The 72,089-nt window shown below is 43.8% G+C and overlaps 1 protein-coding gene across 1 annotated transcript; it reads left to right on the top strand.

Moving 5' to 3' along the window:
• The first annotated feature begins 20,148 nt into the window (after nucleotides 1-20,148).
• Nucleotides 20,149-55,066, top strand: NYX (nyctalopin). The gene is made up of 3 exons (XM_040338090.1): nucleotides 20,149-20,354; nucleotides 21,394-21,465; nucleotides 53,295-55,066. Exons 2-3 carry the CDS (start codon nucleotides 21,432-21,434, stop codon nucleotides 54,671-54,673), a joined length of 1,413 nt encoding a protein of 470 aa, XP_040194024.1. The 5' UTR covers nucleotides 20,149-20,354; nucleotides 21,394-21,431; the 3' UTR covers nucleotides 54,674-55,066.
• Nucleotides 55,067-72,089: the final 17,023 nt, after the last annotated feature.

The following is a 72,089-nucleotide window of genomic DNA, read 5'->3' as shown; positions in this document are numbered from 1 at the left end:
TGACAGAAATGTAAGATTCACACTGAGAGATCTTTTAATATTCTAATTTAACCAATTCTTATGATCCACTTTAGGTCAACTAACAAAATCGGCACCTGTTGCATCTTTAATATGCACTCTGTCTTCTCTCAGTCTGAATCTATTCTGGGGTGATTTGGCAGATATTGGTTACATTTACTTGTATTGTTAAGAAACCTAGTTATAGACTTATAGATAAAACTTTATTAACAAAATCTTTTCTTCCTGTGCTGGCTTTGGTTAACCCCACAACAGTGGTGTGCTGGGGCTTCCGGGTTCTTGGTAGGGTCCTGGGGGTCTGGTACCCACTGTACCTTTCCGATTGTCCTCTGTAAATAGAAAGTGAGTGGAATATCCTCCACCACTTAATCGGTAACTACAAATTACAGGCCGTTTGGCCTACTTTTAACAACACTGGCCTCTACTTTGCTAACTACCCCTGAGGCCTATATTCTTCCCATCTTAGCCCTTTCCTAACACATCTTAGCTCTAAATATCTCTCTGCCAAACCAAGTAGTTGATTTATGTAAACAAAACTTCCCCTTCAAATGGGAGTCTAACTATATTACGCACTTGGGCATTAAGATCCCTAAAGATTTGAGTAAGCTATTTGCACTAAATTTTCTACCAAGCCTTGCAACAATCAAATCAGACTTATCGGATTGGAACAACGGCAGATTTTCGTGGTTTGGTAGAACAGCAATCCTTAAAATGAATATCCTCCCGAGGATCTTATACCTTCTCCAGGCGGTCCCGATCATGATCCCACAGACCTTTTTACAACATTTAAAAAACACTGTAGAACATTCCTATGGGCAGGCCAAGCACCCAGACTGAGCTGGTCTAAACTGATTCAGCCAAAACACAGGGGGGGCCTGGGTATACCCGATCTAGCCCTATACCACAAAGCGTGTCTACTCACTAGGCTCGTAGATTGGCATCTCCACACTGGAAACAAGGACTGGATTGCCCTGGAAAACGCATTCCTCTCCCTCCCCATCACCCATCTGCCAGGGATAGAACATCGCTTGATTCCTACAGATTGCCTGAACCACCCTTTAATAGGTCCTACGCTCCAAAATTTTAAAGTGATATGCCGATCTCTGAAAATAACTCCCTCCCCGGGCCCGCTGACACCTTTATCTCATAATCCTGATTTTTTACCAAATATATCCTATAAATATCCAGTTGTAGACCCTAATTCTCAGGCCATTAGAGCTCACCAACTTTTCCACAATGGTAACTTATTAACCTACCCAGAGCTAACTACAGCGCTTCCTCAAGTGACCATGTCCGTATTCAAATATCTCCAAATCAAACATTTTCTAGGTCCCACTCAGACACAACGGAAATGGTGCAGAGACCTCTCCCCCTTAGAACAAATATGTATAGCGGGAGAACCTAAACACCATCTGATTTCTACTTTACACTCACTACTGATGCCAGATCCAACTCCTTCCTCAAACACTCGTTCAGCTTGGGACAGGGACCTTTCCATGTCCTTATCTGACGAGGATTGGGACATTATATGGGATCACACACATAGAGGATCTATTAATGTTTCAGCACAAGAAAATCGATACAAGCTCTGCACTAGGTGGTACCGAACACCGTTTCCCCGTCTTGCTGGAGGTGTGATGGAGCGGATGGCTCGCTTTTACATATCTGGTGGGACTGCCCTCTACTAGTCCGGTTCTGGAAAGAGGTACATGATCGTATTGTACAAATAACAACAATACCAATAAGTCTTACCCCAGCGCAATTCCTGCTACATCACACTCCCATCCCAAGATCGCAATACCGGAGATCACTAACACTCCACCTTGTCAATGCAGCTACCCAATGCATCCCTGTATTCTGGAAGTCTAAAACTATTCCAACAATTGATGATTGGCATGCACGAGTTGACAGGGTGGAGGAAATGGAGCGCCTTATTCACCAAGCTAAGGACATGCACGAGAAATACAGACAAACATGGTCATGCTGGTCATTGTATAGAAACCCCCCTACACAAACACCATCTGGTACCCAGAGAAATTCTAACATAACATCAGGAGTTGTACTCACCCAAAAACCTAATAGTTAGGTACTTTTTTCCTTCCCACCTGGTCTCAACCCCCCCCCCCCACACACACACAGGGCCACACACTCCCTTTGAACATAGAGTCTGACTTGGCTCTTCTCAATAGGGTAAAAAGGGAAAAAAAGTCAGATACATCTCCGGTATGCCAAATCCCTGCTGTTACTCTTACTGCCCTTTTCGAACACTGGAAGTTAAGCCTATTTTGCTCCGACTTTTGCCCTTCCCCTCTCGGCGCTGCCCACAGAATGTCCCCGTTAAGGGGTGGGTAGGGCGGAGGGGGGCCGCTGTCACAAAGGTTTAGTGGGGAGCTATAATGCTTCATTTTCTTCTGTTAACGTGGATTTTATTGTTTGCACTTTGACACTTGTTCTCAGGATTTGACCCATTTATAAACAACAATGTCGTTATCTTGTCTTGTATGACATATCATTTATGATCACTTGTTATCATAAGATCCTGTTAAGACTTTATTTGAAATATGACTGACATATATATGCCTTGGATTACACTGTAATGATTGAAAAACTTTCAATAAAATGTTTATTAAAAAAAAAAAAAAAAAAAATAGGTGCATCGCCACCGCCACGCCCCCCTCATCAGCAAGGGCAGACAACACAAAAGAGAGCGGAACGCTTTCACCTGGGCAGCTCAGCCGTCAGGTGATTAGCGCATGTCGGGAAGGTGCAAAGGGAGGAGGGGCATAGTGCACAGCTCAGCTTCCTTCTCTGTTTCTCTTCCTTGCATCCTGAGAATAATTTGGATAGATTACGATTACCCATGCCACCTGGGCCAATTTCATCTTGGTTATACTTATGATTGTATTTATGGCTTGTTTTACTCATCATGTATGTCCATTGAACTATGGAATATTATGTAACTTGTGTTGAAAATGTTCAAATATTTTTATGAGGTTATATGCCCGAAATATTCTATACGAAACTATAAAACATAAATAAAAACAAATTTCCTGGTCACTTGATGTCCCTTTTGCTGCTATGTGCTTCATTTAAAGTCCCACCATTTGCTCTTTCTTTTTTTAATCAATTACGGGGATGGAGGCGGCTATCCCTTTGATTTTCGCCTCATTTAAAGTCCCACAAATGTCCTTTTCCTTCATACAACAATGAATTATATATGAATTATATAAATATGCATAGCAGCCATAGATGTCATAAATAAAGTGTAATAAAGTGATTTGTGCAACAGGCTCATTAAAGGGTTGTAAAGGCAATTTTTTTATTTTTAAAAAATAACAAACATGTTATATTTACCTCCACTGTGCAGCTCGTTTTGCACAGAGTGGCCCCAAAACCTGGTCTGGGGTTCCTCGACGGCTGTCTCGGCTCCTCCTCGCAAGAACTAACCCCCTTATGCGAGCTCTCTCGCATATGGGTTAGTTCTTGCGTGCGCGCTCCCGTGATACAGTCGGCGGCTATAGCCGCCGACTGTATCACTTAGCCCCTGTGTGTGTGTGTGTGTGTGGGGGGGGCGGCATTGAAGGACCCGGCCTTGGGGCGGCACGAAAAACAATCGTGTGTACTAAGCATTAGCCAGAGCACCAGTCTCCTGCCCTTGCATTTTAGATTGGGTGAGTGTTTCTCTTTTTCCTGGGGGGTACCCCTTAATCCAGTCTGAGGTGACAATAGTCACCTCAGAGGCCACTGTCCTGGGAAGCAAGTGCAAGGCAGCTGGAATCCCCTTGAGTCCAATCAATCTAACTATCTGAAGCTGAAGACAGCCTTCCTTGCCTTTCAAGCATTTCAGGAGGATCTTCAGGGAGCCCAAATCAAGATGTTGTTGGACAACGGGATAGCGGTAGCATACCTAGCTTGCCAGGTGGGGACGAGGAGTTTGACTCTACTTCACTTGTCTGATCTCCTGTGGATTTTTTGTTGCCAGTGTCCATTTCTCCTGTAGGCAGCAGTTTAACCTAACAGTCTAAATATTCTAAGAATTCCCATGTCCCTTTATGGATTCCCGGAAAACGTATTTTACAGTTGGTGAAGCAGCATTGTAAGAGGATTTCTGCTTAGCATTATATACTGTATAGTCGTTTCTTCTAAGTGTATGTCTACTAAGTTATGTGTTAATGTAACATTTATGTTTTTTTTATCAACTCTTACAAATATCACAATACTCCCTATTTTTTTTTTAGAAGACCAACATCATTTTTGTTTAGGCATCCTCTAGGGTCAGTATCTAATTCCTGCACTGAGATGTTGGCTCAGAGAGGACACAATCACTGTGCAGTTTTTTTTAATGTGTTCACGAATGTTCACAAATGTCAGACACATCTTTATTAAATGTATTTATTAAAATGCTTATTGAGAGCGCAGTCTTTACCTGAGGGCCTCGATGGGCTTGTGACGGGTTACAAAGTTTCATATGTTGTAATCGAATCTCTGGGGGAGAGGAGACTGAGAAAATGCTTCCACCTGCCTGCAGCAGACCGATGATCTCACCTCAGGCTAAATAAAGTCCCCTGACTGAAACTTAAGGGCTGCTTTTTAGCAATAAAGGTACAGCTTAAAATATATATATATATATATATATATATATATATATATATATACACACACACACTGCATCCGGAAAGTATTCACATTGCTTCACTTTTTCCACATTTTGTTATTTTACAGCCTTATTACAAAATGGATTAAATTCAATATTTTCCTTAAAATTCTACAAACAATACCCCATAATGACAACATGAAATAAGTTCGTTTGAAATCTTTGCAAATGTATTAAAACTAAAAAAAAAATGAAAAAATCACAAGTATTCACAGTCTTTTCCATGACACTCTAAATTGAGCTCAGGTGCTGTTTCCACTGATCATCCTTGAGATATTTTTACAATTTAATTGGAGTCCACCTGTGGTAAATTCAGTTGATTGGACATGATTTGGAAAGGCACACACCTGTCTATATAAGGTCCCACAGTTAACAGTGCATGTCAGAGCACAAACCAAACCATGAAGTCCAGAGAATTGTCTGTAGACCTCCAAAACAGGATTGTATCGTGGCACAGATCTGGGGAAGGGTACAGAAAAATTTCTGCAGTATTGAAGGGTCCCAATGAGCACAGTGGCCTCCATCATCCATAAATAGAAGACGTTTGGATCCACCAGGACTCTTACCAGAGCAGGCCACCCGGTCAAAGTGAGTGATCAGGGGAGAAGGGCATTAGTCAGGGAGGTGACCAAGAACCCGATGGTCACTCTGACAGAGCTTCAGCATTTTTCTGTGGAGAGAGGAGAACCTTCCAAAAGAACAACCATCTGTGCAGCACTCCACCAATCAGGCCTGTATGGTAGAGTGGCCAGACAGGAGCCACTTCTCAGTAAAAGGCACATGCAAGCCCATCTGGAGTTTGCCAAGAGGCACTTGAAGGACTCCCAGACCATGAGGAACAAAATTTTCTAGTCTGATGAAACAAAGATTGAACTCTTTGGCCTGAATGTCAAGCGTCATGTCTGGAGGAAACCAGGCACCGCTCATCACCTGGCCAATACCATCCCTACAGTGAAGCATGGTGGTGGCAGCATCATGCTGTGGGGATATTTTCCAGTGGCAGGTGTGAAGGATATGCTTCAGTTAATTCTCCCTGCTAGTAATGCTGTGCATGAAAGGGTAATTGATCTAGTGTGTTGTGTGAAGAAGCCCTGTGTTTACTGTTTACTGTGATTAGAAGGGGCTCATGTTAATTATTCTGATTGCTTCATTGTGGTAATTACCTCTTCTATATGCGGGGCCAAGCTGTCTAGATAACGTATTCTGTTACAACTAGTAATTACCTTCACTGATGTCATTATCTAAAGAAATGTGTCTTCAGAGTCGGCGCCAAAGTGTCTGCCTATAATCTGTATGAGAGCCCCCACTGTGTGTGGAAAGGGAGTGGAGATTTCATTGTTCTTTGATTGAGGATTTAGCCTGTAAACTGCATATATACCAGCATTATGCTGCCATTAAAGTGTCTTGTTCCAGCAGTAAGCTTGGGCTCATGTGTGGCTTATTGGGCGATTCCAGGAATATTCCTCCACGTGGAATATTGGGTGATCTTCGTTATGGGAAGAAGGGAATGTTTGACGGGGATATCATTCTAATTCCGTCACAACTGGTTGGCAGCAGCGGGATTTTCCCTTCTACTCTCCTTTACACCCGGATTCCAAGCAGACACTGGAAGAACTACTGGAAGTTTGTGGAAGGATTGCTAGCAACAAAACCAAGCGGGTCATCATAGCAGAATTAATGGAGCTAGACCAGGAGAACTTGGTTGCAGCAACGCCAGCAGTACAAGAGATGGAGACACCAGTGATTCAGGAAGAGGAATCACCAGCAAACAAGCTAATGAGAGAGAAGCTAGCATGGTTCGGTCAGAACCCAACGGCGGATGTGGTGCTGAAAGTGATGGACCTGTTAGCAAAGGCAGAGCTACAGGAGGCTAAACAAATAAGAGACGCAGAGCTACGGTTAAAACTGGCAGCAGTCCAACAAGCAGCCGCACATTCTCCAAACAGTGAGTACAGCACAGCAGACACAAGGAAGATTCCGTTTAGCGCTTTTAAAGCTTTTGATGAAAAGGACTGTGAAATTGATAACTACCTGGCAGATTTTGAGCGACAATGTAACCTGCACCGAATAGCTAGAGGAGAGTGGGTTGCAATATTGTCAGGCAAACTGTCAGGCAAAGCTTCTGATGCTTTCCAGACCGTGCCAGATCAGGATATCCATAGCTACGCCAGGGTTAAAGAAGTGCTCCTGGCTCGTTATGCAGTAACCCCAGAGTCCCACCGACAGAAGTTCAGGGACTCACGCAAAACCACGAAAGACTCTTACGTGGAATGGGCATGCCAGTTATCCCTGTCGGCCTCTAACTGGGTTAACAGCAGCCAGGCCACCACCGCAGAGAACATTTCGCAACTAATGCTCCTAAAGCAATTTTACAATCACATCCAGACGGATGTCAAAGACTGGGTGAGAGATCACAGGCCCATGACTCTACCAGAGGCCGCGAAGTTGGCGGATGAATATGCGGATACTCGCAAGACAAACCAGGTCACACCACGGGTACAACCTCCACGACCAACGGCGCCCTCACACCCACCAGCCGCTAGATACCAACCTCCTAACAGACCGGTGACATCTAGCCCTCGCTATCCACGCCAGGAGGACAATGAACAACGCTGCTTCCGGAGCAAACAGCTGGGTCACTTCAAGCAGAATTGCCCCATGAACGACAACACCAGGTCAAATTGGTCTCAACCTGGGTACCGCCCACCAGCAGCAGCCCATTGTGTAGACTCGGCTTGGGATCCCCAGGAGCTGGGTCAGGAAGAACCATTGGGCACCCCTTACGAAGCCCTCATGGTACAATCTGTTATTACGGACAACAGGGAACACCATTGTCAGCTGGTCATGGGTAACGGAAAAACCGCCCGGGGATTAAGAGACAGCCGGGTGGGCGACAGCCAGGAGCCGGAGGGGCCCTGGAGGGAGCTGGGCAGAAAGAGGCACCGCCGGCTACCCTCCGAGAAAAAGAGGTCCTGGAAGCCGTATAACAAGCTGACCTGGGAGGAGAAGAAGCGACTGGAGGAGAGGGAGTCGCAGCGGGCGTCCCAGATGCGGGCCGAGATGTTCGCCAAGGGCCCACCGGTGGCCCCTTACACCACCACCCAGTTCCTGATGATGAAGGACCACGTGGAGAGCCTGCAGGACATGAGCAAGCAGGAGCTGATCCGTGAGTACATGGAGCTGGAGGAGTGCATAAGCCGCCTGGAGGAGGAGAACAACCGCCTGAGGTCACAGCAGGCTGACCACCCCAAGCTCCATGAACTGGAGATGGAGCTGGAGAAGCTCAAAGAGGAGAACCGGCGGCTGCGGAGGGAGCAGGGGGTGGCTGACTCTATGGGGCACTGATCCAACCCCCCCCCGGACTCTGAGCACCAGTGCTACAGCATTTCAACAAATATCAATTTTTCTTTTTATGAATCTCCTGTGATTGTCACTTTAGAGCCATAACCTGCCCCTCCCATAGCGGGACACCTAGACGGCGGCGCACAGACCCATTCGCCGTCTTCACACTGACTTCTGGTGACTCTGCAGATCACACAAAGACTTGGGGACTGACCGGCGTGTGATCTGACAAACCGGTGGCATACCTGAGTCGGAAGCTGTTGCCAAGGGAGGTCAGTTACGCCAAACGGAGTTAACCTCGGACTAAAAGCTCTGAACCCGTCAACCCTACTGGACCAGGAAAGGTCCAACCGGGTTGCCGGAGCAGGGAGAAAAAGGGGGGCCATTGTGAAGGATATGCTTCAGTTAATTCTCCCTGCTAGTAATGCTGTGTATGAAAGGGTAATTGATCTAGTGTGTTGTGTGAAGAAGCCCTGTGTTTACTGTTTACTGTGATTAGAAGGGGCTCATGTTAATTATTCTGATTGCTTCATTGTGGTAATTACCTCTTCTATATGCGGGGCCAAGCTGTCTAGATAACGTATTCTGTTACAACTAGTAATTACCTTCACTGATGTCATTATCTAAAGAAATGTGTCTTCAGAGTCGGCGCCAAAGTGTCTGCCTATAATCTGTAAGAGAGCCCCCACTGTGTGTGGAAAGGGGGTGGAGATTTCATTGTTCTTTGATTGAGGATTTAGCCTGTAAACTGCATATATACCAGCAGCATGCTGCCATTAAAGTGTCTTGTTCCAGCAGTAAGCTTGGGCTCATGTGTGGCTTATTGGGCGATTCCAGGAATATTCCTCCACGTGGAATATTGGGTGATCTTCGTTATGGGAAGAAGGGAATGTTTGACGGGGATATCATTCTAATTCCGTCACAGCAGGAACTGGGAGAAAGATGAATGCAGCAATGTACAGAGACATCCTTGATAAAAACCTGCTCCAGAGTGCTCTGGACTTCTGACTGGGAAGAAAACAATGGGTCCCATGACTGGACTTTAAAGGCACATGAGTGTAGACCACAAAGTGGATAAACATTATAATAAAAATATATAATTTATTATAGAAGTACAAAACAGATTATATTAAAACATTAACATGATATGGAATGAATGTAGACTGGCATATGGTTGAGTTCAAAAGAGTGCAAACAAGCAATATAGGACGTGATTCTTCAAAGTGTACCCGACGTTTCTGAGAGATGCCTCTCTTTCCTCAGGGGTGTAGAGAAGAGTCAGCCACTTATCTATAACATGTATAATATAGGGTTGTCCCGATACCACTTTTTTAGGACCGAGTACGAGTACCGATACTTTTTTTCAAGTAGTCGCCGATACCGAATACCGATACTTTTTTTTAAATGTGTCCCCAAATGCAGCCATGTCCCCCCACATATGCAGCCATTGTCTCCCCCCATGCAGCCATTGTCACCCCCCATGCAGCCATTGTCACCCCCCATGCAGCCATTGTCTCCCCCCATCCAGCAATGTATTCCCCCATGCAGCCATTGTCACCCCCCATGCAGCCATTGTCACCCCCCATCCAGCCATTGTCTCCCCCCATCCAGCGTCTCCCCCCATGCAGCCATTGTCTCCCCCCATCCAGCCATTGTCACCCCCCATGCAGCCATTGTCACCCCCCATGCAGCCATTGTCTCCCCCCATCCAGCGTCTCCCCCCATCCAGCGTCTCCCCCCCCATCCAGCGTCTCCCCCCCATGTATCCAGCGTCTCCCCCCATCCAGCGTCTCCCCCCATGTATCCAGCGTCTCCCCCCCATGTATCCAGCGTCTCCCCCCCATGTATCCAGCGTCTCCCCCCATGTATCCAGCGTCTCCCCCCCATGTATCCAGCGTCTCCCCCCCATGTATCCAGCGTCTCCCCCCCATCCAGCGTCTCCCCCCCATGTATCCAGCGTCTCCCCCCCATGTATCCAGCGTCTCCCCCCATCCAGCGTCTCCCCCCCCCATGTATCCAGCGTCTCCCCCCATGTATCCAGCGTCTCCCCCCATCCAGCGTCTCCCCCCCATGTATCCAGCGTCTCCCCCCCATGTATCCAGCATCTCCCCCCATCCAGCGTCTCCCCCCCATGTATCCAGCGTCTCCCCCCATGTATCCAGCGTCTCCCCCCATCCAGCGTCTCCCCCCCATGTATCCAGCGTCTCCCCCCATCCAGCGTCTCCCCCCCATGTATCCAGCGTCTCCCCCCATCCAGCGTCTCCCCCCCATGTATCCAGCGTCTCCCCCCATCCAGCGTCTCCCCCCCATGTATCCAGCGTCTCCCCCCCATCCAGCGTCTCCCCCCATCCAGCGTCTCCCCCCCCATGTATCCAGCATCTCCCCCCCATGTATCCAGCGTCTCCCCCCATCCAGCGTCTCCCCCATCCAGCGTCTCCCCCCCATGTATCCAGCGTCTCCCCCCCATGTATCCAGCGTCTCCCCCCATCCAGCGTCTCCCCCCCATGTATCCAGCGTCTCCCCCCATCCAGCGTCTCCCCCCCATGTATCCAGCGTCTCCCCCCATCCAGCGTCTCCCCCCCATGTATCCAGCGTCTCCCCCCATCCAGCGTCACCCCCCCCATGTATCCAGCGTCTCCCCCCATGCAGCCATGTCCCACTTACCTGCATCCCCGCTGCCGCCGACTGTGTCATACGCCGGGAACATTACAACTTTGAATCGCTGTAATGATTGGCGCTGCGTATAGACACTCCCCCTCGCTCGGGATTGGACAGTTCACCCGAGCGAGGGGGAGTGTCTATGCGCGGCGCCAATCATTACAGTTATTCAAAGCTGTAATGTTCCCGGCGTATGACACAGTCGGCGGCAGCGGGGATGCGGCGAATGGCGGCGGGATGCGGCGTCACGGCGGCGACGGCGGCGGCGGGGGGGGGGGGAGTATTCTATTTGGGTATCGGGGGTATTTGCGGGAGTACGAGTACTCCCGCAAATACTCGGAATCGGTCCCGATACCGATACTAGTATCGGTATCGGGACAACCCTAGTATAATAGATAGTCAGCATAAACCGTGCAGCATTTTTTATGCTTAATGATAAAGAAGAGAAATAGTAACTTCTCAATACTCACAGCTTGAAGCTGTTCTATGGACAAATCATTCCTATTCATGCGTTAAAAACAAAGAAGATGAGCCACATTGTGATCTGGGTTTCACTGGTATAGCCAAACGTGATTGGATATAGTTCAAATGTTGGCTGACCGGTGCCCTAGGCCCTTCATACACAGCACTGCTGGAGCCAACCTCCGCTGGGCCCTGTAAAAATAGTGTATAATGGTAATATGTGATTGCCCTGAAGGTTTTTTTTTTTTTTTTTATTATTATATTATTGCTTGTTTTGTTGTATATTAAATAACTTGACATTACATGTTTATAGTCTTACCAGATTGTGCACAGTAAGGGAGTTGTGTTGTTGTGGCTCGTGACCGCTGCAAGTAAAAATTAATACAATGCAGAGGTTATTGATCTAGAATGTAATAGTTGGTGAAATGATGTGGCACCACGTAGAGACACAGACCGATAATTTGTTTTCTGTATGGACTTCAGACTGGGGTGAAGGTTCATCTTCCAACAGGACAACGACCCTAAGCACACAGCCAAGATAACAAAGGAGTTACTATGGGATAACTGTGAATGTTCTTGAGTGGCCCAGCCTTGAACCCTATTGAACATCTCTGGAGGAATCTGAAAATGGCTTTGCACCGACACGCTCCATCCAACCTGATTTTATATATATATATATATATATATATATATATATATATATATATATATATTTACATATACACTATATTACCAAAAGTATTGGGACACCTACCTTTACACACACATGAACTTTAATGGCATTCCTGTCTTAGTGCGTAGGGTTCAATATTGAGTTGGCCTACACTTTGCAGCTATAACAGCTTCAACTCTTCTGGGAAGGCTGTCAAAAGGTTTATTTGTGCACTGGTGTCTATGGGAATGTTTGACCATTCTTCCAGAAGCGCATTTGTGAGGTCAGGCACTGATGTTGGATAAGAACACCTGGCTCAAGTCTCCGCTCTAATTTTTCCAAAGGTGTTCTGTTGGGTTGAGGTCAGGACTCTCTGCAGGCTAGTTAAGTTCCTCCACCCCAAACTCTTTCATCCATGTCTTTATGGACCTTATTTGTGCACTGGTGCGCAGTCATGATGGAACAGGAAGGATCCACCCCAAACTGTTCCCACAAAGTTGGGAACATGAAATTGTCCAAAATGTCTTGGTATGCCGACGCCTTAAAACTTCCCTTCACTGAAACTAATGGGCCAAGCCTAACCCTTGAAATACAACCCCACACCATAATGCCCCCCTCCACCAAATGATTTGGACCAGAGCACAAAGCAAGGTTCATAAAGACATGTCTGAGCGAGTTTGGGGTGGAGGAACTTGACTGGCTTTCAACCCGATAGAACATCTTTGGGATGAATTGGAGTAGAGACTGCGAGCCAGGCATTCTCGTCCAACATCAGTGCATGACCTCACAGATGCGCTTTTGGAAGAATGGTCAAATATTCCCATATTGTGCAGCTAAACATTGTGGACAGCCTTCCTAGAAGAGCTGAAGCTGTTATAGCTGCAAAGGGTGGGCCAACGCAATATTGAACCCTACAGACTAAGACTGGGATTCCATTAAAGTTCATGTGCGTGTAAAGGCAGGTGTCACAATACTTTTGGTAATAAAGTGTGTGTGTGTATATATATATATATTCACAATTGTTGAAGTTGGACTTACATTTAAACAAAACATGTTAATTGAGCTGTTGTACAAACAATGGCCCAGATTCAAGAAGCACTTGCGCCCGCGCAACCATAGGTTACACAGCGCAAGTGCTTACTTGCTCCGGTGTAACGAGTGCTCCTGATTCAGGAACCTCGTTACACCGACTGCAGGCTAAAATTTGCGCGGCATAAGGCTCTTATGCCTCGCAGATTTTAGGCTGCATTCTTGCGGGGGCCGCTAGGGGGCGCTCCCATTGTGTATCAGCGTGTAGTATGCAAATTGCATACTACCACTGATTCACAAGCTTGCGCGGGCCCCGCGCAAGCCAGGTACAGAGTTTCCGTACGGCTACTTTTAGCGCAAGGCTGCCCCTTCTAATAGTAGGGGCAGCCAATTATTATTATTATTATTATACAGGATTTATATAGCGCCAACAGTTTGCGCAGCGCTTTACATCAGGGAAGACAGTACAGTCACAATACAATTCAATACAGGAGGGATCAGAGGGCCCTGCTCGTTAGAGCTTACAATCTAGAAGGGAGGGTCAAGTGGAACAATGGGTAGTAGCTGTGGGGGATGATCAGATGGACTCAAATGCAAATACAGTTGTTAGGTGTGGGTAGGATAGGCTTCTCTGAAGAGGAGGGTTTTCAGGGATCCTCTAAAAGCTAGTAGAGAAGGAGATAGGCGGATAGATTGGGGTAAGGAGTTCCATAGGCTTGGAGAGGCTCTGGAGAAGTCCTGGAGACGAGCATGGGAGCAGGTGATGAGGTATGCTAAAGTATAGCCGGCCTTCCCGCGCCGTGAAATTTGAATTTTGCGTAAGTGAAACGTGAATGGCGCTGGACGCCATTCACGTTCACTTAGAAGCAAATGACGTCCTTGCGACGTCATTTGCCGCAATGCACGTCGGGAAAGTTTCCCGACGGAGCATGCGCTGTACGCTCGGCGCGGGAGCGCGCTTAATTTAAATGATTCCCGCCCCGGCGGGATCATTTAACTTGCGCGTGCTTACGCCGGGCAAATTTGCCGGCGCGCCCTCGCAATTCACGGAGCTACTGCTCCGTGAGTCGAGGGCAGCGCAAAATATTTGTGGGGGCGCAGGGCAAAATCGTTGCCCTGCTCCCCCGCAAATATCGCGCAATTCTACTTGAATCTGGGCCAATATCTTTTTCCATCAAAATCTTTCATGTGGAGTCAGTTAATTAGTGCCCAAATAAAGAAAAAAACAGAATGTAAAACACACTGGTGTTTTATACTCTACAGTTTCGTTGGATTAGTCTCTATCATTTTGCATATTTTTTCATGAACAGCAGTAGAAAACAATCTCTCAGTCAAAACGACAAAGGACAAATCAAAAGAATAAGTTGCAAGAAAACACCAAATGTAATGCTAATGGTAGCTGAATGAATTCTCCACTATTTGAAGCATGAGATGTATAATTCAAAGTAGATTGCCAACACACCATTAAGATCTGCATCTGTTCTAGCTCTGTTTAAGTGACGGAATTCCCATAAACACATGGTGGCTTGCTTTTCACCCTGCTGAAATAGTTGTTCTCATTAACAGAATGAGTATTTGGCAGGGGTCCACCTACAAGAAAGGTTTTTAATTGAACGTGCACTTCTACAAGTATGTTTACTCTATGCTTGGGTGGATTACACTATCGTTTGCTGCAGCCATGAACCAGTCTTAGACACACTTACAAGCTCCAGAATAAGCTGCCTTTTCCTTGTAAGGAAATTTTGAAAAAATGTCATAATACACTTTTAGTTACTTATTTACAACATAAGATGTTGTTTGTATCTTTTCAGCAGTGTAAAATCATCATTATCACCACACCTCCGAAATGCACTGTCATAGCAACCTTGTGTGGAGCCAGCCTGCACTCTCCTCCCCTTCATATGGCAGCTGGGCGTATGTGCCATATAGCAGGGGTACAGCGGGACGCTGTCCCTGGTTCCTATAGGCGCTCATTCCTGCCCATACATGCACACAGGTGGCATAGCGTGGGTTGTCAGCGCCTGGGGCAAGGCAAGTAATTTGCGCCCTCTAACCTGTGGACTTTTAGCACTACCCCGAGTCCTGTCCCTTCCCTTCCTACAATAGTACTGACCAGCCTGATTCCTACACTGATCACTACACTAACCTACCTGATTCCTATACTGACCACTACACTACACTGACCACTATTACTGACCACTACACTAACCACTACACTGACCACTACACTACACTATACCGACCACTACACTGACCACTATACTATACTAACCACTACACTAACCACTATACTGACCACTGACTACTACACTAACCACTATACTGACCATTACACTACACTATACTGACCACTACACTGACCATTACACTACACTATACTGACCACTACACTGACCACTATACTATACTAACCACTACACTAACCACTATACTGACCACTGACTACTACACTAACCACTATACTGACCATTACACTACACTATACTGACCACTACACTGACCACTACACTACACTATACCGACCACTACACTGACCACTATACTATACTAACCACTACACTAACCACTATACTGACCACTGACTACTACACTAACCACTATACTGACCATTACACTACACTATACTGACCACTACACTGACCATTACACTACACTATACTGACCACTACACTGACCACTACACTGTCCGCTATACTGACCACTGCACTACACTGACCACTATACTAACCACTGACCACTACACTAACTACTATACTGACCACTACACTAACCACTATACTGACCATTGTACTACTCTATACTGACCACTACACTACACTATACTGACATCTACACTATACTGACCACTACACTACACTGACCACTACACTACACTGTCCACTACACTACACTGTCCACTATACTGACCACTACACTGTACTGACCACTATACTGACCACTACACTACACTGACCCATACACTAAATGTTACTGACCAGTACACTACACTGACCACTATACTGACCAGTACACTACACTGATCACTATACTAACCACTACACTGACCACTATACTAACCACTACACTGACCACTACACTAACCACTATACTGACCATTACACTACACTATACTGACCACTACACTACACTGACCACTATACTGACCACTACGCTACACTGATCACTATACTGACCACTACACTGTCCACTATACTGACCACTACACTACACTATACTGACATCTACACTATACTGACCACTACACTACACTGACCACTACACTACACTGTCCACTACACTACACTACACTGTCCACTATACTGACCACTACACTGTACTGACCACTATACTGACCACTACACTACACTGACCCATACACTAAATGTTACTGACCAGTACACTACACTGACCACTATACTGACCAGTACACTACACTGATCACTATACTAACCACTACACTGACCACTATACTAACCACTACACTGACCACTACACTAACCACTATACTGACCATTACACTACACTATACTGACCACTACACTACACTGACCACTATACTGACCACTACGCTACACTGATCACTATACTGACCACTACACTGTCCACTATACTGACCACTACGCTACACTGATCACTATTCTGACCACTACACGACACTGTACTGACCACTACACTGCAATGTACTGACCACTACACTATACTGACCACTACACTAACCACTATACTGACCACTACACTAACCACTATACTGACCATTACACTACACTATATTGACCACTACACTACACTATACTGACCACTACACTACACTATACTGACCACTATGCTACACTGACCACTATACTACCCTGACCACTATACTACACTACACTTTCCACTATGCTGACCACTACACTGTCCACTATGCTGACCACTACACTATATTAACCACTACACTGCACTGACCACTACAATATACTAACCACTACACTATACTGACCACTATGCTACACTGACCACTACACTATACTGACCACTACACTATACTGACCACTAAACTGCACTGACCACTACACTATACTATACTGACCACTATGCTACACTGACCACTACACTACACTGTCCACCATACTGACCACTACACTGCATGACTCTAGCTGCTCTTCTACTCTCTCTCTCTCTGGCTGGCTGCTCCCTCTCCTCAGACCGTGTCCACCCCCCCCCCCCCCCCAACACCCCTGGGGTCAGCAACATGACTCTCACGATCAACGCAAAGGGAGTCTTACCTTCTTTTCTTTGGAGGAAAGGAGAAGACAGCGTCGCGGCTCAAAATCTCAATTTCCTGTGTCCCCTGTGTCTCGCCATGTTCAGACTCCGGCACCTTGTGATTGGGCATATGAGGTCATGTGCGGCAGCAGGGCTGGCCTGTTAACAATCGCGGTTGCTCCTGAAGTCCCGCCTTCGCCCAATCACAGGGTGAAGGAGACTGAACATGGGCAGAGACGGGACCCCAGGACCTCACGCGTTTGTGGACAGGCCAGCCACGCCGCCGCACATGACCCCATACGCCCAATCACAGGGCACCTGAGACTTAACATGGCGGCAGAGCATGGGGACATGGGGAAAGTACATTTAGGAGGAGGCAGCCCACTGTGACACATATGGGCGGACGCCCTCCTAAATGTTGCGCCCGGTGCCATGGCCCCACCCCCTGCACCCCCCACGCTACGCCAGTGCATGCACATCTTATCGGGACAGGCGAAGAGGGGGAGACATACTTATTACATGTGCGACACTCAAGTCTCCCATCGTCAGCTCATAGTTTGCTTTTATCCTCGTTAATAAATGTTATCGCAGTAGGGCGGATGTGCGCTCTCTTCCCTTTTTGTTTTTGAAAATCATAATTAACCCCTTCACGCTGACTGCACACATATATGCGGCCTCACATAAGTGGACTTTTCTCTTTGGGGCCGCATAATTGCGTATCCCCCTTTGTGCTGAGAGCTTGCTCCTAGCACAGAAACCTGGCTCTTACTGAGAGAGGGTCTCGTACTAACGATCGTTACCTGGGACTCTCCATTCCAGGTCACCTGATCATTGTGATAGCCTCTGATTGGCATTGCAGTGATCAGTCACTGTGAGCCTGCCCCTGTGTTTACTTCCTCTTTTGAATGAAGAACAAGATACATTGTATGTATGTAAACAAAATGTAAACAAACCAAAATGTGTAAAAAAAAATATCTAATAAAAATAACAAGATCCTGGTTTGCCAGGGTTAATGTTGGGGTCAAAGGTCAGGGTCAGCATATTTTATGTAGAATTTTTTTTTTTTTAATTAGTATCAGTGTCAGTTAGTGTCAATGTTTTAGGTAGGATAAAAAAAATGCAAACTGTGCACAATATTTTCTGGGCTGTACTACAGGTAAAAACAACAACTACCATACACCAATGTTTCTAAACTCCAGTCCTCAAGTACCCACAACAGGTCATGTTTTCAGGATTTTCCTCAGATGAATTGGCTGTGGTAGTTACTAAGGCAGTGAAACTGATCAAATCGTCTGTGCAAAGTAATGGAAAGCCTGAAAACATGACCTGTTTGGGGTACTTGAGGACTGGCATTGAGAAACATTGACATACACATATGTGGTATTGCTGCAATCGCCAGGAGCAGGATAATTTATTTGGGGTTATTCTTTGGTGGTAAATTATGAAATAAATATACAGCTAAATTTAAACAAAATACTGTTTTTGGGTAAATTTTCCTTTGAAAAGTAAAGTAAATCAGGAAAAAAGAAAATCAGGAGATATCCATTACCATTTACCACCAAAAGAAACATTTTACACCTATGATAAAACTTATAGATCCTTCATTTCTTTGTAAGTGGGCAAACTTACAAAATCTGCAGGGGATCAAATAATGATTTTTCCCCACTGTATATGAGTATATGCTTTTATGAAGCTTTCAACCAGAGCATCTGAGGCCCACCTGATATTGGTGAGAGCAAAAAAGGCTAAAATTTGTACTGTTAAAGAACTTGTGCTGAGGACCTTTTCCAATTCTGCCTGAAGAAACTCCAGGATGTGGGCTGGTTGAGGTTCCCTGGTGTTCCACATTTTCTCAGCTACAAACTCTACTTCTGCCACATGCATTAGTACATTGTGTTTGTAGATGTTTTCCTGGTTTTCAGCAATGTACTGATAACTGCTTGCTACACGAGCAGAAGGCTAAAGTTTAGCCTTCTGCTCGTGTAGACCACAGGGTGCTCCTCATCGTCTTTGATTTGGCACAGTACCGCACCCAGTCCCACATCAGAGGTGTCTGTCTATACTATTATTATTTATAAGTTGGGGCCAGTATTGAACTGCCTCAATTTTATTTATCTGAGGCTTGATCAGCCCTTGGCCAATAACGTAGCCAAGGTATTTGGCCTCCTCCAAGCCTATGGCACACTTTCTGGGGTTGGCAGTGAGTCCTGCTTTCCTAAGGTAATCTACTACTGCTTGCACCCGGGGGAAATGAGATTGCCAATTTGGGCTGTGGATGACTACATCGTCCAAATAGGTGTCTGCATATTGGCCATGTGGTCTTATTTCTTATCCATCATTCTCTGGAATGAGGCAGGAGAACCATGCAAACCAAAAGGCACCCGCTTATACTGGAAAGACCCCTCTGGTCTTTTTTCAGATTCTTTTAGGGGTATCTGCCAATTTGTCAACCTATAATGAAAACCCTGAGCCTGATTTTTATTTAATAGACCAAAAACAAATATAATAAATGTAAGATGTATTTCAGGAGGCATATTGGTCACAATTATTGTAGTTAACTGACACATAAAGACGTTACTAAAGTGTGTCTGGGCATCTAAGCATCAATGAGGTCTGATCATGAAATTGTACATTTTATATTTAGCCCCTAGGAAAAAGTCATATACGTTATTGTAATTTTTTTTTTCTTAAGCTATCGAGTCATCACATATCAAGACACATGGCATGTCACACTGTACAATCTGTTCTGCTTCAGTTAATACCTCAGTGGATTTGGGGCAATATCACTAGCATGGATCAAAGCCAAATATGAGACTGTTGCCTCGTACACACGGCCGAGGAACTCGACGTGCCAAACACATCGAGTTCCTCGGCCAGTTCAGCACTGAAGCCGCCGAGGAGCTCGGCGGGACGAGAGCTCCCATAGAACAACGAGGAAATAGAGAACATGTTCTCTATTTCCTCGTCGAGCTCCTCGTCGGCTTCCTCGGCCGAAAGTGTACACACGGCCAGTTTCCTCGGCAGAATTCAGCCAGAAACTCGGTCGGAAGCTGAATTCTGCCGAGGAAACTGGTCGTGTGTACGAGGCCTGTGACATTACTGTGGGTAGAGCAAAGAGCAGACTCATTTATCAACAATCTGTGCCTAGCTTGTAAAGCAATCACATTCTTACTTCCCCCTCCTAATCCTCATTTGATACTGAGGATTTTAGTGCCACTAAATGATCACTTTCAGAGGACGACAAGCCAAATGGATGACAATGTATCAGAGAGGATGGCAATTTGAGTAAAAGAACTGGGAAAGACTGAGAGTAAGGTAAAGTCTTTATATATATGTTTTATTTTATTTTGTTTTTGTAATACAGTTGCTGTAACAGTGGTGGAGGAATAATAATGCACATTATATAGGTGGCTGTATGGTACATAGGGCCCAATGCTGTATGACGTGACTTGAAATAACATGAAGTAAAGCTGGGTTTGAAATCACCACAAGTTCACTTCAACTGAGACTACCCTATGGTAAATCATAATGCACTCCACTACTGCTCTTTGACTTCCCTATATTAGTAAATTGGTACATAGAACAGTCTATGGTACACTGAACTAATAAATAATTCTCCAGTGATAGTGTGAACTATATTTTTATTTTATATTCCTTAAGAAAATAACAAGCAATTTTAGCTCCTCTCTAGCTCTAAAATTCCTTTCACACCACCTGGTAATACAGTGGATTTCACAAAAGTGATTAAATATCATGATATATATATATATATATATATATATATATATATATATATATATATATATAGCATATATTTAGTAATTTTATATCTATATATAGATCTAGATCTATCTATATCTATATCTATATCTATATATATATATATATATATATAGTAATGATTATGTATATACTGCTTATATTAATTACCATCTTTATGTAAATATTGTTTTTATATTTTTATATAGTCTATGTACCTTTTTCTTGTTTTTATGAATTATGGTGCAGTATTAAATATGAATTATTCTGTGTTACACATATTGAGACATTATAGCATAAAATTAGGGATACATATATTTTAGTTTTTCTATACTTGCACTGTAAACAATGCTCAGAGCAATGGGTTGTAGCAACACAATCTTAGACTTTATTAGCATACAGCATTGTTTTTCATCAAGATAATGTTTGATAGGCTTCTGTTTTCAGGGCATTATTAATGTTTGTCAGCTTTCATAACATTGGATCATTGGATCATGAATCTCTGTTTTTGCTGTGATACATTTGAGAAGAAGATTGTTATAGTAAATAGATGTATTCAGATTGCAAACATTTCACACATTCTGTTTTATTGTAGACCCGACTGCTGGCTGTAGTCTGAAATGCCCCGGTCTAATGGAACAAGTGATGTTTGCCAACATTTTACATGGTAAATCCTCATTACTTGTTGACTGGGTTATGGGAGTACATACCATTGCTTAACCATGACAAATCTTTTGCCGTCAACACAATATTTTAGTGGCATGCCTAAATCATATTATTTGGAGGTTCCACACAAAACCCTTAATGACTTGGAAAAAGGTTATTAGTGTAGTGTTAATCTGAATGCATAGCTTTGATTGGTGGGAGACATTTTCCTAAATGTAAAATTCTGAAAAAAATTAGAACACCGTCAGGGAAATTCAATAAAGTGTTAGTGCCAAGTTTCTGTCAGCATGGCCCTTTAAAATGGCCTGTGCTAGGTTAAAATAAAAACTGCCACCAGCTTTGGGAGCTTTGCCAACATGTGCGACAGATTCAGGTAGTTCTTTTTAAAAAAAAAAAAGCTGTAAGATTACTACACCAGATATAAAAATAATAACCTCCAGTTAATAGATAATGAGACTGGTAAGATAAGTGAGTTAATTAAGACCAACTTTAATTTGGCATACAGAGACAGACAGAATGCCTGTCTCTGTACGCTGTGTAGCAGAGCGGCATGTTTGTTGTCATTACCCCTTCCCCAAGCTTGCTGGATAATTTCATCTGTGGAGCCTCCTCGCAACCAGTTATGCTGACAGTGGGCTGAGCCTGATGGGGGACTAGTTTATCATCAGATCTGCTCTCTCTACTTGTTTTTGACAGCAGACAATGGCTGGATTATATAGCCAATAACAGGTTGTCTATTGGCTTCGGATCTGCCCATTGCCTGCTGTCAAACAAATGGGGAGCAGACCTGATGGGAAACTAGTGTCTCTAAAATCCTTTTAGGCAGCGCCACAGGATCCCACGTTCGGTCATGACGGCCGCGCGCACCGAGGGAGGATTGGCCTTCCCTGACCTGGTCAAATATTACCAGGCCTCGCAACTTCGAGCGGTGGCATCATGGTTTCCCCAGAAGTCCTACAACAGGTGGACGGAGGTGGAAAAGATTTGGCTGGCCCCAATACACCCCAATAATCTTTTATGGAACGCAAACGCGACGGTGGAACCCGGACGTTTGCTGGGTTCCATGCGGCAGCTGCAAAGTACCTGGAGGAGGCTAGCCCAAGACTGTCGACTCACGTCTGATAGCTCCCTGCTGACCTCCTTCCTCTATAACCCTAAACTACCGACGAGTCTCACCCACCAGATGTCATGGCCCTGGGCATCGCGAAATTTGTTTCACTTTGGTCACCTAGTAGACCCCAGATCCCGCACCCTCCACTCCTTCACTGAGCTCCAAGCCAAACACGACATTCCACGACAAGCCTTTTTCAGCTACCTACAGATCCGCCACTACGCCCACACAATGGCCCCCCGGCTCCTTTTCTCAAAACCGACCCCATTTGAGCGCATCATACTCGAGGGCACAGCCCGCAGGGGCCTCATATCAGATATCTATCAAATTCTAAATGAATACCCCTTACAAACTAAAGGCAAACACACCTACATGCTCCGTTGGGAGAAGGAGCTGGGAGGGGAGCTCGAAGAGGATGAGTGGAGGGCGGTCTGGAGGCAGGCGGCCAAGAGCTCAATCTGCACCCTCTATAAGGAAAACACGTATAAAGTGCTGTTCTTTTGGTACCTGACCCCAGACGTCCTCCACAGGATTTATCCTTCCACCTCTGACCGATGTTGGCGGTGCAACCAGGCCAGGGGCACATTGTTCCACATTTACTGGACCTGTCCCTTGATAGTCCAGTTTTGGACTCGGGTGCAAGAGCTCCTGACCCGCCTCGTGGAGGCACCCATACCCCTCTCCCCGAAGCTGTTCCTACTGGGCCTATCCCAACCCCGCATAGCTAAACCCTATAAGAAACTCCTGAGACACATAACCACAGCTGCGAGGTGCCTGATAGCACTTTACTGGAAGAAACCAACGCCCCCACCCCAGGAAGCCCTTTATGCTAGGGTCAAGGATGTAGAGCTCATGGAAAAAATGACAGCTAGGATTCGGGATAGGCTGGAGGACCATGACCTGGTCTGGGAGAGGTGGCATTCGGTGGAGGACCCGCCGTGAGCTGACAACAGACCACCAAGGTACACTACCTCACCCGACACTCCTGCCTGCTCCCCCCCCCCTTCCCCCAGTCTCCCCCCTTCTCTTTCCTTTTTCTCTCTTTCCTCCCCCCCTTTTTTTTCTTTTCTCTTCCTTCCCCATCTTCTTCTGCTACTCTACCCTCTCACTTCTTCTCCTCTCCTCTTTGTTACCTAGTTGTTTTATACGTTACTGAATGTATAACCAAGAATGTGGCCGCTGTGTAAGCACATTCAGCTGGAATTTTTGTATTACCTCTGTTATCTTACACTTGAAATGCTGCTACATTTTGTATTGACCTTTTTTCGAAAATAAAAAAATTGTTATTTGAAAAAAAAAATCCTTTTAGGCTCTGCCCACCCAGCTTTAAATATCTTGTCACAGCGGCAGTGGTGAAGAGGGGGCTCAGCACTGTTTCAGTGCACCTCCACACGTGGTGCATGGCCTATATTTATGTACCTGTTTACATGGTACCTTGCCGGCACGCAGTGATCTCTGTACTGCCTCTGCCTCCTAAAACGCTGCCTCTTAGCACCTCTGAAGTTCAGAAGGCAGGCTCTGTGAAATGTGTGACACAGCAGTGCATATTCACAGGGTAAAGTAAATACAGGTCACAGAATTCTGGGAAATAAATGTATGGGGATCGTCACCAAGTTTACAAACTTCAAGATCATTCAGACTAATAGGAATAGGCTAGAAACGAATTAAAATACAATGTGGAGAGAAATATATGATTTAAATTTGACTATAGATACACTTTAAGCCTTATGCACACCGGACATGTTTGCAGCTGCTTCTAGGGGCGTCAGGTGTTTTTTTTTTCCTTGCCTCTTAACTCCCCTACATGTTGGCCTATAGCTTTTCAGTGTATATACATAATCTGATTGCCTTCTGTTTCTGATTGCTATATAAAAGCCACAAAGGATTTTTTTCTCTCTGTTTTCACCTGGTGATCTGCTCAGTAACAAACCTCCTGTGCCTCTATTGTGGACGAAGTAGCACATAGGGACAGCAGCATTGTCAGTCTGGGTTTTACATAAATAAATTAAAGCTGACCAATGTAAGCACCCCTGTCAGTGGTATATGGTTTGTCTCATCACTGTAACTGCTACATCAGCAAGAGAGCTTGTTCTGTTGAACAGCAACAGATTTGTTGGCCAGATAACCAGGTGAAAGTGGAAGACAGAAAGCCCAAAAAGAGAAAACTAATACAGCCATCACATCTAAGAATAGTTCAACTACAATATAATAAACGTTTGCTTTGTTTAATACTGCTTAATACTGTTTAATACTGCTTTAATCTTAACCCCTTGCCAGCCCCCTATCGAGCCTTTAAGGGTTCTAAACGCTGGGAGGCAGAAGCAGGCATTCGGGTCGTGTTACCACTGTGATTGCCTGTCACAGTGGTCACATGATCAGAAAGCTCCTAATTGCTAGTATGCACCAGGGGGCAATCAAGGTATATCATTATTTTCTGGTTGTTTTTGATCAAGATTTTGTGTTGTTTTTATAGTATGTTGATATTCTGTTGGTTATTATATGGGGTGGTGTTAGAGAAAGTGGTGTATTATTTGTATTTGGTAGTTTGCCTGTTATTTTAATCTGTGTTATTTATTCTATGTTGTAGTTTAATTGTATGGATGTTTTATTTGTAGTGTAGTTTTAATTTTGTTATTTGGTATTAATGGTTGTTATTGGTAATTTTGTTGTGTTTTTGCATTTTGTTCAGTCTATTGTTGTGATCTTGTGTTGTCTTTGTCAAGTGTGTCTGTGTCATAACAATTTTCCAATTTCCCTTTGGGATTAATAAAGTAAAGTATTCTGTGAGCTTTCCGGTAACCGCCGGCTACCATGCTGGGAGCTTGCATGGAACATGCAAAGTGGTTTACACAGGGCTGCGTACTGTACAGCGAGAGGCCACATATGTGCGTTCGGCCGCTGTAAATAGGTTAATATTCCTTAGTGCACCTTATTGGAATATAAGATACAAAATATCATTACTTGGATGTTTTATGCACACCTAAATTGGGACCATGGTGTATGCAATAAACATGAGCAGATGCTTTAGCAGGCCAATAGGGTAATCTGTATTGCTCACGCTTTCTACTTACTCCTGTTCATTTTTTTTAACTAATCCAACCCATAGGGGTTTGCTAACACGCTGTTCACTTTGTAAGTGAATTCTTCTTTAGCTTAGTGTAGATGAAGTGACGCTCTGCTGAATTTATCATTCAATCATGTGAAAGGAAAAATCCTTTTTTTCTTCTTTTTCTTGAATGCGATTTCTTTTGCCACAATCACTAAGCAAAAGGGAAATTCCCTTGCAAGGTGAACAGGCCATTTGACCCATAAAGTTGTCAAAGATTTGCTGATCCTGGATAATCTACCCACCACCTGGTTAATATAAACCAAAAAGCTAGTCCACTTACAATTTATATTTGAGGTTTTTTTTTTTTTTTTAGATATTGAAGAGTTAAATCACACAACAGTTTATTATATCTCTTGGTTTCATATTGATGAGATCTTTGTGCTTGAGTTCTCAATAATCCTAGAGGGATGAATAAAGAGTAAGAGCCCTTTCACACCTAGACCGCCCCACGGTTGCAGTAAAACGCTGCTTGTTTTAGCGGCGCTTTTCTGGTGTTGCAGAACCACTTTGCGGGCGGTAACAGGGTGCTTTTAGCCCCAAAGAAGGGGTTAACAAGGGGTTAAAAGTGCCCATGTTCAATGGGCAGGGCAGTTTGGGAGCGGTATATACACCGCTCCCAAACTGCCCGAAAGATGCTGCTTGCAGGAATTTTTTTCCTGTCCCGCAAGTGCACTGCCCCAGTGTGAAACCACTTGGGCTTTCACACTGGGGTGGCTTGAGAGGCGCTTTTCAGGTGCTATTTTTAGCCCTTAAATGCCTGAAAATTGTCTCAGTGTTAAAGGGGTATAAAACGAAAAGGCTTCAATGTCTTTCGTGTCATTTATGTGACCAAAAGCCTTGGTTATATGATGTGTTCTGACGGGGAGGATTAGCCAGTTCGAACTTTGATTTCCAAAGATATATGATCAAATACAGTACTTAGACTTTTATGCAGTCTATAGATGACTCCATTTCCCAATCCACACACTGGATGTGGATGGGGGAATCCCCCCCACTGAGATATTGTGTTCTGACAGCAGGGAGACTTCAGTGTCAGAATACACTGATCAGCACTGCTGGCTGTAGCCACCAGCGCTGATTGAGTGGGAAAATCCAACAGGGTGGTTCTGCACAATCTCCCTGCCCTTACATTGATTACAATTTGTCAAGTCTCTGCTAAACCGGCTAAATTTTGATCTATGTAGGGCTTGCTTTAGTCACACGACCACCCCTGGGGGTAGCCCCACACTTCCTTTTTGCTTCGAAGCATAGGTATTTTAGTAAGTTATGACTGATTGATTTATCTATTCAGGCAAAACTGCTTACATTGCTTTTGGTTAACATTTGAAAGTAGATCCACTTTAAAAGTCATTTGAGGCAGAAGACCTGTGAAGTAAGCTGTTTAAAAATAAAATAAATACTGTGCACAGTTTGTAGGTGTATGTTTTTTTTTTTTTTTTTTTTACTATACTGTTTTTATTAATTTAATGCTACAATGACTCCAGTGAATTAGTGCTCATAGTTGAAAAAAATATGAATGTTGACTACAGAAAATGACAGCTGTCAAGCGCAACATAAACCTTCTTTTAGGGTTTTTGCTTGTCCTTTTGAAACTAGATGCTATAATCTGTTACTATATTAACATAATGAATCCATTTCATTCTGTAAACACTCAAGTCATGGCTAAATTAGACATGCCAGTGTAATTAAACAAAATATGTATTATTACATGCCAGCCACACTGAATAATCATCAGTCACGTCAGCATTATAATGCTGACTGATTGCGACAAAGACTTTGAGGCACAATTAAATTTTATGAAGGCAAAAGTGGAATTAAGGCTAATGTGTCAGAATATTTCTGAATTATTCAGCAAGTGTTATATTAACTGTGCCTTGTATATGCAAACAATACATTATAGGATAATCCTTAATTGAACATCATCATTACAGTGAGGGGTAAAGGAGACTAAACTGCAGAGCCTCTAAAAAGCTATCCACGTTCAGATCACTTTTCAGATTAATTTTGACAGGTGGTGAGGAGGCAATGTGATGCTTGCATTGCATACCCACTACAGTCCCGAGTCTATTTCTGAGATTTGGTGTTTACAAGATAAAAACATTTTTTTTGCTAGAAAACTACTTAGAACCCCCAAACACTATATATATATATATATATATATATATATATATATATATATATATATTGTTTAACACCCTAGAGAATAAAATATCAGTCATTGCAATATTTTCTGTCACGCCGTATTTGCGCAGCGGTCTTACAAGCGCACTTTTTTTGGAAAAAATATACTTTATTTAATTAAAAAATAAGACAGTAAATTTAACTAAATTTTTTTTATATTGTGAAAGATAATGTTAAGCCGAGTAAATTGATACCATATGTCATGCTTCAAAATTGTGACCGCTTGTGGAATGGCGACAAACTTTTACCCTTTAAAATCTCCATAGTCGACATTTAAAAAATTCTACAGGTTGCATGTTTTGAGTTACAGAGGAGGTCTAGGGCTAGAATTTTTGCTCTTGATCAACCGATCGTGGCCATATGTGTGGTTTGAACACTGCTTTCATATGCAGGCTCTACTCACTTGCATTTGCTTCTGCACTCAAGCACAGCGGGGCTCGTTTAAAAAATGTTTTTCTTATTTATTTTCACTGTTCTTTTAAAAAAAATTGTGTTGCTTTTATTTCTATTACAAGGAATGTAAATATCCCTTGTAATAGAAAAAAGCATGACAGGTTCTCTGAAATATGATATCTGGGGTCAAAAAGACCTCAGATCTCATATTTACAGTAAATTGCAAAAACAAACCTTTTGAAAAAAAAATGGCCCTTTAAGAGCTATGGGCGGAAGTGACGTTTTGACGTTGCTTCCACCCTGCAATGACTTGGAGACGAGTGGGGGCCATCTTCCCCTCACTTGTCTCCATGCCTGGATAGGGCCAGGTCCGGATCGCCTCTCCCACTGCGAATCCACCACAGAGACCACTTTTATCTGAAAGAGAACCGCCGGCTTTTGAAGAGGATACCAGGGTAATGGTAGCTAGCTGCTACCATAACAATGACAGGACGTATATAGTCGTCCGGCGGGAAGCAAGTGGATAAAGATGTAGTGTGTTTACTTACTGTATCTGTACACTCGTGGTCATTTTTTTGTCAACCTGTTTTTTGTCAACCAGGTTGTACCTGGATATATACATCAATAAGTTTACCGGAGGCAAGTCTACTCTGTTGCCGGTTAAAAAGAAGAGTAAACGTCCTTCAAAGGACTTGGGGTTCAAAGTCTAAGCAGACCCCCAAAACTTCCCTATGAAGGGATGCCCCCGCTCAGCCGAGTGGGGGGGAAGGCTGCTACAATTTGCAAACACCTGGCGGTCAAAGTTCAGGACAAGTGGGTCATCTACACAGTGTCCTCATGCTACAAGCTAGAATTCAGAAAACTTCCGCCACCCTGTTTTCTGAGATCAAGAGTTGCCAAAGATCCAGAAAAAAAGGCCTTTACTGTTGGCCTTGGAACACCTGTTGTCCCAAGGGGTAATCGTGGAGTTAGCCCCAGAGGATCAGGGATCAGGGTTTTACTCTAACCTTTTACAGTTCCAAAACCAAACAGAGATGTCAGACCTATCCTGGATCTGAAAGGCCTGAATTAGTTTCTGAACATTCGCTCCTTTTGCATTGAGTCTGTCCGTTCAGTTGTTTCCACCCTTCAGGGAGGAGAGTTCCTGGCATCAATAGACATCAGAAATGCATATCTGCATGTGCCAATATTTCCCGCTCACCAAAGGTTTCTAAGGTTTGCGATGGTTCAGCGCCACTTTCAGTTTGTGGCCCTTCCTTTCAGGCTGGCTACAGCACCTCGAGTGTTCACAAAAATACTGACCCCGACCCTGGCAAGGCTAAGGGCATGAGGCATGGCAGTAACAGCCTATCTGGACGATCTGTTGATCATAGATCAGTCTGCTGTACGCTTGGACCACTATGTGCACAGCACAGTGGAATATTTAGAGTACCTAGGCTGGGTCCTCAATCTGGGGAAATCCTCCTTGCAGCCTCAAAGAAGGCTGGAGTACTTGGGCATGATTATAGACATGTCCCGAATCCAGGAACTACTTCCCAAGCCAAAGGCAAAAGCCATAGGAGACTTGGTCCGAGTGATACAGGCAAAGAGAAGGCCTTCAATCCGTCTATGCATGTGGTTATTGGGGAAGATGGTAGCCTCATTCAAGGCTGTTCCTTACGCCCAGTTTCACTCAAGGCCGTTACAGGTCAGAATTCTGTCAGCTTGGAACAAAGATGTTCAGGCCCTGGACCTTCCTATGATCTTATCTCCAAAGGTTCACCAGAGCCTCAATTGGTGGTTGCTTCCCCAAAATCTGTCAGAAGGAAAATCCTTCACTCCGGGTTACCTGGAAAGTGGTGACCACAGACACCAGCCTTCTTGGCTGGGGGCAGTTCTAGAAGAAGCATCTACCCAGGGAAAGTGGTCCGGAGCCGAAAAGCTCCTTCCCATCAACATTCTGAAGATTCTGGAATTTCATCTGGCCCTCAGAGTTTGGTCTTACAGACTGGCCTGTTTGGATCCAGTCCGACAATGCTACAGCCGTATCCTATATCAATCACCAAAGAGGCACCAGTCTGGATGCCCAAAAAGAGGTGAATCATATCTTGGCCCGGGCAGAAAGGCATATCCTCACCTGTCTGCAGTCTTTATTCCAGGGGTAAAAAATTGGCAGGCGGATTTTTTAACCCGCCAGCAGCTGAATCCAGGAGAATGGTCTCTACACTCCGACATATTTCAAATCATATGTCAGAAATGGGGTACCCCAAATGCGAACCTGTTTGCTTCCCGGTTCAACGCAATGCTGGACAAGGGTCAGATGCCCTGACAATCTCATGGGATCGTTATTCTCTGATAATGCCTTCCCTCCAGTTCTGCTTTTCTCACAATTCCTTCAGAAAGTCAAGAGGGAAGAAAAGCTGGTGATTTTGATCACCCTGGCTTGACCCAGGAGACCCTGGTTTGTAGAAATCGTAAGGATGGCAGTAGGTAGACTGTGGGTTCTCTCACTACGCTCGGACCGATTATCACAGGGTCCAATATTCCATTCTGCTTTACAAGTCTAAATTTATGGTTTGGCTGTTGAGACCCACATTCTGACGAAACCTGGGCTCTCAGGTCCAGTCCTATCCACTCTAGTTAATGCTAGGATGCCGGCCTCCAGGCTCATCTACTACCTTCCTCTCCCTATTGGGAGAGGGAGGTTATAGATCACAATCCCCCCAAGGAACTACGCCTATGGAAAAGATACATAGACGATATTTTGATCCTGTGGGAGGGAGGCCTCCCATCCTTTGAGTCTTTCATTTCTCTGCTTAATACCAACAACAGGGGTATATGTCTGAAAACTGAGGCTAGTAGTACAGAAATCCATTTCCTTGACCTTAACATCTGTGTTAAGGATGGAGTTTTCTCCACTAGCACTTTTTTCAAGGAGACTGACAGGAATGGCTTCATCCCCCTTACCAGCTGCCATCATCCAATGTGGCTAAGTGCAGTTCCTAAAGGCCAATTCCAAAGGATCCGGCGTAACTGCACTAGTGTTGCAGATTACCACAAGCAGGCCCTTGTCCTCAAATCCAGATTTCTGGAAAAGGGGTACAAAGAATCCAACATAGATGATATTATCCAAAATGTGGCTAGTATTGATAGAAAGACTATGTTGACCAATCAGGGTCGACCAAGTCGTATTTGTGATAACCGTTTGGGTTCAATGATCACTGGGTTTTCCAACCAGTTCTTCTCAGTCAAAAGAATTTTCAATAAATATTGGAACATTTTAAAGAATGACAGAGTGCTGGGCCCAGTCATCCCTGATAAACCTGTGGTTTTGTTTAGGGGAGCACCATCTTTGCGCCACAAGTTGGCACCTAATGTTATTAATCCCCCCAACACGATTTCCCTTTTTCAAACCATGAAAGGGTTCTTCCCATGCAGGAAGTGTAATATCTGTAAAGTGAACCAATTCCAGGGGCGTAAAATAGAGTCGTTTCAATCAACACAGACATTGAAATCTTACCCCATCGATTCTTTTATTACATGTTCTAGTGACCATGTTATTTACCTAGTTCAGTGTCCCTGTCTAAAACAGTACATTGGACGAACTAAGAGGGAAGTTCACATGCGACTTGAGGAACATGTTGGAAATATTAGGCGAGGCTTCCCCAAGCACAACTTATCCAAGCATTACGCTCAGTGCCATAATAAAAACTTGGAGGGGACCCTGTTTATTCCCATCGTCAAGTTACAGCCACATTGGCGAGGTGTAAACAAAGTACGTTCTATCTCTAGGATTGAGACCCAGCTAATTTACAATATGAAAAGCTATATCCCACACGGGCTTAATGTTGATTGGGATATAAACAGCTTCATAAACAACTCTTAAGATTATGAGTTTATTTTACTATTTCCTTTTTAAAATCACATTTTTGAAATAATACATTTTTAATTTTTATTCCATTTTTTATAATAAAAAAAATGTTCATTAAAATTTTCCATTTTTGCCTTGAACCTTGAAGGTTTATTAAATATTATGTACTAGATAAGAAATTGTATATTATATATGTTTTTTACACATTAAAGGCCATTGTACATCTTGGCGTCTCCTCCCGTTCTCCCTAGGCTGTCAAGTCTAACTGTGAGTTCAGTATGTATTTTATATTTGTCCTCTTCTCCTACTTGGCCACATGATGGCAGCACCATTTTCCGCCGCCTTTTTTTCCCTATATTTAGCATTTACCTGCTTTAGGCAAGGCTTGATAATTGTACTATAGCCTCTCTTTTGTCCATCTGTCGTTTTTTCCATCCCCATCAATAGAGGATTGCGTCAGAGAAGGGCAGCCTCGGTTTAGCCGTCTTTTCCCACTTCCAAAATGGCAGACCGTTGGCATTTAAGGGCAGACGTGACGTCGGTGACGCAGCAGCCAATCCCCGAAGATGGTATCCTGTGACAAAATGCGTAGGTGTGGCTTGCGTCCCGACGCCATCACGTCTCACATAGTAAGCAGGGACAGCGGGAGAATTCGAGGAGAAGACGCCGAGATCAGCCGTTCGTATAGGCGGACGCCTTATTTTCATGTGCATGCATTATCAGCTTAAATGTAAAGTGCATTACTTCTTAATAAATACCGCTGGTGAAGCAATATAACGCTATGGGGATTCCATTTTTTCTCCCTTCTGAGACACTTTTGAAGGTACTACCTAGGATCTAGGAACCGGATACCCCTCAGTCTCGTTGGGAGACTATAAAAATATCCTGTGCCCATACTGACCGCTGTAGTGGTCAATAGCTTCGGTAAGCAGACTACAATACTTCATCACTTACAGTAGGTGTTTTTTGGTGGATAGATCGTTTGGATTATTTTGGATGTCACATCTTGAATATTGCATTGGCGATTTACATTGGATTTTTTCACTTTTTGGATTTCCTATATTATTCACCACTATATGTGTATGGACTGCACTCATTCACATGCTTTTCATTCATTATGAACTTTTGTTTCTTTGCACTATTGGAAATTTTGCATAATCATATGTAATCTTTTTATATATATATAGTGGCCCAGATTCAAGAAGCTATTGCGCCCGCGCAACCAGGTTGCGCGGCGCAATAGCTGTTTTGCTCCCGCGTAGCGAATGCCCCTGATTCAGGAACATCGCTACGCGGACTGCAGCCTAGGATATGACAGGCATAAGCCTCCTTATGCCTTCATATCTCAGGCTGCATTCTTGCGTTGTCCGCTAGGGGGCGCGGCCATTGTGATCGGCGTATAGTATGCAAATTGCATACTACCACCGATTCACAAAAGTTGCGTGGGCCCTGCGCACGCAAGGTACGGAGTTTCCGTACGGCGACTTTAGCGCAAGGTTGCTCCTGCTATAGCAGGGGCAGCCAATGCTAAAGTATAGCCGCCCTTCCCGCTCGTGAAATTTAAATTTCACGTCGTTTACGTAAGTGATTCATGAATGGCGCTGGACGCCATTCACGTTCACTTAGAAGCAAATGACGTCCTTGCGACGTCATTTGCCGCAATGCACGTCGGGAAAGTTTCCCGACGGAGCATGCGCTGTTCGCTCGGCGCGGGAGCGCGCCTAATTTAAATGATTCCCGCCCCCGGCGGGATCATTTACATTAGGCGCCCTTACGCCGGGCTATTTAGCATAGCGCCCGCGCAATTTACGGAGCTACTGCTCCGTGAATCGCGGGCATATCAAAATATTTGCGTGGGCGCAGAGCAAAAATCGTTGCCCTTTGCCCACGCAAATATTGCGCGGATCTACCTGAATCTGGCCCATTGTTTGTGTTTTTTATATATATACCTAAGTTCACAGCGTAGGTATCACTATCAATTACCATTAGTTTTTGCGCTGTACCTACTCTCTTTTCACTTGTTCTTTAATTTGTATCTACAATTTTTGGTACTTGGCAGCATTTACACTTATATTGTTTCTGCGCGGTGTTTTTTTCTGTTAGAAATCTAATTTCTTTGAAAAAGTTTTTCTCATCTACTACAGAATCTGGAAGGTATATGTTTCCTGGTGTGAACCCAGAAGGGAGCATCCTAGGAAGTATGCCATTAATAGGATTCTTGCCTTTCCTCAGTTGGGCTTAAATATGAAGTTGGCCTTGAGCACTATCAATGGCCAGATCTCGGCCTTGTCGGTATTCTTTCAAAAACCGCTTGCCTCTCATTCCCTAGTCAAGGCCTTTTTTCAGGGAGCACTGCACTTGAATCCGCCAGCTAAGTCTCCCGTGTGCCCATGGGATTTGAATTTGGTATTATCTGTTTTACAGAAGTTACCTTTTGAACCATTACACCATGCTTCTTAAGTCTTTTTGACAAAGAAACTGTTTTTTTCTTGTAGCCATATCCTCGGCAAGAGGGTATCAGAATTGGCAGCTCTTTTTGTAAAGAACCGTATATATAATTATTCATGACAGGGTGGTGCTGCGTCCTCACCCGACTTTTTACCTAAGGTGGTTTCAGGTGTTCATCTGAATCAAGTATAGTCCTACCGTCTTTTTTCCAGATCCACAGTCTGCAGAGGAAGAAGGTCTACGCTCTATAGATGTTGTAAGAGCGGTGAAAGTTTATCTGCAAGCTACGGCTGAGATACGTAAGACTGGTTGTCCGTTTATTCTGCCAGGGCCCAGGGTGCATCACCAGGCCTCCATGGCTCAGATCTGTAAAGCTGCTACTTGGTCTTCGGTCCATACATTTACTAAGTTCTACCAGGTAGATGTAAAAGGGTACGAGGATGCCGCCTTCGGGCGTAGTGTACTGCAGGCAGCAGTATAAATCCTCTGGCCCGATGGCGGTCTTATTTCTGATCTGTGTCTCCCTCCCCTCAATTTTAGCATTGCTATGGGACATCCCATTCATTTATTAAGGCTCTGTGTCCCGTGATGTATGATCAAGAAAATAGGATTTTTTGATACAGCTTAACTGTAAAATCCTTTTCTTGGGAATACATCACGGGACACAGAGCTCCCACCCCTCTTCGGAGTTAAACGTGGAACACTTATTGCTTTGCTACAAAACTGAGGCACTCTCAATTTGGGAGGGGTTATATAGGGGAGAAACTCAATTTTAATTGGGTTAACCAGTGTCCAATCACCTGTGGTGACTACATAACCCAATTAAGTAATTAAGGCTTTGTGTCCCGTGATGTATTCCCAAGAAAAGGATTTTACAGGCAAGCTGTATTAAAAAATCCTATTTTAGCTTGCACATGATTGGATGATAAAATCAGCAGTGCTTCCCCTCACTTCAGATCTACCCCTCAGATTTACAGCGACTGCACTTCCAAGTGCACTTTCAGTGCAATTTCAAGTGTAGCGCAAAGTGGATTTGCCTTTCGTAAATAACCTCCTATGTGTGTGATTATATGTCAGTATTACATTGTATATCCCTGTATGTTGTGGTAGTTCAGGTACTTATCTAAAAAATGTTAAATGATCGATGCCACCCGCTGAAACCATCGCCTGTGAAAGGGAATTCCACATCCTTGCCACTCTTACAGTAAAGAACCCTCTACGCAGTTCAAGGTTAAACCTCTTTTTCTAATTTTAGTGAGTGGCCACTTGTCTTATTAAACTCTCTTCTGCAAAAAAGTTTTATCCCTATTTTGGGGTCAACAGTATGGTATTTGTAAATTGAAATCATATACCCTCACAAGCGCCTCTTCTCCAAAGAGAATAAGTTCAGTACTCACAACGTTTCTTTATATCTAATATCCTCCAGACCCTTTATTAGCTTTGTTGTCCTTCTTTGTACTCGCTCCATTTCCAGTACATCCTTTCTGAGGACTGGTGCCCAGAACTGGACAGCATACTCTAGGTGCGGCCGGACCAAAGTCTTGTAGAGTGGGAGAATTATCGCTTTATCCCTGGAGGTAATCCCCTTTTTAATGCAATGCCAAGCTGCTGCTATCATCTACTAGGACCCCCAGGTCCTTTTCCATCCTAGATTTTCCCCCTAGTGAGTTTATTGCATTCATATTTTTGCCATCCAAATGCATTATTTAACAATTTTCTACATTAAACCTCATTTGTCATGTAGTTACCCACCCCATTAATTTTCTCAGATCTTCTTGCAAGGTTTCCACATCTTACGGAGAAGTTATTGCCCTGCTTAGCTTAGTTTCGTCCGCAAATACAGAGATTGACCGGTTTACCCCCATACTCCAGGTTGTTTATGAACAATTGGTCCCATCGCAGAACCCCGGGGGACCCCACTTCCCACCCCTGACCATTCCAAGTATTCCCCATTTATAACCACCCTCTGAGCTTGCCCTTGTAGCCAGTTTTCAATCCATGTACTTACCCTATGGTCCATGGCAAAGGACCTAATTTTGTACAGTAAACAATTATAGGAAACTGTGCCAAATGCTTTTTCAAAATCCAGATACACCATGTCTATGGGCTTTCCTTTATGTAGATGGCAGCTCACCTCCTCATAGAGGGTTAATAGATTGGTTTGGCAAGAATGATTCTTCATGAATCCATGCTGATTATTGCTAATGATACTGTTTTCGGGGGCGTGGCCAGGCAGCGGATGTAGCCGGACGTGTCTGAAGTGAGCTCCGCCGAAAATCCTTCTATTCATCCTGCGGAAGAAATTTATACTCACCCACAGTCACACCGGAGGATTCCTTGTTGCTCGGGGAACACGTACATACCTTTCCCGGTGTCCTGGTCCCGCGATGTCGTCCGGCAAACGGCAGCTGGTGAACAAGCCAGCAGAGCTCATGGTCCAAAATGGCGCGTATGCAGGCCGCACAGCGAGGGAGAAACACCGCGAGGCAGCTGAAAAACTGTTCTCCAAGCCACTGTTGAAAGAACCTACGGCCTCCTCCAGCACTCCGGAGGACTCACCGAGCGGAGGATCCGAGGCGGATGACACAGTGCCCCTGGAGGACTCGGTACAGGCCGGACTACTATGGGACACAGTGAGTACTCCAGAGCAGGCCTCAGATAAGACACAGGGCCCGGGGAGTCCTACCATAGAGGGAGAACCCACGCTGAGAGATATATTCACTGCAGTCACTTCATGTAATGTATCCCTGGCAGTACTGACCACGGAAGTAAAAGGGATGAAGTCAGAAATCTCATTTCTCAGACAGGATGCCCAAAAAATGAGAGAAAGAACCTCAGCATTAGAGGAAAGAGTGAGCACCATTGAAGATGACATGGGGCCTATGCAGAGGGACCTGACCTACAATAACCATTTAATAGACCAACACTCTTCTCGTTTGGAGGAATTAGAGAACAGGATGAGAAGAAATAACGTAAGGGCTATAGGCCTACCTGAGAAAATGGAAGGAAAAAATCCTGTGGAGTTCATTGAGAAGTGGCTGATTGCAGCTTTTGGAAGAGAAGCATTCTCCCCTATGTTTTCTGTTGAACGGGCACACAGGGTGCCATCTAGACCCCCACAGCCTGGAGCACCGCCTAGACCATTCCTGTTTAAATTCCTACATTATCGGGACAGGGACGCCACTTTATACAATGCCAGAATTAATCCAGCAGCACTGAAGGTTGACAATACTAAAGTCTCCCTATTCCCGGACTTTTCTGCTGAGCTACAGAAGAAGAGAAGCAAGTTCCTGGATGTGAAACGCCGTCTGAGGGACCTCGACTTGAAATACGCCATGTTGTACCCGGCCCGCCTTCGGGTAGAGGTTTTTGGTGCTGTCCAATTTTTTGATTCCCCGGCCACTGCAGCACACTGGCTGGATCGGGAAGAGCAATCCATCAAAGAGGCGAGGGGTAGACGACCGGCAGACTGAAAAGAAAGTCTAATCTGATGACCCAGCATATTATGTGCTCACTTTCCTAGTTGCCTTTGTAAGGCGGTTTTTGTTCACTTTGGTCACTAAGGCCCAGAGTTTTGCTGTTGAGAAGCTCTAAGACACTGTGGTGCGCTTCCACTGTTGCCCCCAATAGGGTTGTTTCAGGCCCTAACTTGCCCCTTGGGTAAACTTTCGTTAGCCATGTTGGCTACATTACATATGATACTAAGGAGCGATGATCCAGACATGCTCTGCTCTCAGGAAACTGCTCTATATACTTCTTGGTTGTTTTTTCTGTTTTTTTTACTATTTTTTTCTATGCTCTCCCTAGCCTGTAGCCCACATGATCATGAAATAGGGTTCCCTTACTGCAGTAGACAAGGGTCCCAGAATGGTAGTATGCTTATTGCTTGTGTTATGCCTCTAACCTCCAAGATGGTCATAGATGATGCTTTAGATAATTTTTACTTATACGGTATAAGATTGTATTCTCCTACTGATATTAAGATTCCGGTAGCATGTCTAATATAACTAGGTGTCTGTCGTGGAATGTCCGAGGCCTGAATAGTCCGGTGAAGCGCCTTGAGGTACTGCGCACTATTAAAAGATTGGGCGCGGAGGTAATCTGTCTACAGGAGACTCACCTCCCCCCGGGTTCTACCCCAAAACTGGCAACTAGGCAATTTTGCCACCAATATCATTCTACCCATACGGTTTACTCGAGGGGAGTGAGTGTCCTGATCCGTAGTGGTACACAGTACACACTTATAAATGTTAAGATAGATCCCGAGGGCAGATATGTCTTTTTATATTGTTCCCTTTATGGGGTCAAATGTGTATTAGCGGGAGTGTATATCCCCCCACCATTCTCATCTAATGTCTTGAAAACACTGGCTGAATTTGTGTCCTGTCTTCCTGGTATTCCAGTCCTAGTAATAGGGGACTTTAATAACCTAATGGATCACGAAAAGGACAAACTTAAGACTGGTGCGGGACAGGGGGGACATGATAGGAAGGGTCCCACACCTTTTGCCCGTTTAATTGAGGAATTAGGCCTGTTTGATGTCTGGAGACTGCATAACCCTGATTCTAGAATTTATTCCTGCAGGTCAGCTTCTGTAGGGGGATTGTCAAGGATAGACATGGGTTTCGGTAATGGTCTTTTACTACCATTGGTACGGAACTCGGCATACCACCCGAGACACACTTCCGATCATTCCCCGTTTACGGTAGATCTGGGCCTGGGTGAAAGACGAGGTAAAACACTGTGGAAACTCAACCCGTTCTGGTTGTCTCTTATTCCGGAACCAGACCCAATCCCGGCATTACTTAGTGAGTTCTTTAGGGATAACTTAGGCACGGCGGACATTCATGTGGTGTGGGATGCGGCTAAAGCCTTTATGAGAGGCCAATTTATTAGAACTATCAACCAAATTAAATCGGGCACAAAGGAATGGGAGACACGTGTGTTAGAGGAAGCTCGCAGCTCAGAGGCAGCCTACGTAGCAGATCCATCTAATGATGGCTTAAAAAGACAGTGGATGGCCTCCCATACCATGCTTAAAGACCTATCGTTTCAACTTGCAGAAAACAAAAGGTTCTTCCTACAACAGAGACATTTTGAGGAGGGTGAAAATACAGGTCATATGCTGGCGATCCTGGCTAGATCACAGCAACCCCCTTCTCATATTGCAGTGGTAGCGGATGCGGGGGGGACACTATGCCACTCCACACGTTCCATTATAACTTGCTTCCAAGAATTTTTCCAAAACGTATACTCATCTAAGGTCAGCCCCACTAGTGAACAGTTGCACTCTTTCTTGGATAAATATCAGCTACCAAAATTTCCTGGGTCGGATGTAGCCATGCTTAATGCTCCCCTTACTAGTGAGGAACTTCTGGAGGCACTGGCGCAGGCACATAATGGGCGGGCGCCAGGGGCTGACGGTCTTCCCTCTGAGATTTATTGCAGATACTCTGAGCAACTCATCCCCATTTTACTAAAAGTTTATAATACGGCTTTTGAAACTGGAATTCTACCCCCGTCTATGAATGAGGCCCTGGTTGTGGTTCTGTTGAAGCCTGGTAAGGATCCTCTCTCACCAGACTCCTATAGACCGATCTCTCTCTTGACATTTGACATTAAGTTGCTGGCTAGAGTTCTGGCCACCAGACTCTCCAAATGTATTCATCAAGTAATACATAGGGATCAGTCGGGCTTCATCCCTACGAGGTCCACAGCACAAAACCTGCGTAGGCTATTCCTAAATATACAGGTGCCGGTGGACAACCCAGGTAATAGAGCTATATTCTCTCTAGATGCGGCCAAGGCATTTGATAGTGTTGAATGGCCTTATCTTTGGGAGACTCTGCATAGATTTGGGGTGGGACCATCCTTCCTAAAATGGGTTCAACTACTGTATAGCGCCCCGACTGCAAGAATGAGAATTAATGGGGAGGTCTCTGACTCTTTCAGGCTCTTCCGGGGCACGCGGCAGGGGTGCCCCCTGTCACCCCTGCTGTTTGCCCTAGCCCTAGAGCCCTTGGCAATACATATGAGAGCTTCACCCGACATTACAGGTTTCATCCGAGGTGCAGGGCGGGATGTCATTTCTTTATTTGCAGACGATACTCTGCTGTATTTGGGTGATACTCAAAAGTCGCTGGGGAATGCGATGTCCTTGATCGCAGGCTTTGGCGAACTATCAGGATTCAGCATTAACTGGAATAAATCAGTACTTATGCCTCTAGACCCCCTAACAGACAGCCTGCCTGACTGCGCTAGGGATGTTGTGGTAGTGAATGAGTTTAAGTACTTGGGAATTCTGGTCACGCCAGACCCCTCCCAATATCTCTCTCTGAATCTGGCACCATTGCTACAAAAATTCAGACAGAAATGTGCGTCCTGGAAAAAACTTCCACTATCAGTTACAGGCAGAGCGAACCTCATTAAAATGGTGTGGGCCCCCCAGCTTCTGTATGTTTTCCACAATACCCCGATTTGGATTCCCCACAGGTGGTTTGCTCAGATAGATGCCCAGTTCAGAGATTTAGTTTGGGGTGGTAAGGTGGCACGTATAAAACTTGCCACATTACAACTAGCCAAGGATCAGGGTGGTTTAGCTGTCCCTCATGCCCGCTACTACTTTATAGCATCGCAAATACAGCATATAGGAAACTGGGGGGAGGTAGACCTCGGAGACCCAATACGAGCCATATTACTCCCGTCGGGGCCAATGCTACCAGCGGTGTCTTACTTGGAAGCAGGACTCACACACCTGGACCAGACCTTACCTACGGTGGTGCTGCTTAATACGTTGTGGAAATACGTTCGTTCCAGTCTCAATGTCAGGGGGGTATGCCCCTTTACTCCCATTTGGAAAAATTCCTACTACAGGGAACTTTTTAAATTAGAAGGCTTCAGGACCTGGGTAAATGCAGGTATACACTATATCACACAATTGTTTAGTGGCCCAACCCTCAAATCGTTTGTTAATCTGCAGGAAGAGTATGGTCTGCACAGAACTCAGTTCTATAAATACTTACAACTGAGACATGCAGCCCAGAGGGAAGTCAGGCTCTCTCCAATCTTGCTAATAAGGCACCCCCTTCATAAAGATGTGCTTTTTAATGTGGACAAGAAGGGCATGATTTCCCTTGTATACTCCAGACTGCTTAATGTAACACATGATGCATCGGCATTACCATGTAGGAAAGGGTGGGTATCGGACCTAGGTCCCATCGATGGGGATACATGGGAGCTGTGTTTGACATCCGCCCCTCTGGTCTCGGTATCGGCGCAACACAGACTTTCTCATCTATTTCTCCTCCATAGAGTATATAGAACACCCACTCGACTACATAAATGGGGTATACGGGATTCCCCAATATGCCCAAAATGTAATGTGCAGGAGGGAGATTTATTACACATGATGTGGAAGTGTCCAAAACTCTTCCGATACTGGAAATATGTTATTGATACTATATCCCAGGCGTATGGCTTTCCGTTGCCTCATGACCCGGTGGTGTGTCTGCTGGGTGGCCTCGAGGTACCTTCGCTGTCTCCCGGTGGCCATACAGCCGTACTTAGACTACTGTATGTGGCTCGCAAGGCCATCGCCAGATATTGGATCACTCCCCGAGTGCCTACAGAGGGTCAATGGGTAAAGCTGGTAAATAATCTACTGATAAGGGAAAAAGTCACATACCAACACAGAAATGCTCTTAAGAAATTCTACTCATTATGGCAACCCTGGCTGGACGTACCAGGCCTGGGACCCACGCAATTGATTATGGAAAGGCTATTGCAGGGATAAATAGATAGGATATGAGTCGAGATGGGCTGGCAAAGAGTGGGATGAATAATGTTCAAATAGTTTTTTGATCCTTGGAGCAGAGTGTGGGGCGAGGGATTCAGAACCAGGAGGTGGTTTAAGAATCAATGTGTTTGTTACAAATGTAAATGTTATTGCTTGCATTATGGCGGGGTAGGTTAAATAATTATTGCAATTAGAGGGTAGGGCAACATAGGATAGACGGCCTGAACGCAAATTGAATAAGGTTATATCCAAAGTACAGGTAGAATCTGGCTTTTCTTGGCCGCTGTCTAGGGGGGGTAAGCTCCTCTCATGTTTGATTTAGCTCATGTAATTATGATTGCACGACTTTTACCTGCCTCTCTCTTAATTTGGCATATGTTCACCCTGAATGTAATGATACTGTCTGTGTATGTATCCTAAAGTATTGTTTTACTATTTTTTGCATCAATAAACCTTTTTCTTGATTTAAAAAAATGATACTGTTTTCATTACTAAAATCTTGTATATAGTCCCTTATCATCCCCTCCAAGAGCTTGCATACTATTGATGTTAGGCTAACTGGTCTGTAATTCCCAGGGATGTATTTTGGCACTTTTTTAAATATTGGTGCTACATTGGCTTTTCTTCAATCAGCTGGTACCATTCCAGTCAGCAGACTGTCAGTAAAAATTAGGAACAATGCTCTGGCAATTACTTGACTGAGTTCCCTAAGTACCCTCAGGTGCAAGCCATTTGGTTCCCGGTGATTTATTAATGTTAAGTCTAATAAGTCTATTTTTAATTCTGTCCTGTTAGCCATAAGGGTTACTGAAGCCCCCCCCCATTCCCTCGTGAAGACTGAGGGAATAAATTCAATACATCTTAGTGCTTTCCTGGGGTTTACACAGCTTCTCCCATGTCACGTACCTTGTGGCTGAGCCTGACGTGCAGAAGGAGGCCTCTCATACAGCCAGACTCGAGAACCACTGATGTTACGACAGTGGTCGCAGGAGTGCGGTGAGGTACAGGTACCTGTGTGATCTCTCCGCTGGATGTAGAGGTGAGCGGTAAATTTGTTCACCAGAGCTAGATGGTATGCTGGAACTGAAGACAGCAGACCTCTGGTTGGCAGATAGCGATAGCAGCAGTAGTGTCTGGATGTGTGGTTGGACAAGCCAGGTCGGTAACAAATGGGCAGATGCAGGCATAGACAGCAGGTAAAGGGTCATCAGGAGATAGGCAGGGTTTGGCAACGCATGATCAAGCGGATATCAGAAGGCAGTGCAAAGGCCAGAACAAGCCAAGGTCAAAGTAGGTAGCGACCAAGCAAAGTCAGGAGTAAGCACAGGAATCAACAGGATAAGTTGCAAGGAAAACGGGAGTAGCTGCAGATCAAACAGTAAAGGACTAGTGCAGCTACTGCACTTATATAGGCCACTGTGTGCCAATGTAAACGGCTAACATGCACGAATGCACACATCCGTTCGCAATAGTGTGCTTTTGCGTATGCGCACTGGCGCGCGTCTATTTACAGCTGGATGGGTACCAGTAAGTCTGCGCCTGCGCACTTCTATGCATCTATGGGCCATTACAATATCGTGACTTATAGTATTGTTAGGCCTCAGGCTTCAAGCAAAGCTGCTTCACGTACACCCACCCAAGGCCGGGGGCCTGAGTGGAAGGGAGCATCAACTGGCCTACCCAAATGTGTATACAGTGGGGTCCCTCCCAAAATCCATACCAGACCCACCATATTATGGTGTAGCCAAAAACATACTGGAAGTCGGTAAATGTTTGGATAATTGTGTGTACCTGTGTCCAAAAAGTCTGCAGAGCTGAGCAGGACCATAAGATATGAAGCATATCACTGATTCCTGGATGCATCCCAAGCAAGACATACTACTGAGGGGTAAATAAAGTTCAGTAGGGAAGGGGTGCAGTATCGGTGTGTTACTGTTTTGTACTAAGACTCCTGGTATTTATTACTGATAGAGGACCGATAGGAAAGCATTAGTATTTTGGATTGTGCTGTCGTTGAAAGAAGAGTATGGAGGTACAGTTACCAGCGATCCACAAAGCAGAGTAGGGGTTGAAATATCTCTATAAGTTTTTTTTAGGTGCATGTTGCAACAGAACAACCGTTTGAAATTCCTTCTGAAACTGAATCATAGGGCATATAGAAGGCAGGCTTTGGGTAAGGATCTAAGATCATATGTTATCTGAAAGATCCTTAAGGGAGGGGCCCAATAGTATCAAGTCAGGGACTTGTATCACATATTCAGTCATTACCTACACTGAGTACCTTGTCTATGATGATGCTCATACTATGTTTTCCTGACAAAGAAGGTTGAATGTCCTATTGTATAAGCCGGAACTTGGGATTTCACAGGAAGAGAAATATGGGGGAGGAAGAAGGTTATAGACTATATCCTGTGAATGCATTAATACAGATACACCCGGTTAGTGCTATAATTGAATGTTTGTGTAGGTCTAGGGTTGGTAGCTCAGGGCACCCTGGCCATATCTTTAGTGGAGAGGGAGAAATAGTCTGTTCCATTGCTACTCATAGTTTTTTAATCTGCATGCTGTGTTTAATTCAAGCAGGTTTTGAGGCCCATACAGAATTGTTAAGTTGGATTGCATAGATTTGAAGTATGATAAGCGTATGTGAGTTGGGATTGTTTGCAGGAGGTACAAAATGCAGAATAGCATATTTTGTTTGGGTATATTGTAGCTCTGCATTCATGAAAAACGTTTGTTTGCCAATGTTAATGAATAGCTGGTAAAAACGGTAAGCAGAGGTGAGGTCCCTCAGTAGTAGGATTCCAGGTACTTGATTTGAGATGGTGCCGATTTAAAAGCAAAGTTTTTATTCTGAGTCTGTGTATGGTTGTTGTTGTTGGTAGTATTTGATTTAGAGCTTTAACTTTTGGTAATTGATATGGAGGTTTCTATAAGTGTCAAAGTCAGCCAACAGGTTGGGAATGGTGACATCTGGGTTACTGAGAAAGAACAGAAATTCATTCTCCATAGGCAGAGACTTTATGTTGATACCCATCTTCTTCAATTTCCTATATGTCTGCGTTCGCATTGACAGTTGTTAGGAGTAACGCTAATGTTAGAATCAAAACATGGGTGAAAGGGGACACCTTTCATGAAGGAACATTTTTTATATTTTAATCTATAGTCTTTGTAGAGCTAATTCAAGTGTTACAAAGCCACCCAATCTGTAGCAAGGTGTTAGAACCCATTGGAATTTTTGGGGAGAATTCTACTGCAATGCTCCTGGGTGCTACTAGATGTCCCCACATGTATGCAAAATATCTGTGTAGGAACTGTTTTGGTGAGCGCAGCATACGGCTAATGTCTTCTCTGCTGTGGGCATCTTGGAGAGGTCTGTGTTGCAATTGGACACCGAGCTCTTGCGAGATATAGGTGCCCGTTTTGGCATGGACATGGTATATAATGTAAATACCCTGTGCTGCCTCACAAGGAAGTCCTGCATTGGAAAGCAGAGGGGACAGTCACTATCAGTGAAGAGTTTAGTCCACATGGCAGGGAGCAGGTCTACTTCCCAATAAAGTAGAACTTTTTTTTATATGAAGAGAGTGAGACCATGAGGAGAAGCACAGTTCTACCTTTTACGAGGGTTCCCCTTTGGGAAAGCAGGCAAGCTCCAAAATACAGCAGGAGGGAGACTTAAAAGTGGTGTGAGTACTTATGCTGTTTAGGATTTTGCCCTTAACTAGGAGACCCGTCTGGGCACAGACTGGACAGAATTTGCAAGTAGTAGTCTGCCAATCGATCACCAGTTCTGTGGCATGAAGTGAGAGAATAAAGGTTTGGATGGCTGCACTCGAATGCAAACACCTTTATTACAGTGAAAAAGAATCCATACAGAAGCAGAGGTACAGATACCTCTGACACGTTTCACACCCTTACTGGTGCTTAGTCATAGCTTTTTTTTAGAAAATGTATTGTAAACTACATGTTACAATTAAATGAATAAACAAATGAAACATATGCATTAAATTGACATTAAACAACCTGAACCCGCTAAATTTAACACTAAGAGAGCCGGTGGTTATGAAACCTGTCAGCACTCATAGAAGTGAGACACGTCTCATTCAAAATTCAACCCGACTGTGGCGAGGTCTCTCATTGCTGATGTTATTGCATTGAGAGGCTCCTCCACTGTGTACTTCCTCAGGTCTGACTCTGGGTTGTATTTATTGAGTCTTTGACGGTACAAATACTGAGATCTGATTTTCAGTCAAATGTTATTGGTGTAACTCTTGCTTTGTTTTCCCTGACAAGTAAAACATCATACCCTTTTTTTTGCTAAAAAAAAAAAATTCAACCCGATTGGCTTTCTAGTGTTAAGACTAAAGATCCAGAACTCTTCTCTTTTGCACAAAGCTCTGAACCTATCACCTCCTCTAACAGACACTACAATCCTCTCAAGCCCCTGTATAACTAAACTTGAAACATTCTTATTATGAAGTTCATTCCAATGTCTGGCTACATTAGTGGAGTTGTTTTTCTCTACGTCAAATAAGTGGTCACAAAGACGATCTTTCAATCTACGAGTCGTCCAACCTACATATTGAATGCAACATGGCTCACATGTAATGATATAGAACAGAAACATTGTGTTACAATAAATGAAGGAATCTTAAATGGCAGGGAGCAGGTCTACTTCCCAATAGAGTAGATCCTTCTTCATATGAAGAGAGTGAGACAATGAGGAGAAGCACAGTTCTATCTTATACAAGGGTTTCCCTTTGGGAAAGCAGGCAAGCCCCAAAATACAGCAGGAGGGAGACTTAAAAGTGCTGTGAGTACCTATGCTGTTAAGGATCTTGCACTTAACTGGGAGAGCCTTCTGGGCACAGACTGGACAAAATTTGCAAGTAGTCTGCCAATGGATCACCACTTTTGTGGCATGAAGTGTTTGGGTCCCCCCTTCTCCTGAAAATTAACATAAACATTGTTCCCTGTTATTTTTAGGAGTTTGGTTTTTCAGTGGGCCCCTTGAGGCAGATGCCTGGTGCTACTGCTGTGGAGAAGGCCATTTAAAGTAATTCTTTCCCCGATAGCACTAAAACTGTATAGAAGAGAGCACAAAAAGGGAGAAAAAAAGGCGCACCAGCCTCGTGTACTACCGTTTGACAGTTTTAATGGAATAACATAATAATGAAAACTACTCACAAACAAAGAATGATAAAAGGCTTGTCAAACGATAATTAAAATACCCCTCGACCACACTCCGGAATGTAGGGGGGGTGGCGAGGTGCATTGCTGCTGGCTTACGCGTTTCGAGGTAACAGAGACCTCTTCCTCAGAGCCCAGCAGTGGAGATGCCATGCACACACATGCACTGCAAGAATTATATACTTTGATACATTGAAAGTAGTACATGTTAGAATTGATCAGAGGGCATGTTAGTTCCACTGTTTGACTTATTTATCTTTCTCTTTCCTTCTACTGTGAGAGGCATTTGTCCTATCTCACTCACTTTCACTTTTTTGACTGTGTGCTCCAGTGGCAGCTGATGGGTTGCCACCTTCCCGGGAGACAGACGGGAAGACAGCGATCCACCCCCCCACCCCGGCGTAAGATTACAAGAATGCAGCGGCGATCCACCACCACCCCTCCGCGGGAGACTGAGCTTAACTTAGGCAGCGGGAAGGAAAAGTCAGACTGTTGCTTCTCCTCCCCACTGAACAGGAAGTGTGTCCTGAGACCTGATTGGCCAGGGAGTCGACTCCCTGGCCAATCGGGTCTCAGGACCTGCTTCCTGATTGGCTGGGAGGAGAATCAGGAAGCCAATTGTAAATATTAATTTGCTATTGTCACAAAACTGGGTGGGCTCAGGGAGCACTGCGCCCCAAGTCTACACCTTTTTCGAAGCCAGTTAGAGCCTCAGGCTCCAATCATGTGCTTAAAAAAAACCCAGTTGGAATCCATGTGTCCCTGCATGTAGATTAGTTGCCAAACGCATGGATTAGGGGGGTGGCGCCCCTGCACCCCGTATGGACGGGTTGCCACTGGTGTGCTGCCAAGCATAAAATGGGAAAGTTTTTCTCTAATTTGCATATCAATAATGCATTGGAAGGTTAGAGGTAACTGATAATATTTTAGCAATTAGGAAATTGGTAGTTTTACCTCAAAATTGTATTTGGCAAAATCATCTGCTCATTCCTCTTCTAATAGGAATGCATCCTAATGCCAACTTCTTTTTTAGGCTGCATTCACACCTAGGCGACAAGTAACGCCGCGTACGCGGCGTATTTTGCCGTGATTTTGTTTACTTTTTTTTTTTTTTTACAAAGAATTAAACATTGCTGTCTATGGCCGAACGCCAATGCCGCCTGAAAAAAAGGGTCCGGGACTTGTTTTCAGGCGGCAGGCGGCAGGCGTTTCGGTGTTCGGCGTGAGATGTGAACCATCTCATAGACAGCAATGTAATTTCGCCCCTCCAGCGTATCGAGCGTCGGGCGTTTTGTCGCCAAGGTGTGAATGGAGCCTTAGGCCCCGTACACACGATAGAATCCATCCGCTGAAAAATCCCAGCAAATGGGTTTCAGCGGATAGATCCTATGGTGTGTACACTCCAGCGGATCTGTTTCCGCGGATATTTATCCCCTGGGATGGATTCCAGCAGATCGAATATTTGCTGACATGCCAAACAAATCCATCTGCTGGAATCCATCCCAACGGATGGATCCGCTGGTCTGTATAGACTCACCGGATCCATCCGTCCGAAGGGATCCCCCGCATGCGTCGTAATGATTAGACGCATGCGAGGAATTCCTTATATGACAACGTCGCACACGTCGCCGCGTCATAATCGCGGCGACGGCGCGACACGTCATCGCCAGAGGATTTCGGCGCGGATTTCAATGCGATGGTGTGTACACTCCATCGCATGAAAATCCGCCGAAATCCTCGAGAGGATTTATCCGCGGAAACGGTCCGCTGGACCGTATTCGCAGATAAATTCTCTCGTGTGTATGGGGCCTAAAGCTTACATCCAACACTCCCAGCTGTGTTCTGCGCCAAACAGACGGTCACACCTTTCTCCCCCCACTGATTGTAAAATTTTAATCTTCCCGGCAGAGGACTATTATATAGATATTTGGGTACATTTAGAACGCGCAAACACTTTACTTTTTAATACATGCATAGATTTATTTTGCATTTCTCCATTGAAAACAAGAACACCACACACAAACCAATTTGCCTTGTGTCCCAATTTGGAAAACATCTATTCGCATAATATATGTACTTATATAAATGTCTTATATGAATTATTAAGCTGGCTTGTTTACATGATCATTTAAAAAGGACCGATGGATTTTTTCATCAGATATCCGATGAAGCTGACTTTCATCAGTCTTGCCTACACACCATCAGTTAAAAATCCGTTTGAGTCAGAACGCGGTGACGTAAAACACTACGACGTGCTGAGAAAAATTAAGTTCAACGCTTCTGAGCATGCGTCGACTTGATTCTGAGCATGCGTGGATTTTTAACCGATGGACTTGCCCACAGACGATTGTTTTTTTCTAATCATTTTTTTAACCATCAGATCATTTTAAAACAGGTTCTAAGTTTTTTCACCGATGGGAAAAAAAACGATGGGGCCCACACACGATTGGTTTGTCCAATGAAAACGGTCCATCGGACCGTTTTCATCAGACAAACCGATCGTGTGTACAGGGCATGATACTGATTAAACATGGATCATTTTTTTTTTCATTCAGCCGAAGGATTGAGCAAGTAAAACTGACCTGATTCCCCCACCTTCAGAATACACAGATCTTTGGGAATGATTGTTACACGACAGTGAAGGAGGCATTTAGTGAAGCATCAATGCACAGTCAATCCAAGGAGCTTTGTTAAGCCTACAATGTTTCCTATTGTATGAAAGTCAGTGTAACTCTTTAATGTTCATATTTTTTTTCCCATGATGTCTGCATGTAAACAGTAAAAAAAAATACTGAACCTTTATGGGGAGTGTTTGGAGATAGGGAGTATGCCCCCCTCTTGGTATGAGGCTCATGTGGTCCTGCTCCCCAAGCCTGAGAAGGACCCCCTTTACTGTTCGTCCTACAGGCCTATTGCGCTGCTAAACATGGACCTCAAGATATTGACCAAGATGGTGGCCAATCGGTTGATGTCCTGCTTAGACCATTTGATATCTCCTGACCAGACGGGGTTCATGCCCAAAAAGGCTACTGACATTAACATTCGCAGGGTATACACGCACACGCAAATCGACAGAGAAATATCTCACGGGGGGGCCCTGGTGTTCTTCGATCTGGAAAAGGCGTTCGACTCCATTGATTGGGGCTACATGACGCGGGTGCTGGAGCGTATGGGCTTTGGGCCTGTATTTCTCAAATGGATATCGTTGCTGTATGATAGACCAGTGGCGGCAATTCGTCTGAATGGCGAGGTATCGGGCGCCTTTCCAGTATCCAGGGGCACCAGGCAGGGTTGTCCCCTGTCACCGGGCCTGTTTGCCCTGGTGATGGAACCCTTGGCGATTGCGTTGAGATCTTCGCCCCTAATCCAGGGTATCAGGGTGGGCACTTTGACTGAGTCGGTAACTCTTTATGCGGACGACCTAGTTTTATTTCTGGGGGATACTGGCCCCTCTTTACATGCCGCACTGTCACTGATGGGCAAATTTACTGAGGTATCCGGCCTCAAAGTCAACTGGACCAAATCCAAAATCCTCCCACTCCGCTCCCATGTGTCCCCTGGAGGGGCCGACCCCTCAAACCCCCTACAGTGGGTGACCCAAATTAGGTACTTGGGGCTACAGATTACTAACTCCGTAACGAACTTTGTCGAACTTAACGTGTCCCCATTGCTGAATGTCGTCTCCAAAAAATTGAACTCCTGGAAAAATCTCCCCCTGTCCCTCATAGGTAGGGTTAATCTTCTTAAAATGAAGATCCTTCCTCTCCTGCTCTATACGCTTAGGAACGCCCAAGTGTGGATACCAAAGATGGTTTTCAAGGCCATAGATGGCATGATATCCTCTTTCCTGTGGCAGGGTAGTTCACCCCGCCTTAAGTTGACCATTCTCCAACAGCCATGGGGGGAGGGAGGCCTGGCGGTGCCCAATTTTTCTAAATATTTCCTGGCCGGCCAGTTGACGGTAGCACACCGTTGGCTGACTTCTGCTCCGGATGATGCCGCGGTGTCGCTGGAAGCTGCTTGCGTGGGCTCCTATGAGGCACTCTCCCGGTTAGTCTACAGGGGCCCGAGGGCCCCGTACCCCTTAACGCCTTCCATGAGGTCAGTGATCAGAGCATGGGTCGTGGCGCAAGCATTAAGACCTACTGATCGTGCTACCTTCTCCCCCCACGCGCCCCTATGGAGAAACCCCAACCTGGTCCACTTTCTGGACTACCCGGACCCGGTGGTATGGACGGCCTATGGGATTAAGACCTTGAGCCATGTTGTAGTAAATGGTACCTTAAGAACGTTTGATGACTTGAAAATGCGACATGACCTACCCAATACCCATTTTTTTAGATACCTACAATTGCGCCATGCGTTTCAGGCACAGTTCGGAGGGAATCCGTTGGTTCTGGAGTCTGGGGACCTGGAGTCACTGGCTCGTAGTGAACCACTTCCCAAGGAGGTTTCCAGCCTCTATAGAGACCTTTTCCCCGAGACCACCGGGTTGCTGTCGCCTTGTAGGCGTGCTTGGGACTCGGTGACCACGGGATTGGACAGGGACGACTGGGACGATGTCTGGGGGGCGGCTTTCCAGGCCTTAGTCTCTACAAGAGACAGACTTATACATTACAAGTTCCTACATAGGGCGTACCTGACTCCTGCCAGGCTGGCTAGCATGTTCAGGGGTCAGGGATCGGCCTGCTGGCGGTGCTCCGCGCCTACTGCAGATTTTATGCATATTTTTTGGGAATGCCCCCAGATTCAGGCGTACTGGCAGGCAGTGGTAGATTGCATCCGGTCGGTCACTACTATTTCAATCCCCATGACTGTAGAGGTGTGCTTGCTACTTTTGGTCGAACCCCTAGCGACGACTAGGGCTGTAAGGACGCTTCTCATTCTTGTGCTCTTCTATGCTAAGAAACGAATCATTCTTTCTTGGAAAAGTTCCTCTGCCCCGACGGTGACAGCCTGGAAGGTATTAGTCAACAAAGCCATCCCATTTTACAAAGCCACATACTTGAGTAGAGGGGCATTGACCAAGTTCGATAAGGTGTGGGGGGGTTGGATGGCCTCCACAGACACGGTGTCAAACTAAGTCACATCGATGGAGAAGTTCAGTGCCTGGCAGCTACAGTGGTCGGGGAATCCTGAATGGGAGGAACTGGGGAGAACTACGACCCGCACGCATAGGGGGGACAATTCAGGTCTGTGGAGGATCTTGGGGTAAGCTAATGCTATGGATGGGCTCCTTGGGAGAGAATGGGGCCATACGTCTTTGGATTTGGCACTGGAGCTGGGTGTAGGTGGAAGAGTCTCAGGTATATTGTATGGGGGGGATCGGTTGTGCTCTGACCCATATCGTCATTTCCATCCATCCTAGCCCGTTCAGCACCTGCTGACGGGGTTCAATGTGAGCATTTCGGTCCCCCCATTCCTCCCCCCCCCCCTCTTCCCCCCCCCCCTTCCCCCCCCCCTTTTTTTTTTTTTTTTTCTTCTTCCCTTTCCTCCCTTCAGTTTTTGTCATGTTTGGGTTCTGTACACCGGTCTCTGTGTTTTAACCGGTCAATGTTGGTCACATATGTGGCCTGTTATTGTATATGTGTTTTGAAAACTTAATAAAAAATAATTTTACAAAAAAAAAAACAGTAAAAAAAAGGGGACACATGTTATTTATTATTATATCAATTATCTAATTTACAGATACAGTTGTAACTCTTGGCTCTAATTTATAATTATTTTAAACATTGTATTTTTTCTTCTAGTCTTCCTGTTTATCCAGCCTCTGTATGCCATATGGGCCTGTTTTCGTTCTTGTCCATCAAGCTGTGTATGCACTCAGGAACGAAACTGTTCTGTACTATGTGATCGCATTGGACTGCACGAGATCCCTAATGAATTCCCATGTGAAGCTTCTTTTATTAACCTAGATAAAAACAACATCAAATTTCTTTCTGAGCGGGCTTTTGGGACTTTGCCTTCATTAAAATGTCTCTCACTGAGCCACAACAACATATCTTTCATCACCCCAGGGGCTTTCAAAGGGCTACCCAACCTGATTGAGCTCAAAATGGCTCATAATGATTATATACGCTATTTACACACTCGAACATTCTCTGCTCTCAAGAAACTGGTAAAGCTGCATTTAGCAGACTGCAATTTGTTCAATATTCCAGATCGAATATTTTTAGACCTTCCTTTACTGGAGGAACTTATGCTTTTTCAGAACAATTTCCGTAGGATTCCAGGAACTATCCGAGGTATGCGCAATTTGACTCATGTTTATTTAGAGAGTAACAGAATTGAGGCTGTTGCCTATAATTCTCTTCAGGAATTGCCAAATCTTAAATATCTTAATCTCCAAGACAATAAAATAAATGTAATTCATGATAAGTCTTTCCAAGATTGCCATAAGATGGAGTATCTGTTCCTTAATGACAATTTGCTGAATGAGTTGCCAGAAAACTCCTTTAAAGGATTAAAAAAATTAAAAATGCTAAATTTGGCTGGAAACTCCATACGGAACATCTCATCTTCATGGTTTCAAGATCTAATTGAGCTGGAAATCCTTTATCTAGACAGGAATAAAATAAGCTATATTGAGGAAGGGGCTTTTGAAAATCTCACCAGCTTAGTAGCCTTACACCTAAATAGCAACAATTTGACAACATTGCCATTTGAGGTCTTCCGACCCGTTTATTTCATAGGCAGATTGTTTCTTTTTAAGAATCCATGGGAATGTGACTGCAGGATTGAATGGTTAAGAGATTGGATGGAGAATTATAAATTGGTTCGTGACATTCCCTGTTCAGCTCCAACATCTCTTGCAGGCATTGACCTAAGCAATGTTTTATTTAAAAGGTCAGAAGAAGGCACCTGCCTTGACCCAAACGAACAAAATTTTACCTATTATGTTGCCCTTCCTACTGAAAGGCTTCCATCGACCATGGAATCAAAACTAAGCAGTCTTATCTCAAAACTTCTCCTACCAAAAGGAAATTATGAAGATTTGGGCAATACAACAGAAGGCTTTGACAACAGCACGTTCTCGGATGTAAATGGAAACACAGCGTACCTGTCTTTTTCAACATATATTGTTGCATATGTTGTGCTTGTTATCAGTTATACAACTGTTATAATTTAGGTCTTTAGTTACTATATTATATTTTCAGAATAAGAAATGTAAATAAATTGTGATTCTAGTCCAGAATTTATTGATCATCCAAAGACAACTGTTTGAGGAATTTTTAAATTAACATATCAAACAAACTAACTTGCTGTTAAAGAGGGAATCTACTGACTGTTTATGAAAGTTTTAGGCCCCTTTTACACGGGCTGATTTGTCCACCTGTCAGTTTTTTAGGCGTGGCCGATCGGACCATCTATTGCTCAATTGGAGCGTCATGTGTCAGTTGACACCCACCGACATCTCATCCTGCCTGCTAAAAACAGATAGATGGTGATCTGTTCTCCATCTGTCTAGTGCATGGGTCTTCAAACTACGGCCCTCCAGTTGTTCAGGAACTACAATTCCCATCATGCCTAGTCATGTCTCTGAATGTCAGTGTGTTACAATGCCTCATGGGATGTGTAGTTCTACAACAGCTGAAGGGCCGTAGTTTGAGGATCCCTGGTCTAGTGGATCGGATGCGCATTGGGTGTAAACGGAAAGGCGGTCCGCTTACATTCGACCACCCATAAAGGACAGTAGGCTGTGTCTGTTTGCTCTGCCCCCTCAAAAAAAGACAGTAAGACAACCTTTTTTTTCTTGAGAAAATATTTTTACCCAGTACAAAAAATAATTAAGTATTATGAAAGAGTGCAGTGTTTAGGAGTGTGTTTTTCAAAGAATGTAGGGTTAAGGAGTGAATTGCACTCAGAATACAGGGAGAGGGAGGGGGAGAGAGGGGGGGGGGGGGGGGGGGGGGGAGGGGGAGAGAGGGGGGAGGGGGAGGGGGAGAGAGAGAGGATCGGCATTGCAGGGACCTATTTGCGGTCTACATGTCACCTGCCCGTGGTTGACAGGGTTTCCGACACTCGGTTTTAAAAAGAAAATTCAAATAAAGGAAAAAAAACGCATACAGACGGGGCAGACACCCCTCTAGAAAGAATGCTTGTAGGCACATGCCTACAGTGCCTAGTGGAAAACCCAGCCCTAGCTTTTGATGTTTCCCACTGTGTCAAGCTGCAATTTTGTTTGCTACCAGTTATTGGTTGAACTGAATGTCTTTTTTTCAATCAGACTAGCTATGTACCTTGTGGAACTGAAGAGACATACTGTGTTTATGGTAAACATTTCCAGTTAATGGTAGATGGAAGATTACTGATTCCAGAACATCAGGCATTTTAGATATTTCCAGAATGGAGAATTTAAAACCCCTACCCGCTTTGTTTTTTCTGTGTATCATTGAGGAAATTCCCTTCATTTTCTGCCCAGAGAAGCAGCAGAAAATTGGATAATTTTTTTAAAGTGAGCAGATTTTCCTTCTTAGGACAGTTGTCCCTGTAACAGGCACCCATTGGAAAATTCCCCTTCACCTCTTTCTCCAGGGACAACTCTATTTTGTTTAGATTTTCCTTCACTTTTTTCTCAGTGCAATGGTGTCAAGGACCAAAAAAATCTTGACAGATTTACCAGTCCCTACTAAATGAAAAAGAAAAAAAGTTTTGCCTAGAGATACACTTTAAATATGGACACATAATGTGGACTGTTACTCAGCATATGGGCACATAGGCTAATCAACTCAAAAAGAATGTTCTAATTTCATTTAAATGTAAATAAACTCATCATGCTCCATTTGTTAGGCGATTCGCATGATGTGAATTACAGATAATTCTGTTAATTTCTCTGCATTTACAAAAAATCTTGCCTGAAAATGTTGTTTGCGGTGTAACAAAAAGCTGATTATAATACTGCTGTCTTCATGGCTGTCAAGTCAGGGACCTGCATGCTGTTATAAAATATTCCAGACAATTTCACAAATTTACATTTATCATACCGAAGATCACTTTATTTAATCTGTTGCAAAGTTCTTGTGTAACTGTGCCCTCTTCTCCACTCCAATGATAGGAGCAAAATGCCAGATGTTTCAGAAGTGCTTGGCTGACCTGTTTAATGCATTACATTCAATGACTTTTGCTTTCCAGGCTATTTATGAAGACAGTAATCCGCTTAAATACATAAATTCATATTTGCATTATGAAGGGATGTTTTCCCAAAGCTCCCACTCTACAAATGGAATGAGTTAACCCCAGCAGTCCTGAGTATAGCCTGGCTCACTGTAATTCAGAAAAGCACTGATGTAAGACAGCAAAGATAACCTAGTAATGTCACCACACTCAAAGAGATCTGTACTGTTCTTTTATTTATTTATTATGTTCAGTAACAAGAAATAAAAATGTAAAAAATATACTTGTCATTTCTTTTTACTTCGATAAATATGAAGTACATATGAATAATTCATCATTACCATTTGCAGTCAGCAGTGGAGCTATTTAGAAGCGTATGTCTGCTCAGGTGCCTCATGTACTGTTGTGATACAAATAGCACATAAAAAACAAACACTTTCCTCTTTTCCTAGCCGACAGAAGCTACCAAAAGTCATGCAGGTTGTGTCAGGATTTTGCTCCCCCCACCTTACACACCCTACTTTGGAACTTTTTCAAAGAGTTTTTTAAGAGAATATATATACCCTTTTCCAAGAGTCTTCTCTTCTTCTTCCAGCGATTTCAAGGCTCTATTCTCTTCTTTTATCCGCCATCAGCTGTGGTTGGTCCTAACATTTATGCATGTGTGGCATAAAGGACACAATGCTGGCACTACAGTTGTCTTATTGCCATTCCTGTTGATTTTTGCCCTACATAAGCCACCACAATATTCAACCTTGCTGCTTCTGGTCTTGATTATATACCATTCTTTTGGAAGGTGTTTTGCCCCTCCTGGAATGATGTCATGGGTGGAGTGCCCATATAATGCCAGCTGGGGGTGGGTACCAAGAGAGTGGGGTATGGGTGGAGTTCACCCCGTGCAGCACCATGTAATTCAGCTAGGCATGAGAGCGTGGAGGTGCCCTGCTGGGAAGCACCAACAAGTAGGACAGAAATACATCCTTCTAGAAACAAGTGGAGTCACCTTGCCACGTTTTACCCTCAACAACAGGTTTGTGACCTGGTGCTGGTGAGCTGAATATTGCAAGGGACTTTTTGTAGAAGCCTGGGAAGATGGCTAACCCAATGAATAGTTCCCTGCACTGATGTGAATGCATTGTCAAGATGTCGCCTTAAAACTGCTGCTGTTCTACACTATAGACTTTGTCAGTGATTCTGTGAAAGTGTGATGCTGTGATTGGGATGTATGTGTAAAGAGTTGCAGTAAAGTGTTAAAAAGAAAATGGAGTGGTGGGCATTGCTTTATTCCATACACTGAGACCTCTAGCTGGCAATGTAGAAGAGGGCCTATGGCCAGGAGAAATGTGTTCAAGATGGCAGAACCAAAACACAGGCATGTGGTGAATCTATCCCAAGAAGAAACAGGGCAGAACATGGACAGCATGTCACCAATTGCTGCCCAATCCAGGTTCCTTACAGGTCAGCTATGCAAACAGAAAACACCTAGCGGTCACTGGCATAGCAAAGATCACAAGTTATTTTATTATTAAATTTATTTAAAAATCTACTAGCAAAAGCAATAGACAAATATGCTTCAAATTGAATCATATATGTAGGAGATGCTGATTCCAAAGAGATCTGGGGAAGGGGGTGTGGCCCCTGAACAGTGACAGCAGATGACGCACACCTGGACTCAGAGATGTTCAGTGATGTGTGGAGAATGAAAGCAGCATTGCTGAAGGGATTTATCCCCTTAATCCAAAGCACGTAGTCTAATTTCTGTCTGCGGTCTCCTGGAGCTGAGAAAAAGCCTTTGTTCTGTGTGTTTTAGAAGGCTGTAGGCGAGATTGCCTCAGATAAACAGGTACAACTTATGCAGGAAAATTTGTTAAATCTCTGGGTATGACTTGAGGATAGTAACTCCAGTCGGTATATGTAGGGTTTGCTACAATTTTAAGGGCCTTTAAACCAATTGACAACTGGGCACTTAAACCCCCTTAATAACAAGACCAGTTTTCAGCTTTCGGTGCTCTCACATTTTGAATGACAATTAGTCATCCGACACTGTACCCATATGACATTTTGTTCTTTTTTTCACGCAAATGGAGCTTCTTTTGGTGGTATTTAATCACCGTTGGGTTTTTATTTTTTGCGCTATAAGAGAAAAAAGACTGAAAATCCTGTTAAAAAAAAAATCTTTGTTTCTGTTATAAAATTTAGCAAATTAGTAATTTTTCTTTATAAATTATGGCCAAGTTAGAGGAAAGACAAATGATAGAAGCAGTATACAACTACGCAACAGATATCACTACTATAGAAGCTAACTATAAGTGTTTGGTAAGATGGCATCTGACCCATAAATATTTAATACATTTCAGCCAAACAGGTCCCCACAGTGTTGTAGAGAGTGCAAACAAAGGGGAACAACAATACACATATGGTGGCAGTGTCCAAAAATAAAAGAATATTGGCATAGTATCCTAGATTACATTGAGGAGATAACCGGGGAAAGGATCCCTCAAAATTCCTGGAACGTGTTGTTCCATGGGAATAATAAAACTAAAAAACAATATAAAGAAACTTTGGTCCCTCCCCTGCTCAATGCTGCAAAGGCTCTGATCCCAAAAAAATGGCTTCAAGTGGAGAAACAATCCATAAAATAATGGATACAGAGAGTAGATCATGCATGTGAGATGGAGTACCTTTGCAGCAGGGAGCAGGGAACGGAGGAAAGATACTGGTTAATCTGGAAGAAATGGTGTGAGTTCAAGCGAACAGAGAAGTATGCAGCAGCCATGATAGAAACGGATGGGCCCGAAATAAGTTAAAATGGCGAAAATATCAGACCTTGGGGGGGAGGTAAACAAATATAGGGTGTTTGTAAGATTTTAAAATGTATATGCAATTAAGTAATGTATGTGAAAATATCCTTAAAATAAAATAAAGTATAAAAAAAATTAAAAAAATCTGAAAATTAATCACACCTGAAGTACTGATGGCCTATCTCATTTCTTGAGATTCTAACATGCCAGAAAAGTACAAATACCCCCCTAATGACCCCTTTTTGGAAATAAGACATGCAAAGGTATTTAGAAAGAGGCATTGCACGTTTTTTGAAGTTGTATTTTTTTCCCCACAATCCTTTGCAAAATCAAGATTTCTTTTTTTTTTTCACAAAATTGTCATATTAGCAGGTTATTTCTCACACAAAGCATATGTATACCACAAATTACACCCCAAAACACATTCTGCTATTACTCCTGAGTATGGCAATACCACATGTGTGAGACTTTTACACAGCGTGGCCACATACAGAGGCCCAACATGCAGGGAGCACCTTCAGGCGTTCTGGAGCACCCAGGCCAATTCTGACATTTCTCTCCTACATGAAAAAATCATCATTTATTTCCTAGAAAATTACATAGAACCCCAAAACATTATATATATTTTTTTAGCAAAGAACTTAGAGAATACAATGGTGGTCATTGCAAATTGTTATCTCACACAGTATTTTCGCAGCAATTTTTCTAACGCTTTTTTTTTTACGAAAAAAAAAAACAGTTTTGCGCTTAAAAAAAACAAAACAGTAAAGTTAGCCCAATGTTTTTGCATAATGTGAAAGATGAAGTTACGTCGAGTAAATAGATACCTAACATGTCACCTTTCAAAATTGCAAACGCGCGTGGAACGGCGCCAAACTTCGCTACTTAAAAATTCCCCAAAAAAAAAATTATTGTTCATTTTACTTTATTTATTTTCGTAATTAATTTTTTGATCACTTTTATTCCTATTACAAGGAACGTAAACATCCCTTGTAATAGGAATATGTCATGACAGGTCCTCTATACAGTGAGATATGGGGTCAATTAAGACCCCATATCTCACCTCTAGGCTGGGAAGCCTGAAATAATAATAATAAAAAACAATCCGGCTTCGATCGTAGCGGTGAGTCGGTAGAAGCATCGGAGGGCGGCAGGAGGGGGGACATCCGTAAGACATTCAGTAAGAATGACCAAGCGGCGGAACAGCCGATATGATTGTTCTTATGGTGTAGGAATCGCCGGCTGAACAAGCTGAAATCTGAATCATGCCTGTAGCTGCAGGCATCATTCAGATATCCCCGCACAAAATCTAGGATGTCATTTGACGGCCGGTGGGCGGGAAGTGTTTATTGGCAGAGTATTGCAGGGTAATGCGGAGTATTGCTGGATATTGCAGGGTATTGCGGAGTAGGAAGGGTATTGCGGAGTATTGCTGGGTATTGCGGAGTATTGCATGGTATTGTGGAGTATTGCAGGGTATTGCACAGTATGGGCAGGGTATTGCAGAGTATTGCACAGTATGGCAGGGTATTACAGAGTATTGCAGGTTACTGCTGGGTATTGTGGAGTATTGCAGGGTATTACCCAGTATTGCACAGTATGGGCAGGGTATTGCAGAGTATTGCACAGTATGGGCAGGGTATTGCTGGGTATTGTGGAGTATTGCGGAGTATTGTGGGTATTGTGGAGTATTGCCAAAGTATTGTAGGGTATTGCAGAGAGGAACCGTCATCACATGATGCCGGGTTGTTTACAAGTAATCGCTCCGTCATTGGACGGAGCGATCACGTGGTAAACGGCCGCTATCAATCAATGGCGATATACCGTGATCCCGTGATTGCGTCGGGTCCCTCTTGGACCCGGCGGGTCACGGAGACTCCTAGGGTGCGTTGCCCCAGGGGCACGCGGGAGTGCGATTCTTGGGAGGACGTTATATAACGTCCTCCCAAGTTAAGGAACCACCCCATGCCGCCGTTATTCAGCGGTGTGCGGTGGTTAAGTGCTTAAAGGAATTTTAAACAAGTCCCCCAAAGTTAGAGCCCAGCCCATGAGATTTGACAATCCCTTGCCTATTACACTAGAAAAATTGCCATTTTTTTTATATTCAGCTCCTATTGACTTCCAATAGGGTAATACCTTGAACTGAACTCAGGTACGTTTTGCTCATCTCTACTATCAGCCTACCAGGGAAAGTGTCTCGTATCCTTATGCATGTTTTATAGTGTATATATTAACCGCTTCAGCCCTGGAAGATTTTAACCCCCTTCCTGACCAGAGCACTTTTTACAATTTGGCACTGATACCCAGAGAATATATATTGACTGAAACTGATGAAGAAATTTTGATTTTTAAAAAACATTTTTGGGGACATTTATTCTGGCAAAAAGTAAAAAAAATAAAAATAAAAAATAAATTTACGCTCTTTTTGGAATATAGCGCAAAAAATAAAAACCGCAGAGGTGATCAAATACCACCAAAAGAAAGCTCTATTTATGGGAAAAAAAAGGATGCAAATTTTGTTTGGGTACAGCATTGCATAATCGCGCCGAGCAGCAGTGCGTGCATGCCCCCTTGCGGCTCTTAAAGGGAACAACATACCCAAACGAGGTTTCACCCAGCAGAGCCATTCGGCCGACGTATATCGGTGTGAGCTGGTCGGCAAGTGGTTAAAGAATGTTGCACAATCAAAAAAGTTTAATTATCTCTATCAATAATGCTGGACTCATAAGTAGTATAAATAACTTTAGCAGTTTCTTTTGTAGCCCTCGACCGTATAAACATTCCGGATCGTGGGGGCGATTGGAATAAGATCTTGTTGCAACATGAGCAAAGGTGGATATTTAAATTACAGGCCACGACTTTCCCTGGTTTAAACAAATCCTTGTCCTTTGCCCCCTTCCTCAAGGGTTTCGCTTTGGGCAAAACCCAATAAACTGATTGATGTAGGTTATAGTATCACCCACAAAGGCTTGAGCCTTTGGACAGCCACATTACTCCTTCCCCTCTCGTGTACTTACAGGGACGTACACTGTCTGACCCGTTACATACTCAGATAGACATTTGCAATCAATCCTTTTGAAATAGATGTCTCCATATATATCTTTCAAATGTATTATTTCATGTTTGCTATATTAGGTGTGTTTTATTGTATTTGGATGACCCCAGCAATAAACTTTTTTCTTTTGGGGTACATAACATAACAATGTTGTATGATGTAATATTGTTTTATCACTTATTATCACTTTTTTCAATTTTTTCTTTATCCCATAGGATCTCAGCCGGCCACCACTAGATGGCGACCTGTTCAGGTGCCCTGTGTGGGTCGGTATCCATGCTGCCTCACAGCAAGAGACGGGAGCATAGGGCCCTGTGCTCCCGCAATGCTCCACTGCATGGCGGCCTCATATACGCCAGCATTTGTGAGATAATCCCTTGCTGGCAGCGTCTGTGACATCTCCTGGAGGCCGTCTGTCTTCCACACATGCGCGGCTTCGCTGTGCGTGCACGTGACATCACGGCCCCACGTTTTTTCTAAAGTGGTACGGCAATTGCCGGGGACACTCTCCCTCACTGACGCCGAGGGAGCTCACAGGGGAGAGCCGCCATTGCGGTATGTATGGTCCGCATGGTTTTGGTTGGGCATGGAGGGGCCCAGGGAGTATCCCAATGCACACAGGCATGAAAGTAATTTGCTCAATTAAGAGCACACTTACTATATAAAATCAGGGATCTGGGCAGGTCATTAGATGATCCCCAGTATCCCTTGATGAGTGAACAAACAGACCTACAGGGTGAGCTTCTAATCACAGAGCATATCTCCTTATTTATGAGACTTATCTCTGTATTGATCTATATTTTCCCTTGTTGTTCATATATTTTTTAGATTGGAGCAATATCTTTTGAACGCTAGTTTCACTAGATGACCTATCACCTTTTGGATAAACAGTTTACAACTTATCTTTAAGGTAACATATCAGTATACTATTTTGATGCATGGCATGACATTTAGCACCCCCTATTTCCCTGTCACCTGTTACCTCATACTTTAGCACATGTATCTCACGATTTTTCATCCAGTTCACATCCTTTTTCACACACTTATACAATTTTTTACATTTCAATCCACACACATACATCTTTTCACATCCAATTCAATCATCTTTCACATACTTTTTTCATTCACTTCCAACACACACAGGGCTGGATTCACAAAGAGTTACGCCAGCGTATCAGTAGATACGCCGACGTAACTCGGAATCTAAGCCGTCGTAAGTTTAAGTGTATGCTCAAACTGAGATACACTTAAATCTAGCTAAGATACGAATACGACGGCCTGCGCCGTTGTATCTTAGGGTGCAATTTACGCTACGCCCCATTTACGCTACGCCGCCGTAAGTTAGGAGGCAAGTGCTTTGTGAATACAGCACTTGCCTCTAAGACTTAAGGCGGCGTAGCGTAAATACGATACGCTGCCGCCGTAAAAATGCGCCGATCTACGTGAATCCGGCCTACACTGTTTATTTTTATTCAATTCCACCATTCACCACCCTCACAACCATTTCTTTTTTCCTGCATTCCTCACATCACACACATTCAGCTCTTCATTTACATTCACACACATTTCTCACATTCCCTTACATTTTGTTTATCCCCCCCCCTTTTTTTCCCCTGCTATTTCATGCCATATAGTGTCTCAATTTTGAGCACAATGGATCAACATTTTTATGTCAAATATACTATTACTTATTGTTAAGATCTATAAGTAAGACTCTATTAATTTTTGATCTGCCTGGCTTTTCGCTTTGGGCATGGCAGATCAAATATGACCGATATCGTTGGGTATTTAGAATAAAGAGGTAGTGCTGCGCTGTGACTGGGGAATAGGATAAACGTGCAGAGGAAGTATGGCTACAAAACTTATATATGAAAAAATATATAATCTGGCTACTAAACATAATAGCAATAATACTGGTATACCATAACAAATAGATATCATCAAAGTAAACGTGCTACAGAGCAGCTAAAGCTAGCTGACAAAATGTAGGATAATACAGAGTGACAGTGCTGGTGTCATATAGTGAGATACAATAGTAAGAAATGTACTAATAGACAATAAGGTGTATAACGTGCATAGCACAACACACAACGGTGACTAAAATAAGCTGAATAAATGTCCATGCAACAAATAACTAATAAGCATAACAACGGGAAAAATCCAAAATGGAAGTGCTGGTGTAGATGCCAAAGTGATGTGAAAAAAAGGTAGGTTTCCGGTGTTTTCTTCAGAGTAAGTGAGGATGTCCCCTTACCTTACTGCTGTAAGGTAACAGCATATAAACCCAGGTACACTTTTCTGGTCGTATCCACATAGGGTGTGATCCGAATGGACTGTAATTGAAAAGGTAGATCCCTCTCGGTCGTCACGTCCAAAAAATTGACAATGACTCGCACCCAGGGAGATAAAGTGCCAATAGTGCAGTATCATTTTAAAAAGGATTTATTCACACAAAATAATACACTAGGTACTCACATTGCTGTGGTAAAATCAAGCATATAAAAACAGGGCGTTCGCCGACGTCACCTCCGGTACCTCTTAGTGGACTCTTTGTTACACTCATACGCGCATTCGTCACTTCTCGTGACTTCTTCAGGAGTAGTTAGAGGTAAAATGGGGGTACTGTTATATAGGGTGGCTTATTAGTGGGACTGGAAGTGGGGCAATGAGCTAATTCCCTATACAGGAAGTAGGGCAGTGGCCATTTTGTTGTAGCCTAATAGCTGAAGCAGGCAATAGGGCTTCCATTGTGGGGATACTGCAACACTAAACTGCAGGGTGCACTCAGTCCACCCTCTCTATCCAATGCCAGAGAAGAAACAACATAAAGCAATAAAAATATGGTGAAATCCTGTGTCTCTCACTTGTGAGAGCGTCACAGGAAGTCGGATGGTGGCCATTTTGTTGGAGCCTTACTATCAGCTCTAAGTGGCGTTTGATGTAAGTGTGGGATCGTTGTCCCATCCTACAGCGCAGCATTACCTCTTTATTCTTCATTCAGTCCTGGTTTGATAAACCATTCAGTGCAGCTGCTGTACCCCTTCTCTTTCCCCCTCCCCCCACTCTTTTGGTAAGCGCGGTAATACTCACCCCACTACTTATCGTTGGGTATTTGGTTCCATTTATGTGCACATTCCTGGTCCCAATGCTCTACCCATATATGTCAGTCTCTTGCAATACTCACCACGCAATACACCCTCTCTGTTCGCTGGCTCGCTCATGGTAACACATTACTATATTAAATCGATATTATTATAATATCGAATATTTCTTTAATTATATACTTAATATTTTGCCTAGGTGCGGGAAACTCCCCTTTTTCCCCCTTCCCCTTTTCTTTTCTTCCCTTCATGCCGACCATCACGTGGACTTTCTCCAAATACCTGTGACTCCTTGTAGGCCACTTGGTAGCTTCTTCTTCTTGGTGGAAGACCGACTTGGGATCTTTTGGAATTGGATCTTAATGGAAACTCTGGTTAAAGCTATCTATGTCAACACACAACCATTTGGTAACTATAAATGCTCTTTATATATAATGTATGCTTTTTTCCATTGATTTGTAAAAGCAAATTTCTATTATCCGTGTATTTCGTTACAGCAGCACTAAAAATCCTCTGAAGAAGACCCCTTTAAGGGGTCAAAACGCATCAGGACTGTCATTTGCCTGCACATGTTTTATGTCGGATTGCATGACTTTTATGCTGCATCTTTGTGTGTATAAATCACTTAAGATTTTTTTACCAGAGCTCATATCTCAACTGTTATGATTCTGTTACGTACCTGGTTACTAGAGTCTGGTTGCAGGAGGGTCTCTCTTACGGCTCTGGCTCGCAAGCTGCTGGAGTGGGAACAGCAGACTCGGAGCACAGCGGGGTAGGAGTGCCGGCGTAGTGATGAGTAGAAGTAGGTAGCTGAGTCTCTCTGGCGTGGAGGTGCTGAAGACACTGAAGCAGAGGAGGGGGTCAGTGACCCTAACTGTAGGTGCAGCTACAACGGCAACAGGCTGATGAAGTAAGCAGGTTAGTAAGTAGCAGGAACTATCAGGGTCAGACAAACCGGGTCACAACGGATAATCAGATGGTTCAGATGCGGAAGACTGGAGCGTAGTCGTGGTACAGGCAGGCAGGTCTGGCAGCGGTGGATTCAATCAGAAAGGTAAGTCAACAAAGCCGGGATCAGGGGTTGGAGAGATACGGGTAGTCAGCGAGCCGGGTCAAAGGGTTCAATCAGAAATTCAGTCAGATAATCAGGTTTTCAGGTATGAGTACACTCAAAACTGCAGATCAGGCAGCAATGTGCTGGAAACATCCGTGAGCTTTTAAAGTGCCTTTGGCGCCAAACGTAGCACGCCGCCGCTCCCGCCGTGCGCACTGTTGGCACGCGTGCATGGGTATTGGACGCACGACGGCGCGCAGTTACAGAGGAACGCTGCCGTTTACTCTGAATGGTGGATCGACGAGATCGGCAGGTGAGTCCCCTGACAGATTCTAATCATTTTATACAATAAAACTTTTTATCATACACCGTTTGTGAATCCTTGAATCAGCTGCCTAAAAACCCCACTGGGGGAATTTCCCATATCATTACTTTTTCGGGAGTGGCAAGCATCCTTTCCTTACACAACATGTCTTTTACATTTTATAATAAGCTTTAGCAATTTTCCTTTCAACCACAAGAATAGGGTGATCTAGCACTTTGTGTATACATCATTGTCTTAAAGTTCCTGAATAATCTCATCCCAGTACTATTCCACATCTATAAACCACCCTTATCAGCAGGTTTCCACATCATACCTCCCCATGAAGGCTGTTGCACTGGTGTTTTACCACTCCTTGATCGCCCATTAGGCCTGGTTCACACCTATGTATTTTTTAGTGCGTTTTCAGTTTTGCAGAAACACACTAAAGTCCATTTACCATGGTTTGCTATGGATGTATTCTGATCTGCATTTTATGGACCAGGCCAGAGACTTTTTTCTGTTTTTTGGTTCAAAAATGTTTGTTGAAAAATGCAAAATCCACCTGGCATATGCAAACTGCATAGGTGTGAACCAGGCCTTAAAGAAGAACATGCAGCTGCTCAGGGCTGTACATATGCTGTGGCAAAAATGGCATCCACTGTCACCTTTGGCTATGTTACTGCAATACAAGTCAATGAGGCTGTGTCACAACTGCCCTGCAACCGCATGAAATGCATGTGATTGCGACGCAGCGGTGCAGACTTTAAACAGATTGTAATATGCAACATTATGCCTCCCAGCTGCTTGTCAAGCACCCGCTGAAAAGTGGACCATGGTGGAATGATCAAGAGCAAGAGCTACATGCCTATGCAAACAAGCCCTAAGTGCTGCTTCTCATCCTGAAAACAATTATTGGGAATATGATTACAAAACGTTTTATTATCCAACATGCTCATTTACTTTTTGTTATTATAGATGGTTCTACCTCGTTTAATGATGCAAATGGAATAATAGTATTATGTCTGTTGTTTAACAGTTTTCTAATAGGTTTGTCTCACTGGAGGCTGGAAATACCTCTTGCCCCCCTGCCTCCTCCTCATTGGTCTGTACTTGTTTCTTGGGGGAAGAAAAGTATCAGCAGAATCAGATAAAGCTGATGAACTAACTCCAGTGCACTAAATGAAGGAATAGCAGTAAAAACGTGATATCTATACACGCATACAGAGAGGGAAAAAAGTATCTGATCCCCCTGCTGATTTTGTACGTTTGCCCACTGACCAAAAAAAAGATCAGTCTATAATTTTATTGGTAGATTTATTTTAACAGTGAGAAGAGACAGAGTAACAACAAAAATACCCCGAAAAACACATTTAAAAAAAGTTATATATTGATTTGCATTTTAATGAGTGAAATAAGTGAGTGAAATAAGTATTTGACCCCTTCGCAAAACATAACTCAGTACTTGGTGGCAAAACTCTTGTTGGCAATCACAGAGGTCAGATGTTTTTTGAAGTTGGCCACCATGTTTGCAGACAGCTCAGAAGGGATTTGTCCCACTCCTCTTTGCAGATCCTCTCCAAGTCATTAAAGGTTTCGAGGCTGTTTGGTAACTCGAACCTTCAGCTCCCTACACATATTATGTTATGGGATTAAAGTCTGGAGACTGGCTAGACCACTCCAGGACCCTGATTGTGCTTCTTCTTGAGCCACTTCTTTGTTGCCTCGGCCGGTGTTTGGGTGACCCATTTTCAATGCCCTGCTGAGGGAAGGAGGTTCTCATCCAAGGAGTTTGACGGTACATGGCCCTGACCATTGTCCCTTTGATGCAGTGAAGTTGTCATTTCCCCTTAGCAGAGAAAACACTCTAAAGCATAATGTTTCCGCCTCCAATGTTTGATGGTGGGCATGGTGTTCTTGGGGTCATAGGCAGCATCTCCTCCGCCTCCAAACACAAGCGAGTTGAGTTGATACCAAAGAGCTTGATTTTGGTCCTCATCTGACCACAACACTTTCACCCAGCTCTCCTCTGAATCATTCAGATGTTCATGAGCAAACTTCAGACTGCCTGTACATGTGCTTTCTTGAGCAGAAGGGACCTTGTGGGTGCTGCTGGATTTCAGACCTTCATGGCGTACTGTGTTACCAATTGTTTTCTTGGTGACTATGGTCCCAGCTGCCTTGAGATCATTGACAAGGTTCTCCCATGTAGTTCTGGTCTGATTCCCCACCGTTCTCATCATTATTGAAAACTCCACGAGGTGAGCTCTTGCATAGAGCCCCAGTTATTTTGTGTTTCTTCCATTTGTGAATAATCGCACCAACTGTTGTACACCCTCTCACCAAGCTGGTTGGTGAAGGTCTTGTAGCCATTCCAGTCTTGTGTAGGTCTACAATTTTCTGGATAATTTTTGTTGTCATTTTGTTTCTCACGGTTAAAATTAACCTACCTTTAAAATTATAGACTGATTTCTTTGTCAGTGGGCAATTGTACAAACTCAGCAGGGGATTAAATACCTTTTCCCCTCACTGTGTGTATGTGTGTGTATATATATATATATATATATATAAAACATTTAAATATTGCGCCAACCATTCATGCTTGTGAAATAGCTGCCAAACACAACAAAAGACTGATTTGTAAAAAATTGTATGTGAAAAAGTGTGGCGCTTCTACTGTGGTTGGAAAAAACAATGTATATTGGAATTTACTCCTCGCACACTACAGGCAAACCCTATAAGGTGTAAAACACCCCTATGAAAAAGACACCAAAGTGTTCCTATTAGTTGCAGCTGTGCTTAAACTACTGTACTATAAAATTACAATGAAGGTATGCGACACCTTCTGAACAATCTAGTGAAAACACGTGACACCAAAATGTTTCCTATATTGCACGAAACAATATGTGTAATAGATCACAGAAATGGTATAGAAATAAAAATCTCAACCCATTAGTGTCCTGTGTGAACATACAGGAATGTGAAACATCCACAATAGTAAAACCAAAATATGTATATATTCTTATAACTTCTGAAAGTGAACAAATCATTAAATGGTATAATAGTCCACCAACAGTAATTGTTGGATATCTTCCAAAATCCGTTGTGAAAAAATTATAGTGGACTATAAGTACTTCAACAGTCTCTCAAAGTAAGATGGAAACTACAATGTGTTGAAACAAACACCCAGGAGGTGCCTTCACCATCCGGAGGGGAAAAATAAGATGGGTACTCTGACCGGACAGTGTGGATCCAACTCGCCATATAGCGGTGGATCTTATAAGCGTAAATATCGATGCTTCGACTGGAATAACTGATGGGTCTCTTGAACACCTCCTTGGTGGGTCACTGTTGTATTCCACACCCTCTCCAATCCATACAGCAATCAATCAAAAGGCCGGAATTTAAATGGGGAAAATGCGGTCTGTTTTTACACCTCACCAGTGATGGTGTATTATAAAATAGAGACAGGGAAAAACAAAACCTTCTCATAGCGTAAAAACGTAGATAACAATGTATTCCATAAAAAGTCTCTCACAGCAATGACAAATCCAAAGAAAATACAAAAACATCCAAACTGTAAAAAAGTTATCAATAGCGCAGTATTGGGTGGCTGGGGCCAGCGTATGTACCCTACGGCATTTCATCTTCACGGACTTCCACTGGGGCATTCACCTGCCCCCCCACCTGGCTGCGCTTAAATAAACCTACCAATTACCACAAAAACAGGTGTTCCGTGTGACCCCGCTTCCGGATTTCTGCTTGCGCTCCAAAATCCACAGACGTATTGTGTAATAGCGTCATTCGTCACATCTTAATGCGTTTCCAAGCCTCCCTTTAAAATATATTGGCGTTCGTGAAGGCGGAGTATCAAAATAGGGCAAAAGTACCCGGAAATATCCAGCGATTGCCAAACACCCCAGCTCTAATCCTCCACGCTCCCACTCTCCAGTAACACTCACCGAGGTAAACATCTACAGGAAAGACACACGACACACGGGTCATCCACCACACAGGATCCCGGAAGTGTTCCTCCTACGTGACATCCTCTTTGGTTAGAGCAGTGCGTTCCACCTAGTGGGAGACATGAGAATAACGTCAGAGCGTACATGGGGATTCAGCGTCAGTGGACAATCTAGTGAAAACATGTGACACCAAAATGTTTCTATATTGCACGAAACATATGTGTAATTAGTTCACTTTCACAAGTTTTAAAGAATATATACATATTTTGGCTTCACTATTGTAGATGTTTTTACATTCCTATATGTTCACACAGGACACTAATGGGTTGAGATTTTTATTTCTATATCATTTCCTGTGATCTATTACACATATGTTTCGTGCAATATAGGAACATTTTGGTGTCACATGTTTTCACTAGATTGTTCATAAGGTGTCGGAAACCTTCATTGTAATTTTATAGTATCAGTAGTTTAGCACAGCTGCAACTAATAGGAAAACTTTGTGTCTTTTTCATAGGGTGTTTTACACCTTATAGGGTTTGCCTGTAGTGTGGAAGGAGTAAATCCAATTATACATGGTTTTTACCAACCACAGTAGAAGCGCCACACTTTTTCACACATATTTTATATATATATATATATATATATATATATATATATATATATATATATATATATATATATATATACACACATATATATAATATATATATATATATATATTATATATATATATATATATATTGTGAGGATGGGACCCTGTGCAGGGTGAGAAATGGCTGCTTTATGCCAAATTCTGGAGAGAAAACACACATTAATTGGTCAGCTGTGGCTTTGGCCCCACCCACAGACAGGAGGTCTGTTCTTGGGAGCCCAGGTGAGCTCCCATATCTCTGAGAGAAGAGAGAGGCTGCATGGGTGCAGCTAGAAGCTGTGTGCTTCAAGAGGATAAGTCGCTGTGTGCGGACAAGTCGCTGTGTGCGAATCAAACGCTGTGTGCGGATAAGTCGCTGTGTGCGAAATCAGACGCTGTGTGCGACTGTTGATTTTTTGCAAGATACAGAATGATGAAACCCCCCCTGTGAGGGCTGCTTTTGTATCTGTGAACTTTGATTGTTTTAAATAAAAGTGGGCTACCAGGCCCGTTAAAAACC

This window comes from Rana temporaria, chromosome 2 (genome assembly GCF_905171775.1).
Source record: "Rana temporaria chromosome 2, aRanTem1.1, whole genome shotgun sequence".
Classification (NCBI taxonomy): domain Eukaryota; kingdom Metazoa; phylum Chordata; class Amphibia; order Anura; family Ranidae; genus Rana; species Rana temporaria.
This window is presented reverse-complemented; position numbering and strand designations above follow the sequence as displayed.

Excerpts from the sequence above, each read along its gene's own strand:
- NYX (XM_040338090.1), top strand. The coding sequence starts at position 21,432 with ATGGAACAAGTGATGTTTGCCAACATTTTACATG. Across the intron at positions 21,466-53,294 it reads GTTTGCCAACATTTTACATG|TCTTCCTGTTTATCCAGCCT; the intron begins GTAAATCCTCAT and ends TTTTTCTTCTAG.